Raw genomic sequence first — 72089 nt, 5'->3', positions numbered from 1 at the left:
AATGTAGCTCTGAATAAGCTCTTTCCAGCCATACTGGTCCAATAATTGTAGACCACATGGATCGATAACTGCAAGCATTTAAAGCAAATACAAATCTCCATTGACTTAAAGTGGACCGAAGGAGCCTAGGAACCCTTTCTTTGACCTGCTGTTTCTACACCACCTTACTGTCAAAATGGCCCGAAATATATTGTGAATGTAGCTCTGAACAAGCTCTTTCCAGCCATACTGGTCCAATAATTGTAGACCACATGGATCGATAACTGCAAGCATTTAAAGCAAATAAAAATCTCCATTGACAGAAAGTGGACCGAAGGAGCCGAGGAATACTTTCTTTGACCTGCTGTTTCTACACCACCTTACTGTCAAAATGGCCCGAAATTTGCTGTGAATGTAGCTCTGAACAAGCTCTTTCCAGCCATACTGGACCAATAATTGTAGACCACATGGATCGATAACTGCAAGCATTTAAAGCAAATTGAAATCTCCATTGACTTAAAGTGGACCGAAGGAGCCTAGGAACCCTTTCTTTGACCTGCTGTTTCTACGCCACCTTACTGTCAAAATGGCCCGAAATATTGTGTGAATGTAGCTCTGAACAAGCTCTTTCCAGCCATGCTGGTCCAATAATTGTAGACAACATGGATCGATAACTGCAAGCATTTAAAGCAAATAAAAATCTCCATTGACTTAAAGTGGACCGAAGGAGCCGAGGAATACTTTCTTTAACCTGCTGTTTCTACACCACCTTACTGTCAAAATGTCCCGAAATTTCCTGTGAATGTAGCTCTGAACAAGCTCTTTCCAGCCATACTGGTCCAATAATTGTAGACCACATGGATCGATAACTGCAAGCATTTAAAGCAAATAAAAATCTCCATTGACTTAAAGTGGACCGAAGGAGCCGAGGAATACTTTCTTTGACCTGCTGTTTTTACACCACCTTACTGTCAAAATGGCCCGAAATTTCGTGTGAATGTAGCTCTGAACAAGCTCTTTCCAGCCATACTGGTCCAATAATTGTAGACCACATGGATCGATAACTGCAAGCATTTAAAGCAAATAAAATCTCCATTGACTTAAAGTGGACCGAAGGAGCCTAGGAACCCTTTCTTTGACCTGCTGTTTCTACGCCACCTTACGGTCAAAATGGCCCGAAATATTGTGTGAATGTAGCTCTGAACAAGCTCTTTCCAGCCATGTTGGTCCAATAATTGTAGACAACATGGATCGATAACTGCAAGCATTTAAAGCAAATAAAAATCTCCATTGACTTAAAGTGGACCGAAGGAGCCGAGGAATACTTTCTTTAACCTGCTGTTTCTACACCACCTTACTGTCAATATGGCCCGAAATTTCGTGTGAATGTAGCTCTGAACAAGCTCTTTCCAGCCATACTGGTCCAATAATTGTAGACCACATGGATCGATAACTGCAAGCATTTAAAACAAATAAAAATCTCCATTGACTTAAAGTGGACCGAAGGAGCCTAGGAACCCTATCTTTGACCTGCTGTTTCTACGCCACCTTACTGTCAAAATGGCCCGAAATATTGTGTGAATGTAGCTCTGAACAATCTCTTTCCAGCCATGCTGGTCCAATAATTGTAGACAACATGGATCGATAACTGCAAGCATTTAAAGCAAATAAAAATCTCCATTGACTTAAAGTGGACCGAAGGAGCCGAGGAATACTTTCTTTAACCTGCTGTTTCTACACCACCTTACTGTCAAAATGGCCCGAAATTTCCTGTGAATGTAGCTCTGAACAAGCTCTTTCCAGCCATACTGGTCCAATAATTGTAGACCACATGGATCGATAACTGCAAGCATTTAAAGCAAATAAAAATCTCCATTGACTTAAAGTGGACCGAGGGAGCCGAGGAATACTTTCTTTGACCTGCTGTTTCTACACCACCTTACTGTCAAAATGGCCCGAAATTTCGTTTGAATATAGCTCTGAACAAGCTCTTTCCAGCTATACTGGTCCAATAATTGTAGACCACATGGATCGATAACTACAAGCATTTTAAGCAAATAAAAATCTCCATTGACTTAAAGTGGACCGAAGGAGCCTAGGAACCCTTTCTTTGACCTGCTATTTCTACACCACCTTACTGTCAAAATGGCCCGAAATTTCGTGTGAATGTAGCTCTGAATAAGCTCTTTCCAGCCATACTGGTCCAATAATTGTAGAACACATGGATCGATAACTGCAAGCATTTAAAGCAAATACAAAACTCCATTGACTTAAAGTGGACCGAAGGAGCCTAGGAACCCTTTCTTTGACCTGCTGTTTCTACACCACCTTACTGTCAAAATGGCCCGAAATATTGTGTGAATGTAGCTCTGAACAAGCTCTTTCCAGCCATACTGGTCCAATAATTGTAGACCACATGGATCGATAACTGCAAGCATTTAAAGCAAATAAAAATCTCCATTGACAGAAAGTGGACCGAAGGAGCCGAGGAATACTTTCTTTGACCTGCTGTTTCTACACCACCTTACTGTCAAAATGGCCCGAAATTTGCTGTGAATGTAGCTCTGAACAAGCTCTTTCCAGCCATACTGGACCAATAATTGTAGACCACATGGATCGATAACTGCAAGCATTTAAAGCAAATTGAAATCTAGATTGACTTAAAGTGGACCGAAGGAGCCTAGGAAGCCTTTCTTTGACCTGCTGTTTCTACACCACCTTACTGTCAAAATGGCCCGAAATTTCGTGTGAATGTAGCTCTGAACAAGCTCTTTCCAGCTATACTGGTCCATTAATTGTAGACCACATGGATCGATAACTGCAAGCATTTAAAGCAAATAAAAATCTCCATTGACTTAAAGTGGACCGAAGGAGCCGAGGAATTCTTTCTTTGACCTGCTGTTTCTACACCACCTTACTGTCAAAATGGCCCGAAATTTTGTGTGAATGTAGCTCTGAACAAGCTCTTTCCAGCTATACTGGTCCAATAATTGTAGACCACATGGATCGATAACTGCAAGCATTTAAAGCAAATAAAAATCTCCATTGACTTAAAGTGGACCGAAGGAGCCTCGGAACCCTTTCTTTGACCTGCTGTTTCTACACCACCTTACTGTCAAAATGGCCCGAAATTTCATGAGAATGTACCTCTGAACAAGCTCTTTCCAGCCATAATGGTCCAATAATTGTAGACCACATGGTCGATAACTGCAAGCATTTAAAGCAAATAAAAATCTCCATTGACTTAAAGTGGACCGAAGGAGCCTAGGAACACTTTCATTGACCTGCTGTTTCTACACCACCTTACTGTCAAAATGGCCCGAAATTTCGTGTGAATGTAGCTCTGAACAAGCTCTTTCCAGCCATGCTGGTCCAATAATTGTAGACAACATGGATCGATAACTGCAAGCATTTAAAGCAAATAAAAATCTCCATTGACTTAAAGTGGACCGAAGGAGCCGAGGAATACTTTCTTTGACCTGCTGTTTCTACACCACCTTACTGTCAAAATGGCCCGAAATTTCGTTTGAATATAGCTCTGAACAATCTCTTTCCAGCTATACTGGTCCAATAATTGTAGACCACATGGATCGATAACTACAAGCATTTTAAGCAAATAAAAATCTCCATTGACTTAAAGTGGACCGAAGGAGCCTAGGAACCCTTTCTTTGACCTGCTGTTTCTACACCACCTTACTGTCAAAATGGCCCGAAATTTTGTGTGAATGTAGCTCTGAACAAGCTCTTTCCAGCCATACTGGTCCAATAATTGTAGACCACATGGATCGATAACTGCAAGCATTTAAAGCAAATAAAAATCTCCATTGACAGAAAGTGGACCGAAGGAGCCGAGGAATACTTTCTTTGACCTGCTGTTTTTACACCACCTTACTGTCAAAATGGCCCGAAATTTCGAGTGAATGTAGCTCTGAACAAGCTCTTTCCAGCCATACTGGTCCAATAATTGTAGACCACATGGATCAATAACTGTAAGCATTTAAAGCAAATAAAAATCTCCATTGACTTAAAGTGGACCGAAGGAGCCTAGGAACCCTTTCTTTGACCTGCTGTTTCTACACCACCTTACTGTCAAAATGGCCCGAAATTTCGTGTGATTGTAGCTCTGAACAAGCTCTTTCCAGCCATACTGGTCCAATAATTGTAGACAACATGGATCGATAACTGCAAGCATTTAAAGCAAATAAAAATCTCCATTGACTTAAAGTGGACCGAAGGAGCCGAGGAATACTTTCTTTGACCTGCTGTTTCTACACCACCTTACTGTCAAAATGGCCCGAAATTTTGTGTGAATGTAGCTCTGAACAAGCTCTTTCCAGCTATACTGGTCCAATAATTGTAGACCACATGGATCGATAACTGCAAGCATTTAAAGCAAATAAAAATCTCCATTGACTTAAAGTGGACCGAAGGAGCCTCGGAACCCTTTCTTTGACCTGCTGTTTCTACACCACCTTACTGTCAAAATGGCCCAAAATTTCATGAGAATGTACCTCTGAACAAGCTCTTTCCAGCCATAATGGTCCAATAATTGTAGACCACATGGTCGATAACTGCAAGCATTTAAAGCAAATAAAAATCTCCATTGACTTAAAGTGGACCGAAGGAGCCTAGGAACACTTTCATTGATCTGCTGTTTCTACACCACCTTACTGTCAAAATGGCCCGAAATTTCGTGTGAATGTAGCTCTGAACAAGCTCTTTCCAGCCATGCTGGTCCAATAATTGTAGACAACATGGATCGATAACTGCAAGCATTTAAAGCAAATAAAAATCTCCATTGACTTAAAGTGGACCGAAGGAGCCGAGGAATACTTTCTTTGACCTGCTGTTTCTACACCACCTTACTGTCAAAATGGCCCGAAATTTCGTTTGAATATAGCTCTGAACAATCTCTTTCCAGCTATACTGGTCCAATAATTGTAGACCACATGGATCGATAACTACAAGCATTTTAAGCAAATAAAAATCTCCATTGACTTAAAGTGGACCGAAGGAGCCTAGGAACCCTTTCTTTGACCTGCTGTTTCTACACCACCTTACTGTCAAAATGGCCCGAAATTTTGTGTGAATGTAGCTCTGAACAAGCTCTTTCCAGCCATACTGGTCCAATAATTGTAGACCACATGGATCGATAACTGCAAGCATTTAAAGCAAATAAAAATCTCCATTGACAGAAAGTGGACCGAAGGAGCCGAGGAATACTTTTTTTGACCTGCTGTTTCTACACCACCTTACTGTCAAAATGGCCCGAAATTTCGTGTGAATGTAGCTCTGAACAAGCTCTTTCCAGCCATGCTGGTCCAATAATTGTAGACCACATGGATCGATAACTGCAAGCATTTAAAGCAAATAAAAATCTCCATTGACAGAAAGTGGACCGAAGGAGCCGAGGAATACTTTCTTTGACCTGCTGTTTCTACACCACCTTACTGTCAAAATGGCCCGAAATTTCGTGTGAATGTAGCTCTGAACAAGCTCTTTCCAGCCATGCTGGTCCAATAATTGTAGACAACATGGATCGATAACTGCAAGCATTTAAAGCAAATAAAAATCTCCATTGACTTAAAGTGGACCGAAGGAGCCGAGGAATACTTTCTTTGACCTGCTGTTTTTACACCACCTTACTGTCAAAATGGCCCGAAATTTCGAGTGAATGTAGCTCTGAACAAGCTCTTTCCAGCCATACTGGTCCAATAATTGTAGACCACATGGATCAATAACTGTAAGCATTTAAAGCAAATAAAAATCTCCATTGACTTAAAGTGGACCGAAGGAGCCTAGGAACCCTTTCTTTGACCTGCTGTTTCTACACCACCTTACTGTCAAAATGGCCCGAAATTTCGTGTGATTGTAGCTCTGAACAAGCTCTTTCCAGCCATACTGGTCCAATAATTGTAGACAACATGGATCGATAACTGCAAGCATTTAAAGCAAATAAAAATCTCCATTGACTTAAAGTGGACCGAAGGAGCCGAGGAATACTTTCTTTGACCTGCTGTTTCTACACCACCTTACTGTCAAAATGGCCCGAAATTTTGTGTGAATGTAGCTCTGAACAAGCTCTTTCCAGCTATACTGGTCCAATAATTGTAGACCACATGGATCGATAACTGCAAGCATTTAAAGCAAATAAAAATCTCCATTGACTTAAAGTGGACCGAAGGAGCCTCGGAACCCTTTCTTTGACCTGCTGTTTCTACACCACCTTACTGTCAAAATGGCCCAAAATTTCATGAGAATGTACCTCTGAACAAGCTCTTTCCAGCCATAATGGTCCAATAATTGTAGACCACATGGTCGATAACTGCAAGCATTTAAAGCAAATAAAAATCTCCATTGACTTAAAGTGGACCGAAGGAGCCTAGGAACACTTTCATTGATCTGCTGTTTCTACACCACCTTACTGTCAAAATGGCCCGAAATTTCGTGTGAATGTAGCTCTGAACAAGCTCTTTCCAGCCATGCTGGTCCAATAATTGTAGACAACATGGATCGATAACTGCAAGCATTTAAAGCAAATAAAAATCTCCATTGACTTAAAGTGGACCGAAGGAGCCGAGGAATACTTTCTTTGACCTGCTGTTTCTACACCACCTTACTGTCAAAATGGCCCGAAATTTCGTTTGAATATAGCTCTGAACAATCTCTTTCCAGCTATACTGGTCCAATAATTGTAGACCACATGGATCGATAACTACAAGCATTTTAAGCAAATAAAAATCTCCATTGACTTAAAGTGGACCGAAGGAGCCTAGGAACCCTTTCTTTGACCTGCTGTTTCTACACCACCTTACTGTCAAAATGGCCCGAAATTTTGTGTGAATGTAGCTCTGAACAAGCTCTTTCCAGCCATACTGGTCCAATAATTGTAGACCACATGGATCGATAACTGCAAGCATTTAAAGCAAATAAAAATCTCCATTGACAGAAAGTGGACCGAAGGAGCCGAGGAATACTTTTTTTGACCTGCTGTTTCTACACCACCTTACTGTCAAAATGGCCCGAAATTTCGTGTGAATGTAGCTCTGAACAAGCTCTTTCCAGCCATGCTGGTCCAATAATTGTAGACCACATGGATCGATAACTGCAAGCATTTAAAGCAAATAAAAATCTCCATTGACAGAAAGTGGACCGAAGGAGCCGAGGAATACTTTCTTTGACCTGCTGTTTCTACACCACCTTACTGTCAAAATGGCCCGAAATTTCGTGTGAATGTAGCTCTGAACAAGCTCTTTCCAGCCATGCTGGTCCAATAATTGTAGACAACATGGATCGATAACTGCAAGCATTTAAAGCAAATAAAAATCTCCATTGACTTAAAGTGGACCGAAGGAGCCGAGGAATACTTTCTTTGACCTGCTGTTTTTACACCACCTTACTGTCAAAATGGCCCGAAATTTCGAGTGAATGTAGCTCTGAACAAGCTCTTTCCAGCCATACTGGTCCAATAATTGTAGACCACATGGATCAATAACTGTAAGCATTTAAAGCAAATAAAAATCTCCATTGACTTAAAGTGGACCGAAGGAGCCTAGGAACCCTTTCTTTGACCTGCTGTTTCTACACCACCTTACTGTCAAAATGGCCCGAAATTTCGTGTGATTGTAGCTCTGAACAAGCTCTTTCCAGCCATACTGGTCCAATAATTGTAGACAACATGGATCGATAACTGCAAGCATTTAAAGCAAATAAAAATCTCCATTGACTTAAAGTGGACCGAAGGAGCCGAGGAATACTTTCTTTGACCTGCTGTTTCTACACCACCTTACTGTCAAAATGGCCCAAAATTTCATGAGAATGTACCTCTGAACAAGCTCTTTCCAGCCATAATGGTCCAATAATTGTAGACCACATGGTCGATAACTGCAAGCATTTAAAGCAAATAAAAATCTCCATTGACTTAAAGTGGACCGAAGGAGCCTAGGAACACTTTCATTGACCTGCTGTTTCTACACCACCTTACTGTCAAAATGGCCCGAAATTTCGTGTGAATGTAGCTCTGAACAAGCTCTTTCCAGCCATACTGGTCCAATAATTGTAGACAACATGGATCGATAACTGCAAGCATTTAAAGCAAATAAAAATCTCCATTGACTTAAAGTGGACCGAAGGAGCCGAGGAATACTTTCTTTGACCTGCTGTTTCTACACCACCTTACTGTCAAAATGGCCCGAAATTTCGTTTGAATATAGCTCTGAACAATCTCTTTCCAGCTATACTGGTCCAATAATTGTAGACCACATGGATCGATAACTACAAGCATTTTAAGCAAATAAAAATCTCCATTGACTTAAAGTGGACGGAAGGAGCCTAGGAACCCTTTCTTTGACCTGCTGTTTCTACACCACCTTACTGTCAAAATGGCCCGAAATTTTGTGTGAATGTAGCTCTGAACAAGCTCTTTCCAGCCATACTGGTCCAATAATTGTAGACCACATGGATCGATAACTGCAAGCATTTAAAGCAAATAAAAATCTCCATTGACAGAAAGTGGACCGAAGGAGCCGAGGAATACTTTTTTTGACCTGCTGTTTCTACACCACCTTACTGTCAAAATGGCCCGAAATTTCGTGTGAATGTAGCTCTGAACAAGCTCTTTCCAGCCATGCTGGTCCAATAATTGTAGACAACATGGATCGATAACTGCAAGCATTTAAAGCAAATAAAAATCTCCATTGACTTAAAGTGGACCGAAGGAGCCGAGGAATACTTTCTTTGACCTGCTGTTTTTACACCACCTTACTGTCAAAATGGCCCGAAATTTCGAGTGAATGTAGCTCTGAACAAGCTCTTTCCAGCCATACTGGTCCAATAATTGTAGACCACATGGATCAATAACTGTAAGCATTTAAAGCAAATAAAAATCTCCATTGACTTAAAGTGGACCGAAGGAGCCTAGGAACCCTTTCTTTGACCTGCTGTTTCTACGCCACCTTACTGTCAAAATGGCCCGAAATATTGTGTGAATGTAGCTCTGAACAAGCTCTTTCCAGCCATGCTGGTCCAATAATTGTAGACAACATGGATCGATAACTGCAAGCATTTAAAGCAAATAAAAATCTCCATTGACTTAAAGTGGACCGAAGGAGCCGAGGAATACTTTCTTTGACCTGCTGTTTCTACACCACCTTACTGTCAAAATGGCCCGAAATTTCCTGTGAATGTAGCTCTGAACAAGCTCTTTCCAGCTATACAGGTCCAATAATTGTAGACCACATGGATCGATAACTACAAGCATTTTAAGCAAATAAAAATCTCCATTGACTTAAAGTGGAACGAAGGAGCCTAGGAACCCTTTCTTTGACCTGCTGTTTCTACACCACCTTACTGTCAAAATGGCCCGAAATTTCGTGTGAATGTAGCTCTGAACAAGCTCTTTCCAGCCATACTAGTCCAATAATTGTAGACCACATGGATCGATAACTGCAAGCATTTAAAGCAAATACAAATCTCCATTGACTTAAAGTGGACCGAAGGAGCCTAGGAACCCTTTTTTGACCTGCTGTTTCTACACCACCTTACTGTCAAAATGTCCCGAAATTTTGTGTGAATGTAGCTCTGAACAAGCTCTTTCCAGCCATACTGGTCCAATAATTGTAGACCACATGGATCGATAACTGCAAGCATTTAAAGCAAATAAAAATCTCCATTGACTGAAAGTGGACCGAAGGAGCCGAGGAATACTTTCTTTAACCTGCTGTTTCTACACCACCTTACTGTCAAAATGTCCCGAAATTTCCTGTGAATGTAGCTCTGAACAAGCTCTTTCCAGCCATACTGGTCCAATAATTGTAGACCACATGGATCGATAACTGCAAGCATTTAAAGCAAATAAAAATCTCCATTGACTTAAAGTGGACCGAAGGAGCCGAGGAATACTTTCTTTGACCTGCTGTTTTTACGCCACCTTACTGTCAAAATGGCCCGAAATATTGTGTGAATGTAGCTCTGAACAATCTCTTTCCAGCCATGCTGGTCCAATAATTGTAGACAACATGGATCGATAACTGCAAGCATTTAAAGCAAATAAAAATCTCCATTGACTTAAAGTGGACCGAAGGAGCCGAGGAATACTTTCTTTAACCTGCTGTTTCTACACCACCTTACTGTCAAAATGGCCCGAAATTTCCTGTGAATGTAGCTCTGAACAAGCTCTTTCCAGCCATACTGGTACAATAATTGTAGACCACATGGATCGATAACTGCAAGCATTTAAAGCAAATAAAAATCTCCATTGACTTAAAGTGGACCGAAGGAGCCGAGGAATACTTTCTTTAACCTGCTGTTTCTACACCACCTTACTGTCAAAATGGCCCGAAATTTCCTGTGAATGTAGCTCTGAACAAGCTCTTTCCAGCCATACTGGTCCAATAATTGTAGACCACATGGATCGATAACTGCAAGCATTTAAAGCAAATAAAAATCTCCATTGACTTAAAGTGGAACGAAGGAGCCGAGGAATACTTTCTTTGACCTGCTGTTTTTACACCACCTTACTGTCAAAATGGCACGAAATTTCGAGTGAATGTAGCTCTGAACAAGCTCTTTCCAGCCATACTGGTCCAATAATTGTAGACCACATGGATCAATAACTGTAAGCATTTAAAGCAAATAAAAATCTCCATTGACTTAAAGTGGACCGAAGGGGCCTAGGAACCCTTTCTTTGACCTGCTGTTTCTACGCCACCTTACTGTCAAAATGGCCCGAAATATTGTGTGAATGTAGCTCTGAACAAGCTCTTTCCAGCCATGCTGGTCCAATAATTGTAGACAACATGGATCGATAACTGCAAGCATTTAAAGCAAATAAAAATCTCCATTGACTTAAAGTGGACCGAAGGAGCCGAGGAATACTTTCTTTGACCTGCTGTTTCTACACCACCTTACTGTCAAAATGGCCCGAAATTTCCTGTGAATGTAGCTCTGAACAAACTCTTTCCAGCTATACAGGTCCAATAATTGTAGACCACATGGATCGATAACTACAAGCATTTTAAGCAAATAAAAATCTCCATTGACTTAAAGTGGACCGAAGGAGCCTAGGAACCCTTTCTTTGACCTGCTGTTTCTACACCACCTTACTGTCAAAATGGCCCGAAATTTCGTGTGAATGTAGCTCTGAACAAGCTCTTTCCAGCCATACTGGTCCAATAATTGTAGACCACATGGATCGATAACTGCAAGCATTTAAAGCAAATACAAATCTCCATTGACTTAAAGTGGACCGAAGGAGCCTAGGAACCCTTTCTTTGACCTGCTGTTTCTACACCACCTTACTGTCAAAATGGCCCGAAATTTTGTGTGAATGTAGATCTGAACAAGCTCTTTCCAGCCATACTGGTCCAATAATTGTAGACCACATGGATCGATAACTGCAAGCAATTAAAGCAAATAAAAATCTCCATTGACTGAAAGTGGACTGAAGGAGCCGAGGAATACTTTCTTTGACCTGCTGTTTCTACACCACCTTACTGTCAAAATGGCCCGAAATTTCATGTGAATGTAGCTCTGAACAAGCTCTTTCCAGCCATACTGGTCCAATAATTGTAGACCACATGGATCGATAACTGCAAGCATTTAAAGCAAATTGAAATCTCCATTGACTTAAAGTGGACCGAAGGAGCCTAGGAACCCTTTCTTTGACCTGCTGTTTCTACGCCACCTTACTGTCAAAATGGCCCGAAATATTGTGTGAATGTAGCTCTGAACAAGCTCTTTCCAGCCATGCTGGTCCAATAATTGTAGACAACATGGATCGATAACTGCAAGCATTTAAAGCAAATAAAAATCTCCATTGACTTAAAGTGGACCGAAGGAGCCGAGGAATACTTTCTTTAACCTGCTGTTTCTACACCACCTTACTGTCAAAATGTCCCGAAATTTCCTGTGAATGTAGCTCAGAACAAGCTCTTTCCTGCCATACTGGTCCAATAATTGTAGACCACATGGATCGATAACTGCAAGCATTTAAAGCAAATACAAAACTCCATTGACTTAAAGTGGACCGAAGGAGCCTAGGAACCCTTTCTTTGACCTGCTGTTTCTACACCACCTTACTGTCAAAATGGCCCGAAATATTGTGTGAATGTAGCTCTGAACAAGCTCTTTCCAGCCATACTGGTCCAATAATTGTAGACCACATGGATCGATAACTGCAAGCATTTAAAGCAAATAAAAATCTCCATTGACAGAAAGTGGACCGAAGGAGCCGAGGAATACTTTCTTTGACCTGCTGTTTCTACACCACCTTACTGTCAAAATGGCCCGAAATTTGCTGTGAATGTAGATCTGAACAAGCTCTTTCCAGCCATACTGGACCAATAATTGTAGACCACATGGATCGATAACTGCAAGCATTTAAAGCAAATTGAAATCTAGATTGACTTAAAGTGGACCGAAGGAGCCTAGGAAGCCTTTCTTTGACCTGCTGTTTCTACACCACCTTACTGTCAAAATGGCCCGAAATTTCGTGTGAATGTAGCTCTGAACAAGCTCTTTCCAGCTATACTGGTCCATTAATTGTAGACCACATGGATCGATAACTGCAAGCATTTAAAGCAAATAAAAATCTCCATTGACTTAAAGTGGACCGAAGGAGCCTAGGAACCCTTTCTTTGACCTGCTGTTTCTACACCACCTTACTGTCAAAATGGCCCGAAATTTCGTGTGATTGTAGCTCTGAACAAGCTCTTTCCAGCCATACTGGTCCAATAATTGTAGACAACATGGATCGATAACTGCAAGCATTTAAAGCAAATACAAATCTCCATTGACTTAAAGTGGACCGAAGGAGCCTAGGATCCCTTTCTTTGACCTGCTGTTTCTACACCACCTTACTGTCAAAATGGCCCGAAATTTTGTGTGAATGTAGATCTGAACAAGCTCTTTCCAGCCATACTGGTCCAATAATTGTAGACCACATGGATCGATAACTGCAAGCAATTAAAGCAAATAAAAATCTCCATTGACTGAAAGTGGACTGAAGGAGCCGAGGAATACTTTCTTTGACCTGCTGTTTCTACACCACCTTACTGTCAAAATGGCCCGAAATTTCATGTGAATGTAGCTCTGAACAAGCTCTTTCCAGCCATACTGGTCCAATAATTGTAGACCACATGGATCGATAACTACAAGCATTTTAAGCAAATAAAAAATCTCCATTGACTTAAAGTGGACCGAAGGAGCCTAGGAACCCTTTCTTTGACCTGCTATTTCTACACCACCTTACTGTCAAAATGGCCCGAAATTTCGTGTGAATGTAGCTCTGAATAAGCTCTTTCCAGCCATACTGGTCCAATAATTGTAGAACACATGGATCGATAACTGCAAGCATTTAAAGCAAATACAAAACTCCATTGACTTAAAGTGGACCGAAGGAGCCTAGGAACCCTTTCTTTGACCTGCTGTTTCTACACCACCTTACTGTCAAAATGGCCCGAAATATTGTGTGAATGTAGCTCTGAACAAGCTCTTTCCAGCCATACTGGTCCAATAATTGTAGACCACATGGATCGATAACTGCAAGCATTTAAAGCAAATAAAAATCTCCATTGACAGAAAGTGGACCGAAGGAGCCGAGGAATACTTTCTTTGACCTGCTGTTTCTACACCACCTTACTGTCAAAATGGCACGAAATTTCGAGTGAATGTAGCTCTGAACAAGCTCTTTCCAGCCATACTGGTCCAATAATTGTAGACCACATAGATCAATAACTGTAAGCATTTAAAGCAAATAAAAATCTCCATTGACTTAAAGTGGACCGAAGGGGCCTAGGAACCCTTTCTTTGACCTGCTGTTTCTACGCCACCTTACTGTCAAAATGGCCCGAAATATTGTGTGAATGTAGCTCTGAACAAGCTCTTTCCAGCCATGCTGGTCCAATAATTGTAGACAACATGGATCGATAACTGCAAGCATTTAAAGCAAATAAAAATCTCCATTGACTTAAAGTGGACCGAAGGAGCCGAGGAATACTTTCTTTGACCTGCTGTTTCTACACCACCTTACTGTCAAAATGGCCCGAAATTTCCTGTGAATGTAGCTCTGAACAAACTCTTTCCAGCTATACAGGTCCAATAATTGTAGACCACATGGATCGATAACTACAAGCATTTTAAGCAAATAAAAATCTCCATTGACTTAAAGTGGACCGAAGGAGCCTAGGAACCCTTTCTTTGACCTGCTGTTTCTACACCACCTTACTGTCAAAATGGCCCGAAATTTCGTGTGAATGTAGCTCTGAACAAGCTCTTTCCAGCCATACTGGTCCAATAATTGTAGACCACATGGATCGATAACTGCAAGCATTTAAAGCAAATACAAATCTCCATTGACTTAAAGTGGACCGAAGGAGCCTAGGAACCCTTTCTTTGACCTGCTGTTTCTACACCACCTTACTGTCAAAATGGCCCGAAATTTTGTGTGAATGTAGATCTGAACAAGCTCTTTCCAGCCATACTGGTCCAATAATTGTAGACCACATGGATCGATAACTGCAAGCAATTAAAGCAAATAAAAATCTCCATTGACTGAAAGTGGACTGAAGGAGCCGAGGAATACTTTCTTTGACCTGCTGTTTCTACACCACCTTACTGTCAAAATGGCCCGAAATTTCATGTGAATGTAGCTCTGAACAAGCTCTTTCCAGCCATACTGGTCCAATAATTGTAGACCACATGGATCGATAACTGCAAGCATTTAAAGCAAATTGAAATCTCCATTGACTTAAAGTGGACCGAAGGAGCCTAGGAACCCTTTCTTTGACCTGCTGTTTCTACGCCACCTTACTGTCAAAATGGCCCGAAATATTGTGTGAATGTAGCTCTGAACAAGCTCTTTCCAGCCATGCTGGTCCAATAATTGTAGACAACATGGATCGATAACTGCAAGCATTTAAAGCAAATAAAAATCTCCATTGACTTAAAGTGGACCGAAGGAGCCGAGGAATACTTTCTTTAACCTGCTGTTTCTACACCACCTTACTGTCAAAATGTCCCGAAATTTCCTGTGAATGTAGCTCAGAACAAGCTCTTTCCTGCCATACTGGTCCAATAATTGTAGACCACATGGATCGATAACTGCAAGCATTTAAAGCAAATACAAAACTCCATTGACTTAAAGTGGACCGAAGGAGCCTAGGAACCCTTTCTTTGACCTGCTGTTTCTACACCACCTTACTGTCAAAATGGCCCGAAATATTGTGTGAATGTAGCTCTGAACAAGCTCTTTCCAGCCATACTGGTCCAATAATTGTAGACCACATGGATCGATAACTGCAAGCATTTAAAGCAAATAAAAATCTCCATTGACAGAAAGTGGACCGAAGGAGCCGAGGAATACTTTCTTTGACCTGCTGTTTCTACACCACCTTACTGTCAAAATGGCCCGAAATTTGCTGTGAATGTAGATCTGAACAAGCTCTTTCCAGCCATACTGGACCAATAATTGTAGACCACATGGATCGATAACTGCAAGCATTTAAAGCAAATTGAAATCTAGATTGACTTAAAGTGGACCGAAGGAGCCTAGGAAGCCTTTCTTTGACCTGCTGTTTCTACACCACCTTACTGTCAAAATGGCCCGAAATTTCGTGTGAATGTAGCTCTGAACAAGCTCTTTCCAGCTATACTGGTCCATTAATTGTAGACCACATGGATCGATAACTGCAAGCATTTAAAGCAAATAAAAATCTCCATTGACTTAAAGTGGACCGAAGGAGCCTAGGAACCCTTTCTTTGACCTGCTGTTTCTACACCACCTTACTGTCAAAATGGCCCGAAATTTCGTGTGATTGTAGCTCTGAACAAGCTCTTTCCAGCCATACTGGTCCAATAATTGTAGACAACATGGATCGATAACTGCAAGCATTTAAAGCAAATACAAATCTCCATTGACTTAAAGTGGACCGAAGGAGCCTAGGATCCCTTTCTTTGACCTGCTGTTTCTACACCACCTTACTGTCAAAATGGCCCGAAATTTTGTGTGAATGTAGATCTGAACAAGCTCTTTCCAGCCATACTGGTCCAATAATTGTAGACCACATGGATCGATAACTGCAAGCAATTAAAGCAAATAAAAATCTCCATTGACTGAAAGTGGACTGAAGGAGCCGAGGAATACTTTCTTTGACCTGCTGTTTCTACACCACCTTACTGTCAAAATGGCCCGAAATTTCATGTGAATGTAGCTCTGAACAAGCTCTTTCCAGCCATACTGGTCCAATAATTGTAGACCACATGGATCGATAACTACAAGCATTTTAAGCAAATAAAAATCTCCATTGACTTAAAGTGGACCGAAGGAGCCTAGGAACCCTTTCTTTGACCTGCTATTTCTACACCACCTTACTGTCAAAATGGCCCGAAATTTCGTGTGAATGTAGCTCTGAATAAGCTCTTTCCAGCCATACTGGTCCAATAATTGTAGACAACATGGATCGATAACTGCAAGCATTTAAAGCAAATAAAAATCTCCATTGACTTAAAGTGGACCGAAGGAGCCGAGGAATACTTTCTTTAACCTGCTGTTTCTACACCACCTTACTGTCAAAATGTCCCGAAATTTCCTGTGAATGTAGCTCAGAACAAGCTCTTTCCTGCCATACTGGTCCAATAATTGTAGACCACATGGATCGATAACTGCAAGCATTTAAAGCAAATACAAAACTCCATTGACTTAAAGTGGACCGAAGGAGCCTAGGAACCCTTTCTTTGACCTGCTGTTTCTACACCACCTTACTGTCAAAATGGCCCGAAATATTGTGTGAATGTAGCTCTGAACAAGCTCTTTCCAGCCATACTGGTCCAATAATTGTAGACCACATGGATCGATAACTGCAAGCATTTAAAGCAAATAAAAATCTCCATTGACAGAAAGTGGACCGAAGGAGCCGAGGAATACTTTCTTTGACCTGCTGTTTCTACACCACCTTACTGTCAAAATGGCCCGAAATTTGCTGTGAATGTAGATCTGAACAAGCTCTTTCCAGCCATACTGGACCAATAATTGTAGACCACATGGATCGATAACTGCAAGCATTTAAAGCAAATTGAAATCTAGATTGACTTAAAGTGGAACGAAGGAGCCTAGGAAGCCTTTCTTTGACCTGCTGTTTCTACACCACCTTACTGTCAAAATGGCCCGAAATTTCGTGTGAATGTAGCTCTGAACAAGCTCTTTCCAGCTATACTGGTCCATTAATTGTAGACCACATGGATCGATAACTGCAAGCATTTAAAGCAAATAAAAATCTCCATTGACTTAAAGTGGACCGAAGGAGCCTAGGAACCCTTTCTTTGACCTGCTGTTTCTACACCACCTTACTGTCAAAATGGCCCGAAATTTCGTGTGATTGTAGCTCTGAACAAGCTCTTTCCAGCCATACTGGTCCAATAATTGTAGACAACATGGATCGATAACTGCAAGCATTTAAAGCAAATACAAATCTCCATTGACTTAAAGTGGACCGAAGGAGCCTAGGATCCCTTTCTTTGACCTGCTGTTTCTACACCACCTTACTGTCAAAATGGCCCGAAATTTTGTGTGAATGTAGATCTGAACAAGCTCTTTCCAGCCATACTGGTCCAATAATTGTAGACCACATGGATCGATAACTGCAAGCAATTAAAGCAAATAAAAATCTCCATTGACTGAAAGTGGACTGAAGGAGCCGAGGAATACTTTCTTTGACCTGCTGTTTCTACACCACCTTACTGTCAAAATGGCCCGAAATTTCATGTGAATGTAGCTCTGAACAAGCTCTTTCCAGCCATACTGGTCCAATAATTGTAGACCACATGGATCGATAACTACAAGCATTTTAAGCAAATAAAAATCTCCATTGACTTAAAGTGGACCGAAGGAGCCTAGGAACCCTTTCTTTGACCTGCTATTTCTACACCACCTTACTGTCAAAATGGCCCGAAATTTCGTGTGAATGTAGCTCTGAATAAGCTCTTTCCAGCCATACTGGTCCAATAATTGTAGAACACATGGATCGATAACTGCAAGCATTTAAAGCAAATACAAAACTCCATTGACTTAAAGTGGACCGAAGGAGCCTAGGAACCCTTTCTTTGACCTGCTGTTTCTACACCACCTTACTGTCAAAATGGCCCGAAATATTGTGTGAATGTAGCTCTGAACAAGCTCTTTCCAGCCATACTGGTCCAATAATTGTAGACCACATGGATCGATAACTGCAAGCATTTAAAGCAAATAAAAATCTCCATTGACAGAAAGTGGACCGAAGGAGCCGAGGAATACTTTCTTTGACCTGCTGTTTCTACACCACCTTACTGTCAAAATGGCACGAAATTTCGAGTGAATGTAGCTCTGAACAAGCTCTTTCCAGCCATACTGGTCCAATAATTGTAGACCACATAGATCAATAACTGTAAGCATTTAAAGCAAATAAAAATCTCCATTGACTTAAAGTGGACCGAAGGGGCCTAGGAACCCTTTCTTTGACCTGCTGTTTCTACGCCACCTTACTGTCAAAATGGCCCGAAATATTGTGTGAATGTAGCTCTGAACAAGCTCTTTCCAGCCATGCTGGTCCAATAATTGTAGACAACATGGATCGATAACTGCAAGCATTTAAAGCAAATAAAAATCTCCATTGACTTAAAGTGGACCGAAGGAGCCGAGGAATACTTTCTTTGACCTGCTGTTTCTACACCACCTTACTGTCAAAATGGCCCGAAATTTCCTGTGAATGTAGCTCTGAACAAACTCTTTCCAGCTATACAGGTCCAATAATTGTAGACCACATGGATCGATAACTACAAGCATTTTAAGCAAATAAAAATCTCCATTGACTTAAAGTGGACCGAAGGAGCCTAGGAACCCTTTCTTTGACCTGCTGTTTCTACACCACCTTACTGTCAAAATGGCCCGAAATTTCGTGTGAATGTAGCTCTGAACAAGCTCTTTCCAGCCATACTGGTCCAATAATTGTAGACCACATGGATCGATAACTGCAAGCATTTAAAGCAAATACAAATCTCCATTGACTTAAAGTGGACCGAAGGAGCCTAGGAACCCTTTCTTTGACCTGCTGTTTCTACACCACCTTACTGTCAAAATGGCCCGAAATTTTGTGTGAATGTAGATCTGAACAAGCTCTTTCCAGCCATACTGGTCCAATAATTGTAGACCACATGGATCGATAACTGCAAGCAATTAAAGCAAATAAAAATCTCCATTGACTGAAAGTGGACTGAAGGAGCCGAGGAATACTTTCTTTGACCTGCTGTTTCTACACCACCTTACTGTCAAAATGGCCCGAAATTTCATGTGAATGTAGCTCTGAACAAGCTCTTTCCAGCCATACTGGTCCAATAATTGTAGACCACATGGATCGATAACTGCAAGCATTTAAAGCAAATTGAAATCTCCATTGACTTAAAGTGGACCGAAGGAGCCTAGGAACCCTTTCTTTGACCTGCTGTTTCTACGCCACCTTACTGTCAAAATGGCCCGAAATATTGTGTGAATGTAGCTCTGAACAAGCTCTTTCCAGCCATGCTGGTCCAATAATTGTAGACAACATGGATCGATAACTGCAAGCATTTAAAGCAAATAAAAATCTCCATTGACTTAAAGTGGACCGAAGGAGCCGAGGAATACTTTCTTTAACCTGCTGTTTCTACACCACCTTACTGTCAAAATGTCCCGAAATTTCCTGTGAATGTAGCTCAGAACAAGCTCTTTCCTGCCATACTGGTCCAATAATTGTAGACCACATGGATCGATAACTGCAAGCATTTAAAGCAAATACAAAACTCCATTGACTTAAAGTGGACCGAAGGAGCCTAGGAACCCTTTCTTTGACCTGCTGTTTCTACACCACCTTACTGTCAAAATGGCCCGAAATATTGTGTGAATGTAGCTCTGAACAAGCTCTTTCCAGCCATACTGGTCCAATAATTGTAGACCACATGGATCGATAACTGCAAGCATTTAAAGCAAATAAAAATCTCCATTGACAGAAAGTGGACCGAAGGAGCCGAGGAATACTTTCTTTGACCTGCTGTTTCTACACCACCTTACTGTCAAAATGGCCCGAAATTTGCTGTGAATGTAGATCTGAACAAGCTCTTTCCAGCCATACTGGACCAATAATTGTAGACCACATGGATCGATAACTGCAAGCATTTAAAGCAAATTGAAATCTAGATTGACTTAAAGTGGACCGAAGGAGCCTAGGAAGCCTTTCTTTGACCTGCTGTTTCTACACCACCTTACTGTCAAAATGGCCCGAAATTTCGTGTGAATGTAGCTCTGAACAAGCTCTTTCCAGCTATACTGGTCCATTAATTGTAGACCACATGGATCGATAACTGCAAGCATTTAAAGCAAATAAAAATCTCCATTGACTTAAAGTGGACCGAAGGAGCCTAGGAACCCTTTCTTTGACCTGCTGTTTCTACACCACCTTACTGTCAAAATGGCCCGAAATTTCGTGTGATTGTAGCTCTGAACAAGCTCTTTCCAGCCATACTGGTCCAATAATTGTAGACAACATGGATCGATAACTGCAAGCATTTAAAGCAAATACAAATCTCCATTGACTTAAAGTGGACCGAAGGAGCCTAGGATCCCTTTCTTTGACCTGCTGTTTCTACACCACCTTACTGTCAAAATGGCCCGAAATTTTGTGTGAATGTAGATCTGAACAAGCTCTTTCCAGCCATACTGGTCCAATAATTGTAGACCACATGGATCGATAACTGCAAGCAATTAAAGCAAATAAAAATCTCCGTTGACTGAAAGTGGACTGAAGGAGCCGAGGAATACTTTCTTTGACCTGCTGTTTCTACACCACCTTACTGTCAAAATGGCCCGAAATTTCATGTGAATGTAGCTCTGAACAAGCTCTTTCCAGCCATACTGGTCCAATAATTGTAGACCACATGGATCGATAACTACAAGCATTTTAAGCAAATAAAAATCTCCATTGACTTAAAGTGGACCGAAGGAGCCTAGGAACCCTTTCTTTGACCTGCTATTTCTACACCACCTTACTGTCAAAATGGCCCGAAATTTCGTGTGAATGTAGCTCTGAATAAGCTCTTTCCAGCCATACTGGTCCAATAATTGTAGAACACATGGATCGATAACTGCAAGCATTTAAAGCAAATACAAAACTCCATTGACTTAAAGTGGACCGAAGGAGCCTAGGAACCCTTTCTTTGACCTGCTGTTTCTACACCACCTTACTGTCAAAATGGCCCGAAATATTGTGTGAATGTAGCTCTGAACAAGCTCTTTCCAGCCATACTGGTCCAATAATTGTAGACCACATGGATCGATAACTGCAAGCATTTAAAGCAAATAAAAATCTCCATTGACAGAAAGTGGACCGAAGGAGCCGAGGAATACTTTCTTTGACCTGCTGTTTCTACACCACCTTACTGTCAAAATGGCCCGAAATTTGCTGTGAATGTAGCTCTGAACAAGCTCTTTCCAGCCATACTGGACCAATAATTGTAGACCACATGGATCGATAACTGCAAGCATTTAAAGCAAATTGAAATCTAGATTGACTTAAAGTGGACCGAAGGAGCCTAGGAAGCCTTTCTTTGACCTGCTGTTTCTACACCACCTTACTGTCAAAATGGCCCGAAATTTCGTGTGAATGTAGCTCTGAACAAGCTCTTTCCAGCTATACTGGTCCATTAATTGTAGACCACATGGATCGATAACTGCAAGCATTTAAAGCAAATAAAAATCTCCATTGACTTAAAGTGGACCGAAGGAGCCTAGGAACCCTTTCTTTGACCTGCTGTTTCTACACCACCTTACTGTCAAAATGGCCCGAAATTTCGTGTGATTGTAGCTCTGAACAAGCTCTTTCCAGCCATACTGGTCCAATAATTGTAGACAACATGGATCGATAACTGCAAGCATTTAAAGCAAATACAAATCTCCATTGACTTAAAGTGGACCGAAGGAGCCTAGGAACCCTTTCTTTGACCTGCTGTTTCTACACCACCTTACTGTCAAAATGGCCCGAAATTTTGTGTGAATGTAGATCTGAACAAGCTCTTTCCAGCCATACTGGTCCAATAATTGTAGACCACATGGATCGATAACTGCAAGCAATTAAAGCAAATAAAAATCTCCATTGACTGAAAGTGGACTGAAGGAGCCGAGGAATACTTTCTTTGACCTGCTGTTTCTACACCACCTTACTGTCAAAATGGCCCGAAATTTCATGTGAATGTAGCTCTGAACAAGCTCTTTCCAGCCATACTGGTCCAATAATTGTAGACCACATGGATCGATAACTGCAAGCATTTAAAGCAAATTGAAATCTCCATTGACTTAAAGTGGACCGAAGGAGCCTAGGAACCCTTTCTTTGACCTGCTGTTTCTATGCCACCTTACTGTCAAAATGGCCCGAAATATTGTGTGAATGTAGCTCTGAACAAGCTCTTTCCAGCCATGCTGGTCCAATAATTGTAGACAACATGGATCGATAACTGCAAGCATTTAAAGCAAATAAAAATCTCCATTGACTTAAAGTGGACCGAAGGAGCCGAGGAATACTTTCTTTAACCTGCTGTTTCTACACCACCTTACTGTCAAAATGTCCCGAAATTTCCTGTGAATGTAGCTCAGAACAAGCTCTTTCCTGCCATACTGGTCCAATAATTGTAGACCACATGGATCGATAACTGCAAGCATTTAAAGCAAATAAAAATCTCCATTGACTTAAAGTGGACCGAAGGAGCCGAGGAATACTTTCTTTGACCTGCTGTTTTTACACCACCTTACTGTCAAAATGGCCCGAAATTTCGTGTGAATGTAGCTCTGAACAAGCTCTTTCCAGCCATACTGGTCCAATAATTGTAGACCACATGGATCGATAACTACAAGCATTTTAAGCAAATAAAAATCTCCATTGACTTAAAGTGGACCGAAGGAGCCTAGGAACCCTTTCTTTGACCTGCTATTTCTACACCACCTTACTGTCAAAATGGCCCGAAATTTCGTGTGAATGTAGCTCTGAATAAGCTCTTTCCAGCCATACTGGTCCAATAATTGTAGAACACATGGATCGATAACTGCAAGCATTTAAAGCAAATACAAAACTCCATTGACTTAAAGTGGACCGAAGGAGCCTAGGAACCCTTTCTTTGACCTGCTGTTTCTACACCACCTTACTGTCAAAATGGCCCGAAATATTGTGTGAATGTAGCTCTGAACAAGCTCTTTCCAGCCATACTGGTCCAATAATTGTAGACCACATGGATCGATAACTGCAAGCATTTAAAGCAAATAAAAATCTCCATTGACAGAAAGTGGACCGAAGGAGCCGAGGAATACTTTCTTTGACCTGCTGTTTCTACACCACCTTACTGTCAAAATGGCCCGAAATTTGCTGTGAATGTAGCTCTGAACAAGCTCTTTCCAGCCATACTGGACCAATAATTGTAGACCACATGGATCGATAACTGCAAGCATTTAAAGCAAATTGAAATCTAGATTGACTTAAAGTGGACCGAAGGAGCCTAGGAAGCCTTTCTTTGACCTGCTGTTTCTACACCACCTTACTGTCAAAATGGCCCGAAATTTCGTGTGAATGTAGCTCTGAACAAGCTCTTTCCAGCTATACTGGTCCATTAATTGTAGACCACATGGATCGATAACTGCAAGCATTTAAAGCAAATAAAAATCTCCATTGACTTAAAGTGGACCGAAGGAGCCTAGGAACCCTTTCTTTGACCTGCTGTTTCTACACCACCTTACTGTCAAAATGGCCCGAAATTTCGTGTGATTGTAGCTCTGAACAAGCTCTTTCCAGCCATACTGGTCCAATAATTGTAGACAACATGGATCGATAACTGCAAGCATTTAAAGCAAATAAAAATCTCCATTGACTTAAAGTGGACCGAAGGAGCCGAGGAATTCTTTCTTTGACCTGCTGTTTCTACACCACCTTACTGTCAAAATGGCCCGAAATTTTGTGTGAATGTAGCTCTGAACAAGCTCTTTCCAGCCATACTGGTCCAATAATTGTAGACAACATGGATCGATAACTGCAAGCATTTAAAGCAAATACAAATCTCCATTGACTTAAAGTGGACCGAAGGAGCCTAGGAACCCTTTCTTTGACCTGCTGTTTCTACACCACCTTACTGTCAAAATGGCCCGAAATTTCATGTGAATGTAGCTCTGAACAAGCTCTTTCCAGCCATACTGGTCCAATAATTGTAGACCACATGGATCGATAACTACAAGCATTTTAAGCAAATAAAAATCTCCATTGACTTAAAGTGGACCGAAGGAGCCTAGGAACCCTTTCTTTGACCTGCTATTTCTACACCACCTTACTGTCAAAATGGCCCGAAATTTCATGTGAATGTAGCTCTGAATAAGCTCTTTCCAGCCATACTGGTCCAATAATTGTAGAACACATGGATCGATAACTGCAAGCATTTAAAGCAAATACAAAACTCCATTGACTTAAAGTGGACCGAAGGAGCCTAGGAACCCTTTCTTTGACCTGCTGTTTCTACACCACCTTACTGTCAAAATGGCCCGAAATATTGTGTGAATGTAGCTCTGAACAAGCTCTTTCCAGCCATACTGGTCCAATAATTGTAGACCACATGGATCGATAACTGCAAGCATTTAAAGCAAATAAAAATCTCCATTGACAGAAAGTGGACCGAAGGAGCCGAGGAATACTTTCTTTGACCTGCTGTTTCTACACCACCTTACTGTCAAAATGGCCCGAAATTTGCTGTGAATGTAGCTCTGAACAAGCTCTTTCCAGCCATACTGGACCAATAATTGTAGACCACATGGATCGATAACTGCAAGCATTTAAAGCAAATTGAAATCTAGATTGACTTAAAGTGGACCGAAGGAGCCTAGGAAGCCTTTCTTTGACCTGCTGTTTCTACACCACCTTACTGTCAAAATGGCCCGAAATTTCGTGTGAATGTAGCTCTGAACAAGCTCTTTCCAGCTATACTGGTCCATTAATTGTAGACCACATGGATCGATAACTGCAAGCATTTAAAGCAAATAAAAATCTCCATTGACTTAAAGTGGACCGAAGGAGCCTAGGAACCCTTTCTTTGACCTGCTGTTTCTACACCACCTTACTGTCAAAATGGCCCGAAATTTCGTGTGATTGTAGCTCTGAACAAGCTCTTTCCAGCCATACTGGTCCAATAATTGTAGACAACATGGATCGATAACTGCAAGCATTTAAAGCAAATACAAATCTCCATTGACTTAAAGTGGACCGAAGGAGCCTAGGAACCCTTTCTTTGACCTGCTGTTTCTACACCACCTTACTGTCAAAATGGCCCGAAATTTTGTGTGAATGTAGATCTGAACAAGCTCTTTCCAGCCATACTGGTCCAATAATTGTAGACCACATGGATCGATAACTGCAAGCAATTAAAGCAAATAAAAATCTCCATTGACTGAAAGTGGACTGAAGGAGCCGAGGAATACTTTCTTTGACCTGCTGTTTCTACACCACCTTACTGTCAAAATGGCCCGAAATTTCATGTGAATGTAGCTCAGAACAAGCTCTTTCCTGCCATACTGGTCCAATAATTGTAGACCACATGGATCGATAACTGCAAGCATTTAAAGCAAATAAAAATCTCCATTGACTTAAAGTGGACCGAAGGAGCCGAGGAATACTTTCTTTGACCTGCTGTTTTTACACCACCTTACTGTCAAAATGGCCCGAAATTTCGTGTGAATGTAGCTCTGAACAAGCTCTTTCCAGCCATACTGGTCCAATAATTGTAGACCACATGGATCGATAACTACAAGCATTTTAAGCAAATAAAAATCTCCATTGACTTAAAGTGGACCGAAGGAGCCTAGGAACCCTTTCTTTGACCTGCTATTTCTACACCACCTTACTGTCAAAATGGCCCGAAATTTCGTGTGAATGTAGCTCTGAATAAGCTCTTTCCAGCCATACTGGTCCAATAATTGTAGAACACATGGATCGATAACTGCAAGCATTTAAAGCAAATACAAAACTCCATTGACTTAAAGTGGACCGAAGGAGCCTAGGAACCCTTTCTTTGACCTGCTGTTTCTACACCACCTTACTGTCAAAATGGCCCGAAATATTGTGTGAATGTAGCTCTGAACAAGCTCTTTCCAGCCATACTGGTCCAATAATTGTAGACCACATGGATCGATAACTGCAAGCATTTAAAGCAAATAAAAATCTCCATTGACAGAAAGTGGACCGAAGGAGCCGAGGAATACTTTCTTTGACCTGCTGTTTCTACACCACCTTACTGTCAAAATGGCCCGAAATTTGCTGTGAATGTAGCTCTGAACAAGCTCTTTCCAGCCATACTGGACCAATAATTGTAGACCACATGGATCGATAACTGCAAGCATTTAAAGCAAATTGAAATCTAGATTGACTTAAAGTGGACCGAAGGAGCCTAGGAAGCCTTTCTTTGACCTGCTGTTTCTACACCACCTTACTGTCAAAATGGCCCGAAATTTCGTGTGAATGTAGCTCTGAACAAGCTCTTTCCAGCTATACTGGTCCATTAATTGTAGACCACATGGATCGATAACTGCAAGCACTTAAAGCAAATAAAAATCTCCATTGACTTAAAGTGGACCGAAGGAGCCTAGGAACCCTTTCTTTGACCTGCTGTTTCTACACCACCTTACTGTCAAAATGGCCCGAAATTTCGTGTGATTGTAGCTCTGAACAAGCTCTTTCCAGCCATACTGGTCCAATAATTGTAGACAACATGGATCGATAACTGCAAGCATTTAAAGCAAATAAAAATCTCCATTGACTTAAAGTGGACCGAAGGAGCCGAGGAATTCTTTCTTTGACCTGCTGTTTCTACACCACCTTACTGTCAAAATGGCCCGAAATTTTGTGTGAATGTAGCTCTGAACAAGCTCTTTCCAGCTATACTGGTCCAATAATTGTAGACCACATGGATCGATAACTGCAAGCATTTAAAGCAAATAAAAATCTCCATTGACTTAAAGTGGACCGAAGGAGCCTCGGAACCCTTTCTTTGACCTGCTGTTTCTACACCACCTTACTGTCAAAATGGCCCGAAATTTCATGAGAATGTACCTCTGAACAAGCTCTTTCCAGCCATAATGGTCCAATAATTGTAGACCACATGGTCGATAACTGCAAGCATTTAAAGCAAATAAAAATCTCCATTGACTTAAAGTGGACCAAAGGAGCCTAGGAACACTTTCATTGACCTGCTGTTTCTACACCACCTTACTGTCAAAATGGCCCGAAATTTCGTGTGAATGTAGCTCTGAACAAGCTCTTTCCAGCCATGCTGGTCCAATAATTGTAGACAACATGGATCGATAACTGCAAGCATTTAAAGCAAATAAAAATCTCCATTGACAGAAAGTGGACCGAAGGAGCCGAGGAATACTTTCTTTGACCTGCTGTTTCTACACCACCTTACTGTCAAAATGGCCCGAAATTTCGTGTGAATGTAGCTCTGAACAAGCTCTTTCCAGCCATGCTGGTCCAATAATTGTAGACAACATGGATCGATAACTGCAAGCATTTAAAGCAAAAAAAATCTCCATTGACTTAAAGTGGACCGAAGGAGCCGAGGAATACTTTCTTTGACCTGCTGTTTTTACACCACCTTACTGTCAAAATGGCCCGAAATTTCGAGTGAATGTAGCTCTGAACAAGCTCTTTCCAGCCATACTGGTCCAATAATTGTAGACCACATGGATCAATAACTGTAAGCATTTAAAGCAAATAAAAATCTCCATTGACTTAAAGTGGACCGAAGGAGCCTAGGAACCCTTTCTTTGACCTGCTGTTTCTACACCACCTTACTGTCAAAATGGCCCGAAATTTTGTGTGAATGTAGCTCTGAACAAGCTCTTTCCAGCCATACTGGTCCAATAAGTGTAGACCACATGGATCGATAACTGCAAGCATTTAAAGCAAATAAAAATCTCCATTGACAGAAAGTGGACCGAAGGAGCCGAGGAATACTTTTTTTGACCTGCTGTTTCTACACCACCTTACTGTCAAAATGGCCCGAAATTTCGTGTGAATGTAGCTCTGAACAAGCTCTTTCCAGCCATGCTGGTCCAATAATTGTAGACAACATGGATCGATAACTGCAAGCATTTAAAGCAAATAAAAATCTCCATTGACTTAAAGTGGACCGAAGGAGCCGAGGAATACTTTCTTTGACCTGCTGTTTTTACACCACCTTACTGTCAAAATGGCCCGAAATTTCGAGTGAATGTAGCTCTGAACAAGCTCTTTCCAGCCATACTGGTCCAATAATTGTAGACCACATGGATCAATAACTGTAAGCATTTAAAGCAAATAAAAATCTCCATTGACTTAAAGTGGACCGAAGGAGCCTAGGAACCCTTTCTTTGACCTGCTGTTTCTACGCCACCTTACTGTCAAAATGGCCCGAAATATTGTGTGAATGTAGCTCTGAACAAGCTCTTTCCAGCCATGCTGGTCCAATAATTGTAGACAACATGGATCGATAACTGCAAGCATTTAAAGCAAATAAAAATCTCCATTGACTTAAAGTGGACCGAAGGAGCCGAGGAATACTTTCTTTGACCTGCTGTTTCTACACCACCTTACTGTCAAAATGGCCCGAAATTTCCTGTGAATGTAGCTCTGAACAAGCTCTTTCCAGCTATACAGGTCCAATAATTGTAGACCACATGGATCGATAACTGCAAGCATTTAAAGCAAATAAAAATCTCCATTGACAGAAAGTGGACCGAAGGAGCCGAGGAATACTTTTTTTGACCTGCTGTTTCTACACCACCTTACTGTCAAAATGGCCCGAAATTTCGTGTGAATGTAGCTCTGAACAAGCTCTTTCCAGCCATGCTGGTCCAATAATTGTAGACAACATGGATCGATAACTGCAAGCATTTAAAGCAAATAAAAATCTCCATTGACTTAAAGTGGACCGAAGGAGCCGAGGAATACTTTCTTTGACCTGCTGTTTTTACACCACCTTACTGTCAAAATGGCCCGAAATTTCGAGTGAATGTAGCTCTGAACAAGCTCTTTCCAGCCATACTGGTCCAATAATTGTAGACCACATGGATCAATAACTGTAAGCATTTAAAGCAAATAAAAATCTCCATTGACTTAAAGTGGACCGAAGGAGCCTAGGAACCCTTTCTTTGACCTGCTGTTTCTACGCCACCTTACTGTCAAAATGGCCCGAAATATTGTGTGAATGTAGCTCTGAACAAGCTCTTTCCAGCCATGCTGGTCCAATAATTGTAGACAACATGGATCGATAACTGCAAGCATTTAAAGCAAATAAAAATCTCCATTGACTTAAAGTGGACCGAAGGAGCCGAGGAATACTTTCTTTGACCTGCTGTTTCTACACCACCTTACTGTCAAAATGGCCCGAAATTTCCTGTGAATGTAGCTCTGAACAAGCTCTTTCCAGCTATACAGGTCCAATAATTGTAGACCACATGGATCGATAACTACAAGCATTTTAAGCAAATAAAAATCTCCATTGACTTAAAGTGGAACGAAGGAGCCTAGGAACCCTTTCTTTGACCTGCTGTTTCTACACCACCTTACTGTCAAAATGGCCCGAAATTTCGTGTGAATGTAGCTCTGAACAAGCTCTTTCCAGCCATACTAGTCCAATAATTGTAGACCACATGGATCGATAACTGCAAGCATTTAAAGCAAATAAAAATCTCCATTGACTGAAAGTGGACCGAAGGAGCCGAGGAATACTTTCTTTAACCTGCTGTTTCTACACCACCTTACTGTCAAAATGTCCCGAAATTTCCGGTGAATGTAGCTCGGAACAAGCTCTTTCCAGCCATACTGGTCCAATAATTGTAGACCACATGGATCGATAACTGCAAGCATTTAAAGCAAATAAAAATCTCCATTGACTTAAAGTGGACCGAAGGAGCCGAGGAATACTTTCTTTGACCTGCTGTTTTTACGCCACCTTACTGTCAAAATGGCCCGAAATATTGTGTGAATGTAGCTCTGAACAATCTCTTTCCAGCCATGCTGGTCCAATAATTGTAGACAACATGGATCGATAACTGCAAGCATTTAAAGCAAATAAAAATCTCCATTGACTTAAAGTGGACCGAAGGAGCCGAGGAATACTTTCTTTAACCTGCTGTTTCTACACCACCTTACTGTCAAAATGGCCCGAAATTTCCTGTGAATGTAGCTCTGAACAAGCTCTTTCCAGCCATACTGGTACAATAATTGTAGACCACATGGATCGATAACTGCAAGCATTTAAAGCAAATAAAAATCTCCATTGACTTAAAGTGGACCGAAGGAGCCGAGGAATACTTTCTTTAACCTGCTGTTTCTACACCACCTTACTGTCAAAATGGCCCGAAATTTCCTGTGAATGTAGCTCTGAACAAGCTCTTTCCAGCCATACTGGTCCAATAATTGTAGACCACATGGATCGATAACTGCAAGCATTTAAAGCAAATAAAAATCTCCATTGACTTAAAGTGGACCGAAGGAGCCGAGGAATACTTTCTTTGACCTGCTGTTTTTACACCACCTTACTGTCAAAATGGCACGAAATTTCGAGTGAATGTAGCTCTGAACAAGCTCTTTCCAGCCATACTGGTCCAATAATTGTAGACCACATGGATCAATAACTGTAAGCATTTAAAGCAAATAAAAATCTCCATTGACTTAAAGTGGACCGAAGGGGCCTAGGAACCCTTTCTTTGACCTGCTGTTTCTACGCCACCTTACTGTCAAAATGGCCCGAAATATTGTGTGAATGTAGCTCTGAACAAGCTCTTTCCAGCCATGCTGGTCCAATAATTGTAGACAACATGGATCGATAACTGCAAGCATTTAAAGCAAATAAAAATCTCCATTGACTTAAAGTGGACCGAAGGAGCCGAGGAATACTTTCTTTGACCTGCTGTTTCTACACCACCTTACTGTCAAAATGGCCCGAAATTTCCTGTGAATGTAGCTCTGAACAAACTCTTTCCAGCTATACAGGTCCAATAATTGTAGACCACATGGATCGATAACTGCAAGCAATTAAAGCAAATAAAAATCTCCATTGACTGAAAGTGGACTGAAGGAGCCGAGGAATACTTTCTTTGACCTGCTGTTTCTACACCACCTTACTGTCAAAATGGCCCGAAATTTCATGTGAATGTAGCTCTGAACAAGCTCTTTCCAGCCATACTGGTCCAATAATTGTACACCACATGGATCGATAACTGCAAGCATTTAAAGCAAATTGAAATCTCCATTGACTTAAAGTGGACCGAAGGAGCCTAGGAACCCTTTCTTTGACCTGCTGTTTCTACGCCACCTTACTGTCAAAATGGCCCGAAATATTGTGTGAATGTAGCTCTGAACAAGCTCTTTCCAGCCATGCTGGTCCAATAATTGTAGACAACATGGATCGATAACTGCAAGCATTTAAAGCAAATAAAAATCTCCATTGACTTAAAGTGGACCGAAGGAGCCGAGGAATACTTTCTTTAACCTGCTGTTTCTACACCACCTTACTGTCAAAATGTCCCGAAATTTCCTGTGAATGTAGCTCAGAACAAGCTCTTTCCTGCCATACTGGTCCAATAATTGTAGACCACATGGATCGATAACTGCAAGCATTTAAAGCAAATAAAAATCTCCATTGACTTAAAGTGGACCGAAGGAGCCGAGGAATACTTTCTTTGACCTGCTGTTTTTACACCACCTTACTGTCAAAATGGCCCGAAATTTCGTGTGAATGTAGCTCTGAACAAGCTCTTTCCAGCCATACTGGTCCAATAATTGTAGACCACATGGATCGATAACTGCAAGCATTTAAAGCAAATAAAATCTCCATTGATTTAAAGTGGACCGAAGGAGCCTAGGAACCCTTTCTTTGACCTGCTGTTTCTACGCCACCTTACTGTCAAAATGGCCCGAAATATTGTGTGAATGTAGCTCTGAACAAGCTCTTTCCAGCCATGCTGGTCCAATAATTGTAGACAACATGGATCGATAACTGCAAGCATTTAAAGCAAATAAAAATCTCCATTGACTTAAAGTGGACCGAAGGAGCCGAGGAATACTTTCTTTAACCTGCTGTTTCTACACCACCTTACTGTCAAAATGGCCCGAAATTTCGTGTGAATGTAGCTCTGAACAAGCTCTTTCCAGCCATACTGGTCCAATAATTGTAGACCACATGGATCGATAACTGCAAGCATTTAAAACAAATAAAAATCTCCATTGACTTAAAGTGGACCGAAGGAGCCTAGGAACCCTTTCTTTGACCTGCTGTTTCTACGCCACCTTACTGTCAAAATGGCCCAAAATATTGTGTGAATGTAGCTCTGAACAATCTCTTTCCAGCCATGCTGGTCCAATAATTGTAGACAACATGGATCGATAACTGCAAGCATTTAAAGCAAATAAAAATCTCCATTGACTTAAAGTGGACCGAAGGAGCCGAGGAATACTTTCTTTAACCTGCTGTTTCTACACCACCTTACTGTCAAAATGGCCCGAAATTTCCTGTGAATGTAGCTCTGAACAAGCTCTTTCCAGACATACTGGTCCAATAATTGTAGACCACATGGATCGATAACTGCAAGCATTTAAAGCAAATAGAAATCTCCATTGACTTAAAGTGGACCGAAGGAGCCTAGGAAGCCTTTCTTTGACCTGCTGTTTCTACACCACCTTACTGTCAAAATGGCCCGAAATTTCGTGTGATTGTAGCTCTGAACAAGCTCTTTCCAGACATACTGGTCCAATAATTGTAGACCACATGGATCGATAACAAAAAGCATTTAAAACAAATAAAAATCTCCATTGACTTAAAGTGGACCGAAGGAGCCTAGGAACCCTTTCTTTGACCTGCTGTTTCTACGCCACCTTACTGTCAAAATGGCCCGAAATATTGTGTGAATGTAGCTCTGAACAATCTCTTTCCAGCCATGCTGGTCCAATAATTGTAGACAACATGGATCGATAACTGCAAGCATTTAAAGCAAATAAAAATCTCCATTGACTTAAAGTGGACCGAAGGAGCCGAGGAATACTTTCTTTAACCTGCTGTTTCTGCACCACCTTACTGTCAAAATGGCCCGAAATTTCCTGTGAATGTAGCTCTGAACAAGCTCTTTCCAGCCATACTGGTCCAATAATTGTAGACCACATGGATCGATAACTGCAAGCATTTAAAGCAAATAAAAATCTCCATTGACTTAAAGTGGACCGAAGGAGCCGAGGAATACTTTCTTTGACCTGCTGTTTTTACACCACCTTACTGTCAAAATGGCCCGAAATTTCGTGTGAATGTAGCTCTGAACAAGCTCTTTCCAGCCATACTGGTCCAATAATTGTAGACCACATGGATCGATAACTGCAAGCATTTAAAGCAAATAAAAATCTCCATTGACTTAAAGTGGACCGAAGGAGCCTAGGAACCCTTTCTTTGACCTGCTGTTTCTACGCCACCTTACTGTCAAAATGGCCCGAAATATTGTGTGAATGTAGCTCTGAACAAGCTCTTTCCAGCCATGCTGGTCCAATAATTGTAGACAACATGGATCGATAACTGCAAGCATTTAAAGCAAATAAAAATCTCCATTGACTTAAAGTGGACCGAAGGAGCCGAGGAATACTTTCTTTAACCTGCTGTTTCTACACCACCTTACTGTCAAAATGGCCCGAAATTTCCTGTGAATGTAGCTCTGAACAAGCTCTTTCCAGACATACTGGTCCAATAATTGTAGACCACATGGATCGATAACTGCAAGCATTTAAAGCAAATAGAAATCTCCATTGACTTAAAGTGGACCGAAGGAGCCTAGGAAGCCTTTCTTTGACCTGCTGTTTCTACACCACCTTACTGTCAAAATGGCCCGAAATTTCGTGTGATTGTAGCTCTGAACAAGCTCTTTCCAGACATACTGGTCCAATAATTGTAGACCACATGGATCGATAACAAAAAGCATTTAAAACAAATAAAAATCTCCATTGACTTAAAGTGGACCGAAGGAGCCTAGGAACCCTTTCTTTGACCTGCTGTTTCTACGCCACCTTACTGTCAAAATGGCCCGAAATATTGTGTGAATGTAGCTCTGAACAATCTCTTTCCAGCCATGCTGGTCCAATAATTGTAGACAACATGGATCGATAACTGCAAGCATTTAAAGCAAATAAAAATCTCCATTGACTTAAAGTGGACCGAAGGAGCCGAGGAATGCTTTCTTTAACCTGCTGTTTCTGCACCACCTTACTGTCAAAATGGCCCGAAATTTCCTGTGAATGTAGCTCTGAACAAGCTCTTTCCAGCCATACTGGTCCAATAATTGTAGACCACATGGATCGATAACTGCAAGCATTTAAAGCAAATAAAAATCTCCATTGACTTAAAGTGGACCGAAGGAGCCGAGGAATACTTTCTTTGACCTGCTGTTTTTACACCACCTTACTGTCAAAATGGCCCGAAATTTCGTGTGAATGTAGCTCTGAACAAGCTCTTTCCAGCCATACTGGTCCAATAATTGTAGACCACATGGATCGATAACTGCAAGCATTTAAAGCAAATAAAAATCTCCATTGACTTAAAGTGGACCGAAGGAGCCTAGGAACCCTTTCTTTGACCTGCTGTTTCTACGCCACCTTACTGTCAAAATGGCCCGAAATATTGTGTGAATGTAGCTCTGAACAAGCTCTTTCCAGCCATGCTGGTCCAATAATTGTAGACAACATGGATCGATAACTGCAAGCATTTAAAGCAAATAAAAATCTCCATTGACTTAAAGTGGACCGAAGGAGCCGAGGAATACTTTCTTTAACCTGCTGTTTCTACACCACCTTACTGTCAAAATGGCCCGAAATTTCCTGTGAATGTAGCTCTGAACAAGCTCTTTCCAGACATACTGGTCCAATAATTGTAGACCACATGGATCGATAACTGCAAGCATTTAAAGCAAATAGAAATCTCCATTGACTTAAAGTGGACCGAAGGAGCCTAGGAAGCCTTTCTTTGACCTGCTGTTTCTGCACCACCTTACTGTCAAAATGGCCCGAAATTTCCTGTGAATGTAGCTCTGAACAAGCTCTTTCCAGCCATACTGGTCCAATAATTGTAGACCACATGGATCGATAACTGCAAGCATTTAAAGCAAATAAAAATCTCCATTGACTTAAAGTGGACCGAAGGAGCCGAGGAACACTTTCTTTGACCTGCTGTTTTTACACCACCTTACTGTCAAAATGGCCCGAAATTTCGTGTGAATGTAGCTCTGAACAAGCTCTTTCCAGCCATACTGGTCCAATAATTGTAGACCACATGGATCGATAACTGCAAGCATTTAAAGCAAATAAAAATCTCCATTGACTTAAAGTGGACCGAAGGAGCCTAGGAACCCTTTCTTTGACCTGCTGTTTCTACGCCACCTTACTGTCAAAATGGCCCGAAATATTGTGTGAATGTAGCTCTGAACAAGCTCTTTCCAGCCATGCTGGTCCAATAATTGTAGACAACATGGATCGATAACTGCAAGCATTTAAAGCAAATAAAAATCTCCATTGACTTAAAGTGGACCGAAGGAGCCGAGGAATACTTTCTTTAACCTGCTGTTTCTACACCACCTTACTGTCAAAATGGCCCGAAATTTCCTGTGAATGTAGCTCTGAACAAGCTCTTTCCAGACATACTGGTCCAATAATTGTAGACCACATGGATCGATAACTGCAAGCATTTAAAGCAAATAGAAATCTCCATTGACTTAAAGTGGACCGAAGGAGCCTAGGAAGCCTTTCTTTGACCTGCTGTTTCTACACCACCTTACTGTCAAAATGGCCCGAAATTTCGTGTGATTGTAGCTCTGAACAAGCTCTTTCCAGACATACTGGTCCAATAATTGTAGACCACATGGATCGATAACAAAAAGCATTTAAAACAAATAAAAATCTCCATTGACTTAAAGTGGACCGAAGGAGCCTAGGAACCCTTTCTTTGACCTGCTGTTTCTACGCCACCTTACTGTCAAAATGGCCCGAAATATTGTGTGAATGTAGCTCTGAACAATCTCTTTCCAGCCATGCTGGTCCAATAATTGTAGACAACATGGATCGATAACTGCAAGCATTTAAAGCAAATAAAAATCTCCATTGACTTAAAGTGGACCGAAGGAGCCGAGGAATGCTTTCTTTAACCTGCTGTTTCTGCACCACCTTACTGTCAAAATGGCCCGAAATTTCCTGTGAATGTAGCTCTGAACAAGCTCTTTCCAGCCATACTGGTCCAATAATTGTAGACCACATGGATCGATAACTGCAAGCATTTAAAGCAAATAAAAATCTCCATTGACTTAAAGTGGACCGAAGGAGCCGAGGAATACTTTCTTTGACCTGCTGTTTTTACACCACCTTACTGTCAAAATGGCCCGAAATTTCGTGTGAATGTAGCTCTGAACAAGCTCTTTCCAGCCATACTGGTCCAATAATTGTAGACCACATGGATCGATAACTGCAAGCATTTAAAGCAAATAAAAATCTCCATTGACTTAAAGTGGACCGAAGGAGCCTAGGAACCCTTTCTTTGACCTGCTGTTTCTACGCCACCTTACTGTCAAAATGGCCCGAAATATTGTGTGAATGTAGCTCTGAACAAGCTCTTTCCAGCCATGCTGGTCCAATAATTGTAGACAACATGGATCGATAACTGCAAGCATTTAAAGCAAATAAAAATCTCCATTGACTTAAAGTGGACCGAAGGAGCCGAGGAATACTTTCTTTAACCTGCTGTTTCTACACCACCTTACTGTCAAAATGGCCCGAAATTTCCTGTGAATGTAGCTCTGAACAAGCTCTTTCCAGACATACTGGTCCAATAATTGTAGACCACATGGATCGATAACTGCAAGCATTTAAAGCAAATAGAAATCTCCATTGACTTAAAGTGGACCGAAGGAGCCTAGGAAGCCTTTCTTTGACCTGCTGTTTCTACACCACCTTACTGTCAAAATGGCCCGAAATTTCGTGTGATTGTAGCTCTGAACAAGCTCTTTCCAGTCATACTTTTCCAATAATTGTAGACCACATGGATCGATAACTGCAAGCATTAAAAGCAAATAAAAATCTCCATTGACTTAAAGTGGACCGAAGGAGCCTAGGAACCCTTTCTTTGACCTGCTGTTTCTACACCACCTTACTGTCAAAATGGCCCGAAATTTCGTCTGAATGTAGCTCTGAACAAGCTCTTTCCAGCCATGCTGGTCCAATAATTGTAGACCACATGGATTGATAACTGCAAGCATTTAAAGCAAATAAAAATCTCCATTGACTTAAAGTGGACCGAAGGAGCCGAGGAACCCTTTCTTTGACCTGCTGTTTCTATGCCACCTTACTGTCAAAATGGCCCGAAATATTGTGTGAATGTAGCTCTGAACAAGCTCTTTCCAGCCATGCTGGTCCAATAATTGTAGACCACATGGATCGATAACTGCAAGCAAATTGAAATCTCCATTGACTTAAAGTGGACCGAAGGAGCCTAGGAAGCCTTTCTTTGACCTGCTGTTTCTACACCACCTTACTGTCAAAATGGCCTGAAATTTCGTGTGAATGTAGCTATGAACAAGCGCTTTCCAGCCATACTGGTCCAATAATTGTAGACCACATGTATCGATAACTGCAAGCATTTTAAGCAAATAAAAATCTCCATTGACTTAAAGTGGACCGAAGGAGCCGAAGAATACTTTCTTTAACCTGCTGTTTCTACACCACCTTACTGTCAAAATGGCCCGAAATTTCGTGTGAATGTAGCTCTGAACAAGCTCTTTCCAGCCATACTGGTCCAATAATTGTAGACCACATGGATCGATAACTGCAAGCATTTAAAGCAAATAAAAATCTCCATTGACTTAAAGTGGACCGAAGGAGCCGAGGAATACTTTCTTTGACCTGCTGTTTTTACACCACCTTACTGTCAAAATGGCCCGAAATTTCGTGTGAATGTAGCTCTGAACAAGCTCTTTCCAGCCATACTGGTCCAATAATTGTAGACCACATGGATCGATAACTGCAAGCATTTAAAGCAAATAAAAATCTCCATTGACTTAAAGTGGACCGAAGGAGCCTAGGAACCCTTTCTTTGACCTGCTGTTTCTACGCCACCTTACTGTCAAAATGGCCCGAAATATTGTGTGAATGTAGCTCTGAACAAGCTCTTTCCAGCCATGCTGGTCCAATAATTGTAGACAACATGGATCGATAACTGCAAGCATTTAAAGCAAATAAAAATCTCCATTGACTTAAAGTGGACCGAAGGAGCCGAGGAATACTTTCTTTAACCTGCTGTTTCTACACCACCTTACTGTCAAAATGGCCCGAAATTTCCTGTGAATGTAGCTCTGAACAAGCTCTTTCCAGACATACTGGTCCAATAATTGTAGACCACATGGATCGATAACTGCAAGCATTTAAAGCAAATAGAAATCTCCATTGACTTAAAGTGGACCGAAGGAGCCTAGGAAGCCTTTCTTTGACCTGCTGTTTCTACACCACCTTACTGTCAAAATGGCCCGAAATTTCGTGTGATTGTAGCTCTGAACAAGCTCTTTCCAGTCATACTTTTCCAATAATTGTAGACCACATGGATCGATAACTGCAAGCATTAAAAGCAAATAAAAATCTCCATTGACTTAAAGTGGACCGAAGGAGCCTAGGAACCCTTTCTTTGACCTGCTGTTTCTACACCACCTTACTGTCAAAATGGCCCGAAATTTCGTCTGAATGTAGCTCTGAACAAGCTCTTTCCAGCCATGCTGGTCCAATAATTGTAGACCACATGGATTGATAACTGCAAGCATTTAAAGCAAATAAAAATCTCCATTGACTTAAAGTGGACCGAAGGAGCCGAGGAACCCTTTCTTTGACCTGCTGTTTCTATGCCACCTTACTGTCAAAATGGCCCGAAATATTGTGTGAATGTAGCTCTGAACAAGCTCTTTCCAGCCATGCTGGTCCAATAATTGTAGACCACATGGATCGATAACTGCAAGCAAATTGAAATCTCCATTGACTTAAAGTGGACCGAAGGAGCCTAGGAAGCCTTTCTTTGACCTGCTGTTTCTACACCACCTTACTGTCAAAATGGCCTGAAATTTCGTGTGAATGTAGCTATGAACAAGCGCTTTCCAGCCATACTGGTCCAATAATTGTAGACCACATGTATCGATAACTGCAAGCATTTTAAGCAAATAAAAATCTCCATTGACTTAAAGTGGACCGAAGGAGCCGAGGAATACTTTCTTTAACCTGCTGTTTCTACACCACCTTACTGTCAAAATGGCCCGAAATTTCGTGTGAATGTAGCTCTGAACAAGCTCTTTCCAGCCATACTGGTCCAATAATTGTAGACCACATGGATCAATAACTGCAAGCATTTAAAGCAAATAAAAATCTCCATTGACTTAAAGTGGACCGAAGGAGCCGAGGAATACTTTCTTTGACCTGCTGTTTTTACACCACCTTACTGTCAAAATTGCCCGAAATTTCGTGTGAATGTAGCTCTGAACAATCTCTTTCCAGCCATACTGGTCCAATAATTGTAGACCACATGGATCGATAACTGCAAGCATTTAAAGCAAATAAAAATCTCCATTGACTTAAAGTGGACCGAAGGAGCCTAGGAACCCTTTCTTTGACCTGCTGTTTCTACGCCACCTTACTGTCAAAATGGCCCGAAATATTGTGTGAATGTAGCTCTGAACAAGCTCTTTCCAGCCATGCTGGTCCAATAATTGTAGACAACATGGATCGATAACTGCAAGCATTTAAAGCAAATAAAAATCTCCATTGACTTAAAGTGGACCGAAGGAGCCGAGGAATACTTTCTTTAACCTGCTGTTTCTACACCACCTTACTGTCAAAATGGCCCGAAATTTCCTGTGAATGTAGCTCTGAACAAGCTCTTTCCAGACATACTGGTCCAATAATTGTAGACCACATGGATCGATAACTGCAAGCATTTAAAGCAAATAGAAATCTCCATTGACTTAAAGTGGACCGAAGGAGCCTAGGAAGCCTTTCTTTGACCTGCTGTTTCAACACCACCTTACTGTCAAAATGGCCCGAAATTTCGTGTGAATGTAGCTCTGAACAAGCTCTTTCCAGCCATGCTGGTCCAATACTTGTAGACAACATGGATCAATAACTGCAAGCATTTAAAGCAAATAAAAATCTCCATTGACTTAAAGTGGACCGAAGGAGCCTAGGAACCCTTTCTTTGACCTGCTGTTTCTACACCACCTTACTGTCAAAATGGCCCGAAATTTCGTGTGATTGTAGCTCTGAACAAGCTCTTTCCAGTCATACTTTTCCAATAATTATTGACCACATGGATCGATAACTGCAAGCATTAAAAGCAAATAAAAATCTCCATTGACTTAAAGTGGACCGAAGGAGCCTAGGAACCCTTTCTTTGACCTGCTGTTTCTACACCACCTTACTGTCAAAATGGCCCGAAATTTCGTGTGAATGTAGCTCTGAACAAGCTCTTTCCAGACATGCTGGTCCAATAATTGTAGACAACATGGATCGATAACTGCAAGCATTTAAAGCAAATAAAAATCTCCATTGACTTAAAGTGGACCGAAGGAGCCTAGGAACCCTTTCTTTGACCTGCTGTTTCTACGCCACCTTACTGTCAAAATGGCCCGAAATATTGTGTGAATGTAGCTCTGAACAAGCTCTTTCCAGCCATGCTGGTCCAATAATTGTAGACAACATGGATCGATAACTGCAAGCATTTAAAGCAAATAAAAATCTCCATTGACTTAAAGTGGACCGAAGGAGCCGAGGAATACTTTCTTTAACCTGCTGTTTCTACACCACCTTACTGTCAAAAATGGCCCGAAATTTCCTGTGAATGTAGCTCTGAACAAGCTCTTTCCAGCCATACTGGTCCAATAATTGTAGACCACATGGATCGATAACTGCAAGCATTTAAAACAAATAAAAATCTCCATTGACTTAAAGTGGACCGAAGGAGCCTAGGAACCCTTTCTTTGACCTGCTGTTTCTACGCCACCTTACTGTCAAAATGGCCCAAAATATTGTGTGAATGTAGCTCTGAACAATCTCTTTCCAGCCATGCTGGTCCAATAATTGTAGACAACATGGATCGATAACTGCAAGCATTTAAAGCAAATAAAAATCTCCATTGGACTTAAAGTGGACCGAAGGAGCCGAGGAATACTTTCTTTAACCTGCTGTTTCTACACCACCTTACTGTCAAAATGGCCCGAAATTTCCTGTGAATGTAGCTCTGAACAAGCTCTTTCCAGCCATACTGGTCCAATAATTGTAGACCACATGGATCGATAACTGCAAGCATTTAAAGCAAATAAAAATCTCCATTGACTTAAAGTGGACCGAAAGAGCCGAGGAATACTTTCTTTGACCTGCTGTTTTTACACCACCTTACTGTCAAAATGGCCCGAAAATTTCGTGTGAATGTAGCTCTGAACAAGCTCTTTCCAGCCATACTGGTCCAATAATTGTAGACCACATGGATCGATAACTGCAAGCATTTAAAGCAAATAAAAATCTCCATTGACTTAAAGTGGACCGAAGGAGCCTAGCAACCCTTTCTTTGACCTGCTGTTTCTACGCCACCTTACTGTCAAAATGGCCCGAAATATTGTGTGAATGTAGCTCTGAACAAGCTCTTTCCAGCCATGCTGGTCCAATAATTGTAGACAAACATGGATCGATAACTGCAAGCATTAAAGCAAATTAAAATCTCCATTGACTTAAAGTGGACCGAAGGAGCCGAGGAATACTTTCTTTAACCTGCTGTTTCTACACCACCTTACTGTCAAAATGGCCCGAAATTTCCTGTGAATGTAGCTCTGAACAAGCTCTTTCCAGACATACTGGTCCAATAATTGTAGACAACATGGATCGATAACTGCAAGCATTTAAAGCAAATAGAAATCTCCATTGACTTAAAGTGGACCGAAGGAGCCTAGGAAGCCTTTCTTTGACCTGCTGTTTCTACACCACCTTACTGTCAAAATGGCCCGAAATTTCGTGTGATTGTAGCTCTGAACAAGCTCTTTCCAGACATACTGGTCCAATAATTGTAGACCACATGGATCGATAACAAAAAGCATTTAAAACAAATAAAAATCTCCATTGACTTAAAGTGGACCGAAGGAGCCTAGGAACCCTTTCTTTGACCTGCTGTTTTCTACGCCACCTTACTGTCAAAATGGCCCGAAATATTGTGTGAATGTAGCTCTGAACAATCTCTTTCCAGCCATGCTGGTCCAATAATTGTAGACAACATGGATCGATAACTGCAAGCATTTAAAGCAAATAAAAATCTCCATTGACTTAAAGTGGACCGAAGGAGCCGAGGAATACTTTCTTTAACCTGCTGTTTCTACACCACCTTACTGTCAAAATGGCCCGAAATTTCCTGTGAATGTAGCTCTGAACAAGCTCTTTCCAGCCATACTGGTCCAATAATTGTAGACCACATGGATCGATAACTGCAAGCATTTAAAGCAAATAAAAATCTCCATTGACTTAAAGTGGACCGAAGGAGCCTAGGAACCCTTTCTTTGACCTGCTGTTTCTACGCCACCTTACTGTCAAAATGGCCCGAAATATTGTGTGAATGTAGCTCTGAACAAGCTCTTTCCAGCCATGCTGGTCCAATAATTGTAGACAACATGGATCGATAACTGCAAGCATTTAAAGCAAATAAAAATCTCCATTGACTTAAAGTGGACCGAAGGAGCCGAGGAATACTTTCTTTAACCTGCTGTTTCTACACCACCTTACTGTCAAAATGGCCCGAAATTTCCTGTGAATGTAGCTCTGAACAAGCTCTTTCCAGACATACTGGTCCAATAATTGTAGACCACATGGATCGATAACTGCAAGCATTTAAAGCAAATAGAAATCTCCATTGACTTAAAGTGGACCGAAGGAGCCTAGGAAGCCTTTCTTTGACCTGCTGTTTCTACACCACCTTACTGTCAAAATGGCCCGAAATTTCGTGTGATTGTAGCTCTGAACAAGCTCTTTCCAGTCATACTTTTCCAATAATTGTAGACCACATGGATCGATAACTGCAAGCATTAAAAGCAAATAAAAATCTCCATTGACTTAAAGTGGACCGAAGGAGCCTAGGAACCCTTTCTTTGACCTGCTGTTTCTACACCACCTTACTGTCAAAATGGCCCGAAATTTCGTCTGAATGTAGCTCTGAACAAGCTCTTTCCAGCCTTGCTGGTCCAATAATTGTAGACCACATGGATTGATAACTGCAAGCATTTAAAGCAAATAAAAATCTCCATTGACTTAAAGTGGACCGAAGGAGCCGAGGAACCCTTTCTTTGACCTGCTGTTTCTATGCCACCTTACTGTCAAAATGGCCCGAAATATTGTGTGAATGTAGCTCTGAACAAGCTCTTTCCAGCCATGCTGGTCCAATAATTGTAGACCACATGGATCGATAACTGCAAGCATTTAAAGCAAATAAAATCTCCATTGACTTAAAGTGGACCGAAGGAGCCTAGCAACCCTTTCTTTGACCTGCTGTTTCTACGCCACCTTACTGTCAAAATGGCCCGAAATATTGTGTGAATGTAGCTCTGAACAAGCTCTTTCCAGCCATGCTGGTCCAATAATTGTAGACAACATGGATCGATAACTGCAAGCATTTAAAGCAAATTAAAATCTCCATTGACTTAAAGTGGACCGAAGGAGCCGAGGAATACTTTCTTTAACCTGCTGTTTCTACACCACCTTACTGTCAAAATGGCCCGAAATTTCCTGTGAATGTAGCTCTGAACAAGCTCTTTCCAGACATACTGGTCCAATAATTGTAGACAACATGGATCGATAACTGCAAGCATTTAAAGCAAATAGAAATCTCCATTGACTTAAAGTGGACCGAAGGAGCCTAGGAAGCCTTTCTTTGACCTGCTGTTTCTACACCACCTTACTGTCAAAATGGCCCGAAATTTCGTGTGATTGTAGCTCTGAACAAGCTCTTTCCAGACATACTGGTCCAATAATTGTAGACCACATGGATCGATAACAAAAAGCATTTAAAACAAATAAAAATCTCCATTGACTTAAAGTGGACCGAAGGAGCCTAGGAACCCTTTCTTTGACCTGCTGTTTCTACGCCACCTTACTGTCAAAATGGCCCGAAATATTGTGTGAATGTAGCTCTGAACAATCTCTTTCCAGCCATGCTGGTCCAATAATTGTAGACAACATGGATCGATAACTGCAAGCATTTAAAGCAAATAAAAATCTCCATTGACTTAAAGTGGACCGAAGGAGCCGAGGAATACTTTCTTTAACCTGCTGTTTCTACACCACCTTACTGTCAAAATGGCCCGAAATTTCCTGTGAATGTAGCTCTGAACAAGCTCTTTCCAGCCATACTGGTCCAATAATTGTAGACCACATGGATCGATAACTGCAAGCATTTAAAGCAAATAAAAATCTCCATTGACTTAAAGTGGACCGAAGGAGCCTAGGAACCCTTTCTTTGACCTGCTGTTTCTACGCCACCTTACTGTCAAAATGGCCCGAAATATTGTGTGAATGTAGCTCTGAACAAGCTCTTTCCAGCCATGCTGGTCCAATAATTGTAGACCACATGGATCGATAACTGCAAGCATTTAAAACAAATAAAAATCTCCATTGACTTAAAGTGGACCGAAGGAGCCTAGGAACCCTTTCTTTGACCTGCTGTTTCTACGCCACCTTACTGTCAAAATGGCCCAAAATATTGTGTGAATGTAGCTCTGAACAATCTCTTTCCAGCCATGCTGGTCCAATAATTGTAGACAACATGGATCGATAACTGCAAGCATTTAAAGCAAATAAAAATCTCCATTGACTTAAAGTGGACCGAAGGAGCCGAGGAATACTTTCTTTAACCTGCTGTTTCTACACCACCTTACTGTCAAAATGGCCCGAAATTTCCTGTGAATGTAGCTCTGAACAAGCTCTTTCCAGCCATACTGGTCCAATAATTGTAGACCACATGGATCGATAACTGCAAGCATTTAAAGCAAATAAAAATCTCCATTGACTTAAAGTGGACCGAAAGAGCCGAGGAATACTTTCTTTGACCTGCTGTTTTTACACCACCTTACTGTCAAAATGGCCCGAAATTTCGTGTGAATGTAGCTCTGAACAAGCTCTTTCCAGCCATACTGGTCCAATAATTGTAGACCACATGGATCGATAACTGCAAGCATTTAAAGCAAAAAAAAATCTCCATTGACTTAAAGTGGACCGAAGGAGCCTAGGAATACTTTCTTTGACCTGCTGTTTCTACGCCACCTTACTGTCAAAATGGCCCGAAATATTGTGTGAATGTAGCTCTGAACAAGCTCTTTCCAGCCATGCTGGTCCAATAATTGTAGACAACATGGATCGATAACTGCAAGCATTTAAAGCAAATAAAAATCTCCATTGACTTAAAGTGGACCGAAGGAGCCGAGGAATACTTTCTTTAACCTGCTGTTTCTACACCACCTTACTGTCAAAATGGCCCGAAATTTCCTGTGAATGTAGCTCTGAACAAGCTCTTTCCAGACATACTGGTCCAATAATTGTAGACCACATGGATCGATAACTGCAAGCATTTAAAGCAAATAGAAATCTCCATTGACTTAAAGTGGACCGAAGGAGCCTAGGAAGCCTTTCTTTGACCTGCTGTTTCTACACCACCTTACTGTCAAAATGGCCCGAAATTTCGTGTGATTGTAGCTCTGAACAAGCTCTTTCCAGACATACTGGTCCAATAATTGTAGACCACATGGATCGATAACAAAAAGCATTTAAAACAAATAAAAATCTCCATTGACTTAAAGTGGACCGAAGGAGCCTAGGAACCCTTTCTTTGACCTGCTGTTTCTACGCCACCTTACTGTCAAAATGGCCCGAAATATTGTGTGAATGTAGCTCTGAACAATCTCTTTCCAGCCATGCTGGTCCAATAATTGTAGACAACATGGATCGATAACTGCAAGCATTTAAAGCAAATAAAAATCTCCATTGACTTAAAGTGGACCGAAGGAGCCGAGGAATACTTTCTTTAACCTGCTGTTTCTACACCACCTTACTGTCAAAATGGCCTGAAATTTCCTGTGAATGTAGCTCTGAACAAGCTCTTTCCAGCCATACTGGTCCAATAATTGTAGACCACATGGATCGATAACTGCAAGCATTTAAAGCAAATAAAAATCTCCATTGACTTAAAGTGGACCGAAGGAGCCGAGGAATACTTTCTTTGACCTGCTGTTTTTACACCACCTTACTGTCAAAATGGCCCGAAATTTCGTGTGAATGTAGCTCTGAACAAGCTCTTTCCAGCCATACTGGTCCAATAATTGTAGACCACATGGATCGATAACTGCAAGCATTTAAAGCAAATAAAAATCTCCATTGACTTAAAGTGGACCGAAGGAGCCTAGGAACCCTTTCTTTGACCTGCTGTTTCTACGCCACCTTACTGTCAAAATGGCCCGAAATATTGTGTGAATGTAGCTCTGAACAAGCTCTTTCCAGCCATGCTGGTCCAATAATTGTAGACAACATGGATCGATAACTGCAAGCATTTAAAGCAAATAGAAATCTCCATTGACTTAAAGTGGACCGAAGGAGCCTAGGAAGCCTTTCTTTGACCTGCTGTTTCTACACCACCTTACTGTCAAAATGGCCCGAAATTTCGTGTGATTGTAGCTCTGAACAAGCTCTTTCCAGTCATACTTTTCCAATAATTGTAGACCACATGGATCGATAACTGCAAGCATTGAAAGCAAATAAAAATCTCCATTGACTTAAAGTGGACCGAAGGAGCCTAGGAACCCTTTCTTTGACCTGCTGTTTCTACACCACCTTACTGTCAAAATGGCCCGAAATTTCGTCTGAATGTAGCTCTGAACAAGCTCTTTCCAGCCATGCTGGTCCAATAATTGTAGACCACATGGATTGATAACTGCAAGCATTTAAAGCAAATAAAAATCTCCATTGACTTAAAGTGGACCGAAGGAGCCGAGGAACCCTTTCTTTGACCTGCTGTTTCTACGCCACCTTACTGTCAAAATGGCCCGAAATATTGTGTGAATGTAGCTCTGAACAAGCTCTTTCCAGCCATGCTGGTCCAATAATTGTAGACAACATGGATCGATAACTGCAAGCATTTAAAGCAAATAGAAATCTCCATTGACTTAAAGTGGACCGAAGGAGCCTAGGAAGCCTTTCTTTGACCTGCTGTTTCTACACCACCTTACTGTCAAAATGGCCCGAAATTTCGTGTGATTGTAGCTCTGAACAAGCTCTTTCCAGTCATACTTTTCCAATAATTGTAGACCACATGGATCGATAACTGCAAGCATTAAAAGCAAATAAAAATCTCCATTGACTTAAAGTGGACCGAAGGAGCCTAGGAACCCTTTCTTTGACCTGCTGTTTCTACACCACCTTACTGTCAAAATGGCCCGAAATTTCGTCTGAATGTAGCTCTGAACAAGCTCTTTCCAGCCATGCTGGTCCAATAATTGTAGACCACATGGATTGATAACTGCAAGCATTTAAAGCAAATAAAAATCTCCATTGACTTAAAGTGGACCGAAGGAGCCGAGGAACCCTTTCTTTGACCTGCTGTTTCTATGCCACCTTACTGTCAAAATGGCCCGAAATATTGTGTGAATGTAGCTCTGAACAAGCTCTTTCCAGCCATGCTGGTCCAATAATTGTAGACCACATGGATCGATAACTGCAAGCATTTAAAGCAAATTGAAATCTCCATTGACTTAAAGTGGACCGAAGGAGCCTAGGAAGCCTTTCTTTGACCTGCTGTTTCTACACCACCTTACTGTCAAAATGGCCCGAAATTTCGTGTGAATGTAGCTCTGAACAAGCTCTTTCCAGCCATGCTGGTCCAATAATTGTAGACAACATGGATTGATAACTGCAAGCATTTAAAGCAAATAAAAATCTCCATTGACTTAAAGTGGACCGAAGGAGCCTAGGAACCCTTTCTTTGACCTGCTGTTTCTACGCCACCTTACTGTCAAAATGGCCCGAAATATTGTGTGAATGTAGCTCTGAACAAGCTCTTTCCAGCCATGCTGGTCCAAAAATTGTAGACCACATGTATCGATAACTGCAAGCATTTAAAGCAAATAAAAATCTCCATTGACTTAAAGTGGACCGAAGGAGCCGAGGAATACTTTCTTTAACCTGCTGTTTCTACACCACCTTACTGTCAAAATGGCCCGAAATTTCCTGTGAATGTAGCTCTGAACAAGCTCTTTCCAGCCATACTGGTCCAATAATTGTAGACCACATGGATCAATAACTGCAAGCATTTAAAGCAAATAAAAATCTCCATTGACTTAAAGTGGACCGAAGGAGCCGAGGAATACTTTCTTTGACCTGCTGTTTTTACACCACCTTACTGTCAAAATTGCCCGAAATTTCGTGTGAATGTAGCTCTGAACAATCTCTTTCCAGCCATACTGGTCCAATAATTGTAGACCACATGGATCGATAACTGCAAGCATTTAAAGCAAATAAAAATCTCCATTGACTTAAAGTGGACCGAAGGAGCCTAGGAACCCTTTCTTTGACCTGCTGTTTCTACGCCACCTTACTGTCAAAATGGCCCGAAATATTGTGTGAATGTAGCTCTGAACAAGCTCTTTCCAGCCATGCTGGTCCAATAATTGTAGACAACATGGATCGATAACTGCAAGCATTTAAAGCAAATAAAAATCTCCATTGACTTAAAGTGGACCGAAGGAGCCGAGGAATACTTTCTTTAACCTGCTGTTTCTACACCACCTTACTGTCAAAATGGCCCAAAATTTCCTGTGAATGTAGCTCTGAACAAGCTCTTTCCAGACATACTGGTCCAATAATTGTAGACCACATGGATCGATAACTGCAAGCATTTAAAGCAAATAGAAATCTCCATTGACTTAAAGTGGACCGAAGGAGCCTAGGAAGCCTTTCTTTGACCTGCTGTTTCTACACCACCTTACTGTCAAAATGGCCCGAAATTTCGTGTGATTGTAGCTCTGAACAAGCTCTTTCCAGTCATACTTTTCCAATAATTGTAGACCACATGGATCGATAACTGCAAGCATTAAAAGCAAATAAAAATCTCCATTGACTTAAAGTGGACCGAAGGAGCCTAGGAACCCTTTCTTTGACCTGCTGTTTCTACACCACCTTACTGTCAAAATGGCCCGAAATTTCGTGTGATTGTAGCTCTGAACAAGCTCTTTCCAGTCATACTTTTCCAATAATTATTGACCACATGGATCGATAACTGCAAGCATTAAAAGCAAATAAAAATCTCCATTGACTTAAAGTGGACCGAAGGAGCCTAGGAACCCTTTCTTTGACCTGCTGTTTCTACACCACCTTACTGTCAAAATGGCCCGAAATTTCGTGTGAATGTAGCTCTGAACAAGCTCTTTCCAGACATGCTGGTCCAATAATTGTAGACAACATGGATCGATAACTGCAAGCATTTAAAGCAAATAAAAATCTCCATTGACTTAAAGTGGACCGAAGGAGCCTAGGAACCCTTTCTTTGACCTGCTGTTTCTACGCCACCTTACTGTCAAAATGGCCCGAAATATTGTGTGAATGTAGCTCTGAACAAGCTCTTTCCAGCCATGCTGGTCCAATAATTGTAGACCACATGGATCGATAACTGCAAGCATTTAAAGCAAATTGAAATCTCCATTGACTTAAAGTGGACCGAAGGAGCCTAGGAAGCCTTTCTTTGACCTGCTGTTTCTACACCACCTTACTGTCAAAATGGCCCGAAATTTCGTGTGAATGTAGCTCTGAACAAGCTCTTTCCAGCCATGCTGGTCCAATAATTGTAGACAACATGGATTGATAACTGCAAGCATTTAAAGCAAATAAAAATCTCCATTGACTTAAAGTGGACCGAAGGAGCCTAGGAACCCTTTCTTTGACCTGCTGTTTCTACGCCACCTTACTGTCAAAATGGCCCGAAATATTGTGTGAATGTAGCTCTGAACAAGCTCTTTCCAGCCATGCTGGTCCAAAAATTGTAGACCACATGTATCGATAACTGCAAGCATTTAAAGCAAATAAAAATCTCCATTGACTTAAAGTGGACCGAAGGAGCCGAGGAATACTTTCTTTAACCTGCTGTTTCTACACCACCTTACTGTCAAAATGGCCCGAAATTTCCTGTGAATGTAGCTCTGAACAAGCTCTTTCCAGCCATACTGGTCCAATAATTGTAGACCACATGGATCAATAACTGCAAGCATTTAAAGCAAATAAAAATCTCCATTGACTTAAAGTGGACCGAAGGAGCCGAGGAATACTTTCTTTGACCTGCTGTTTTTACACCACCTTACTGTCAAAATTGCCCGAAATTTCGTGTGAATGTAGCTCTGAACAATCTCTTTCCAGCCATACTGGTCCAATAATTGTAGACCACATGGATCGATAACTGCAAGCATTTAAAGCAAATAAAAATCTCCATTGACTTAAAGTGGACCGAAGGAGCCTAGGAACCCTTTCTTTGACCTGCTGTTTCTACGCCACCTTACTGTCAAAATGGCCCGAAATATTGTGTGAATGTAGCTCTGAACAAGCTCTTTCCAGCCATGCTGGTCCAATAATTGTAGACAACATGGATCGATAACTGCAAGCATTTAAAGCAAATAAAAATCTCCATTGACTTAAAGTGGACCGAAGGAGCCGAGGAATACTTTCTTTAACTCTACACCACCTTACTGTCAAAATGGCCCAAAATTTCCTGTGAATGTAGCTCTGAACAAGCTCTTTCCAGACATACTGGTCCAATAATTGTAGACCACATGGATCGATAACTGCAAGCATTTAAAGCAAATAGAAATCTCCATTGACTTAAAGTGGACCGAAGGAGCCTAGGAAGCCTTTCTTTGACCTGCTGTTTCTACACCACCTTACTGTCAAAATGGCCCGAAATTTCGTGTGATTGTAGCTCTGAACAAGCTCTTTCCAGTCATACTTTTCCAATAATTGTAGACCACATGGATCGATAACTGCAAGCATTAAAAGCAAATAAAAATCTCCATTGACTTAAAGTGGACCGAAGGAGCCTAGGAACCCTTTCTTTGACCTGCTGTTTCTACACCACCTTACTGTCAAAATGGCCCGAAATTTCGTGTGATTGTAGCTCTGAACAAGCTCTTTCCAGTCATACTTTTCCAATAATTATTGACCACATGGATCGATAACTGCAAGCATTAAAAGCAAATAAAAATCTCCATTGACTTAAAGTGGACCGAAGGAGCCTAGGAACCCTTTCTTTGACCTGCTGTTTCTACACCACCTTACTGTCAAAATGGCCCGAAATTTCGTGTGAATGTAGCTCTGAACAAGCTCTTTCCAGACATGCTGGTCCAATAATTGTAGACAACATGGATCGATAACTGCAAGCATTTAAAGCAAATAAAAATCTCCATTGACTTAAAGTGGACCGAAGGAGCCTAGGAACCCTTTCTTTGACCTGCTGTTTCTACGCCACCTTACTGTCAAAATGGCCCGAAATATTGTGTGAATGTAGCTCTGAACAAGCTCTTTCCAGCCATGCTGGTCCAATAATTGTAGACAACATGGATCGATAACTGCAAGCATTTAAAGCAAATAAAAATCTCCATTGACTTAAAGTGGACCGAAGGAGCCGAGGAATACTTTCTTTAACCTGCTGTTTCTACACCACCTTACTGTCAAAATGGCCCGAAATTTCCTGTGAATGTAGCTCTGAACAAGCTCTTTCCAGCCATACTGGTCCAATAATTGTAGACCACATGGATCGATAACTGCAAGCATTTAAAACAAATAAAAATCTCCATTGACTTAAAGTGGACCGAAGGAGCCTAGGAACCCTTTCTTTGACCTGCTGTTTCTACACCACCTTACTGTCAAAATGGCCCGAAATTTCGTGTGATTGTAGCTCTGAACAAGCTCTTTCCAGTCATACTTTTCCAATAATTATTGACCACATGGATCGATAACTGCAAGCATTAAAAGCAAATAAAAATCTCCATTGACTTAAAGTGGACCGAAGGAGCCTAGGAACCCTTTCTTTGACCTGCTGTTTCTACACCACCTTACTGTCAAAATGGCCCGAAATTTCGTGTGAATGTAGCTCTGAACAAGCTCTTTCCAGACATGCTGGTCCAATAATTGTAGACAACATGGATCGATAACTGCAAGCATTTAAAGCAAATAAAAATCTCCATTGACTTAAAGTGGACCGAAGGAGCCTAGGAACCCTTTCTTTGACCTGCTGTTTCTACGCCACCTTACTGTCAAAATGGCCCGAAATATTGTGTGAATGTAGCTCTGAACAAGCTCTTTCCAGCCATGCTGGTCCAATAATTGTAGACAACATGGATCGATAACTGCAAGCATTTAAAGCAAATAAAAATCTCCATTGACTTAAAGTGGACCGAAGGAGACGAGGAATACTTTCTTTAACCTGCTGTTTCTACACCACCTTACTGTCAAAATGGCCCGAAATTTCCTGTGAATGTAGCTCTGAACAAGCTCTTTCCAGCCATACTGGTCCAATAATTGTAGACCACATGGATCGATAACTGCAAGCATTTAAAACAAATAAAAATCTCCATTGACTTAAAGTGGACCGAAGGAGCCTAGGAACCCTTTCTTTGACCTGCTGTTTCTACGCCACCTTACTGTCAAAATGGCCCAAAATATTGTGTGAATGTAGCTCTGAACAATCTCTTTCCAGCCATGCTGGTCCAATAATTGTAGACAACATGGATCGATAACTGCAAGCATTTAAAGCAAATAAAAATCTCCATTGACTTAAAGTGGACCGAAGGAGCCGAGGAATACTTTCTTTAACCTGCTGTTTCTACACCACCTTACTGTCAAAATGGCCCGAAATTTCCTGTGAATGTAGCTCTGAACAAGCTCTTTCCAGCCATACTGGTCCAATAATTGTAGACCACATGGATCGATAACTGCAAGCATTTAAAGCAAATAAAAATCTCCATTGACTTAAAGTGGACCGAAAGAGCCGAGGAATACTTTCTTTGACCTGCTGTTTTTACACCACCTTACTGTCAAAATGGCCCGAAATTTCGTGTGAATGTAGCTCTGAACAAGCTCTTTCCAGCCATACTGGTCCAATAATTGTAGCCCACATGGATCGATAACTGCAAGCATTTAAAGCAAATAAAAATCTCCATTGACTTAAAGTGGACCGAAGGAGCCTAGGAACCCTTTCTTTGACCTGCTGTTTCTACGCCACCTTACTGTCAAAATGGCCCGAAATATTGTGTGAATGTAGCTCTGAACAAGCTCTTTCCAGCCATGCTGGTCCAATAATTGTAGACAACATGGATCGATAACTGCAAGCATTTAAAGCAAATAAAAATCTCCATTGACTTAAAGTGGACCGAAGGAGCCGAGGAATACTTTCTTTAACCTGCTGTTTCTACACCACCTTACTGTCAAAATGGCCCGAAATTTCCTGTGAATGTAGCTCTGAACAAGCTCTTTCCAGCCATACTGGTCCAATAATTGTAGACCACATGGATCGATAACTGCAAGCATTTAAAGCAAATAGAAATCTCCATTGACTTAAAGTGGACCGAAGGAGCCTAGGAAGCCTTTCTTTAACCTGCTGTTTCTACACCACCTTACTGTCAAAATGGCCCGAAATTTCCTGTGAATGTAGCTCTGAACAAGCTCTTTCCAGCCATACTGGTCCAATAATTGTAGACCACATGGATCGATAACTGCAAGCATTTAAAGCAAATAAAAATCTCCATTGACTTAAAGTGGACCGAAGGAGCCGAGGAATACTTTCTTTGACCTGCTGTTTTTACACCACCTTACTGTCAAAATGGCCCGAAATTTCGTGTGAATGTAGCTCTGAACAAGCACTTTCTAGCCATACTGGTCCAATAATTGTAGACCACATGGATGGATAACTGCAAGCATTTAAAGCAAATAAAAATCTCCATTGACTTAAAGTGGACCGAAGGAGCCTAGGAACCCTTTCTTTGACCTGCTGTTTCTACGCCACCTTACTGTCAAAATGGCCCGAAATATTGTGTGAATGTGGCTCTGAACAAGCTCTTTCCAGCCATGCTGGTCCAATAATTGTAGACAACATGGATCGATAACTGCAAGCATTTAAAGCAAATAAAAATCTCCATTGACTTAAAGTGGACCGAAGGAGCCAAGGAATACTTTCTTTAACCTGCTGTTTCTACACCACCTTACTGTCAAAATGGCCCGAAATTTCCTGTGAATGTAGCTCTGAACAAGCTCTTTCCAGACATACTGGTCCAATAATTGTAGACCACATGGATCGATAACTGCAAGCATTTAAAGCAAATAGAAATCTCCATTGACTTAAAGTGGACCGAAGGAGCCTAGGAACCCTTTCTTTGACCTGCTGTTTCTACGCCACCTTACTGTCAAAATGGCCCAAAATATTGTGTGAATGTAGCTCTGAACAATCTCTTTCCAGCCATGCTGGTCCAATAATTGTAGACAACATGGATCGATAACTGCAAGCATTTAAAGCAAATAAAAATCTCCATTGACTTAAAGTGGACCGAAGGAGCCGAGGAATACTTTCTTTAACCTGCTGTTTCTACACCACCTTACTGTCAAAATGGCCCGAAATTTCCTGTGAATGTAGCTCTGAACAAGCTCTTTCCAGCCATACTGGTCCAATAATTGTAGACCACATGGATCGATAACTGCAAGCATTTAAAGCAAATCAAAATCTCCATTGACTTAAAGTGGACCGAAAGAGCCGAGGAATACTTTCTTTGACCTGCTGTTTTTACACCACCTTACTGTCAAAATGGCCCGAAATTTCGTGTGAATGTAGCTCTGAACAAGCTCTTTCCAGCCATACTGGTCCAATAATTGTAGCCCACATGGATCGATAACTGCAAGCATTTAAAGCAAATAAAAATCTCCATTGACTTAAAGTGGACCGAAGGAGCCTAGGAACCCTTTCTTTGACCTGCTGTTTCTACGCCACCTTACTGTCAAAATGGCCCGAAATATTGTGTGAATGTAGCTCTGAACAAGCTCTTTCCAGCCATGCTGGTCCAATAATTGTAGACAACATGGATCGATAACTGCAAGCATTTAAAGCAAATAAAAATCTCCATTGACTTAAAGTGGACCGAAGGAGCCGAGGAATACTTTCTTTAACCTGCTGTTTCTACACCACCTTACTGTCAAAATGGCCCGAAATTTCCTGTGAATGTAGCTCTGAACAAGCTCTTTCCAGCCATACTGGTCCAATAATTGTAGACCACATGGATCGATAACTGCAAGCATTTAAAGCAAATAGAAATCTCCATTGACTTAAAGTGGACCGAAGGAGCCTAGGAAGCCTTTCTTTAACCTGCTGTTTCTACACCACCTTACTGTCAAAATGGCCCGAAATTTCCTGTGAATGTAGCTCTGAACAAGCTCTTTCCAGCCATACTGGTCCAATAATTGTAGACCACATGGATCGATAACTGCAAGCATTTAAAGCAAATAAAAATCTCCATTGACTTAAAGTGGACCGAAGGAGCCGAGGAATACTTTCTTTGACCTGCTGTTTTTACACCACCTTACTGTCAAAATGGCCCGAAATTTCGTGTGAATGTAGCTCTGAACAAGCACTTTCCAGCCATACTGGTCCAATAATTGTAGACCACATGGATGGATAACTGCAAGCATTTAAAGCAAATAAAAATCTCCATTGACTTAAAGTGGACCGAAGGAGCCTAGGAACCCTTTCTTTGACCTGCTGTTTCTACGCCACCTTACTGTCAAAATGGCCCGAAATATTGTGTGAATGTAGCTCTGAACAAGCTCTTTCCAGCCATGCTGGTCCAATAATTGTAGACAACATGGATCGATAACTGCAAGCATTTAAAGCAAATAAAAATCTCCATTGACTTAAAGTGGACCGAAGGAGCCAAGGAATACTTTCTTTAACCTGCTGTTTCTACACCACCTTACTGTCAAAATGGCCCGAAATTTCCTGTGAATGTAGCTCTGAACAAGCTCTTTCCAGACATACTGGTCCAATAATTGTAGACCACATGGATCGATAACTGCAAGCATTTAAAGCAAATAGAAATCTCCATTGACTTAAAGTGGACCGAAGGAGCCTAGGAAGCCTTTCTTTGACCTGCTGTTTCTACACCACCTTACTGTCAAAATGGCCCGAAATTTCGTGTGATTGTAGCTCTGAACAAGCTCTTTCCAGTCATACTTTTCCAATAATTGTAGACCACATGGATCGATAACTGCAAGCATTAAAAGCAAATAAAAATCTCCATTGACTTAAAGTGGACCGAAGGAGCCTAGGAACCCTTTCTTTGACCTGCTGTTTCTACACCACCTTACTGTCAAAATGGCCCGAAATTTCGTCTGAATGTAGCTCTGAACAAGCTCTTTCCAGCCATGCTGGTCCAATAATTGTAGACCACATGGATTGATAACTGCAAGCATTTAAAGCAAATAAAAATCTCCATTGACTTAAAGTGGACCGAAGGAGCCGAGGAACCCTTTCTTTGACCTGCTGTTTCTATGCCACCTTACTGTCAAAATGGCCCGAAATATTGTGTGAATGTAGCTCTGAACAAGCTCTTTCCAGCCATGCTGGTCCAATAATTGTAGACCACATGGATCGATAACTGCAAGCATTTAAAGCAAATTGAAATCTCCATTGACTTAAAGTGGACCGAAGGAGCCTAGGAAGCCTTTCTTTGACCTGCTGTTTCTACACCACCTTACTGTCAAAATGGCCCGAAATTTCGTGTGAATGTAGCTCTGAACAAGCTCTTTCCAGCCATGCTGGTCCAATAATTGTAGACAACATGGATCGATAACTGCAAGCATTTAAAGCAAATAAAAATCTCCATTGACTTAAAGTGGACCGAAGGAGCCTAGGAACCCTTTCTTTGACCTGCTGTTTCTACGCCACCTTACTGTCAAAATGGCCCGAAATATTGTGTGAATGTAGCTCTGAACAAGCTCTTTCCAGCCATGCTGGTCCAAAAATTGTAGACCACATGTATTGATAACTGCAAGCATTTAAAGCAAATAAAAATCTCCATTGACTTAAAGTGGACCGAAGGAGCCGAGGAATACTTTCTTTAACCTGCTGTTTCTACACCACCTTACTGTCAAAATGGCCCGAAATTTCCTGTGAATGTAGCTCTGAACAAGCTCTTTCCAGCCATACTGGTCCAATAATTGTAGACCACATGGATCAATAACTGCAAGCATTTAAAGCAAATAAAAATCTCCATTGACTTAAAGTGGACCGAAGGAGCCGAGGAATACTTTCTTTGACCTGCTGTTTTTACACCACCTTACTGTCAAAATTGCCCGAAATTTCGTGTGAATGTAGCTCTGAACAATCTCTTTCCAGCCATACTGGTCCAATAATTGTAGACCACATGGATCGATAACTGCAAGCATTTAAAGCAAATAAAAATCTCCATTGACTTAAAGTGGACCGAAGGAGCCTAGGAACCCTTTCTTTGACCTGCTGTTTCTACGCCACCTTACTGTCAAAATGGCCCGAAATATTGTGTGAATGTAGCTCTGAACAAGCTCTTTCCAGCCATGCTGGTCCAATAATTGTAGACAACATGGATCGATAACTGCAAGCATTTAAAGCAAATAAAAATCTCCATTGACTTAAAGTGGACCGAAGGAGCCGAGGAATACTTTCTTTAACCTGCTGTTTCTACACCACCTTACTGTCAAAATGGCCCGAAATTTCCTGTGAATGTAGCTCTGAACAAGCTCTTTCCAGCCATACTGGTCCAATAATTGTAGACCACATGGATCGATAACTGCAAGCATTTAAAGCAAATAGAAATCTCCATTGACTTAAAGTGGACCGAAGGAGCCTAGGAAGCCTTTCTTTGACCTGCTGTTTCAACACCACCTTACTGTCAAAATGGCCCGAAATTTCGTGTGAATGTAGCTCTGAACAAGCTCTTTCCAGCCATGCTGGTCCAATACTTGTAGACAACATGGATCAATAACTGCAAGCATTTAAAGCAAATAAAAATCTCCATTGACTTAAAGTGGACCGAAGGAGCCTAGGAACCCTTTCTTTGACCTGCTGTTTCTACACCACCTTACTGTCAAAATGGCCCGAAATTTCGTGTGAATGTAGCTCTGAACAAGCTCTTTCCAGACATGCTGGTCCAATAATTGTAGACAACATGGATCGATAACTGCAAGCATTTAAAGCAAATAAAAATCTCCATTGACTTAAAGTGGACCGAAGGAGCCTAGGAACCCTTTCTTTGACCTGCTGTTTCTACGCCACCTTACTGTCAAAATGGCCCGAAATATTGTGTGAATGTAGCTCTGAACAAGCTCTTTCCAGCCATGCTGGTCCAATAATTGTAGACAACATGGATCGATAACTGCAAGCATTTAAAGCAAATAAAAATCTCCATTGACTTAAAGTGGACCGAAGGAGCCGAGGAATACTTTCTTTAACCTGCTGTTTCTACACCACCTTACTGTCAAAATGGCCCGAAATTTCCTGTGAATGTAGCTCTGAACAAGCTCTTTCCAGCCATACTGGTCCAATAATTGTAGACCACATGGATCGATAACTGCAAGCATTTAAAGCAAATAAAAATCTCCATTGACTTAAAGTGGACCGAAGGAGCCGAGGAATACTTTCTTTGACCTGCTGTTTTTACACCACCTTACTGTCAAAATGGCCCGAAATTTCGTGTGAATGTAGCTCTGAACAATCTCTTTCCAGCCATACTGGTCCAATAATTGTAGACCACATGGATCGATAACTGCAAGCATTTAAAGCAAATAAAAATCTCTATTGACTTAAAGTGGACCGAAGGAGCCTAGGAACCCTTTCTTTAACCTGCTGTTTCTACACCACCTTACTGTCAAAATGGCCCGAAATTTCCTGTGAATGTAGCTCTGAACAAGCTCTTTCCAGCCATACTGGTCCAATAATTGTAGACCACATGGATCGATAACTGCAAGCATTTAAAGCAAATAGAAATCTCCATTGACTTAAAGTGGACCGAAGGAGCCTAGGAAGCCTTTCTTTGACCTGCTGTTTCAACACCACCTTACTGTCAAAATGGCCCGAAATTTCGTGTGAATGTAGCTCTGAACAAGCTCTTTCCAGCCATGCTGGTCCAATACTTGTAGACAACATGGATCAATAACTGCAAGCATTTAAAGCAAATAAAAATCTCCATTGACTTAAAGTGGACCGAAGGAGCCTAGGAACCCTTTCTTTGACCTGCTGTTTCTACACCACCTTACTGTCAAAATGGCCCGAAATTTCGTGTGATTGTAGCTCTGAACAAGCTATTTCCAGTCATACTTTTCCAATAATTATTGACCACATGGATCGATAACTGCAAGCATTAAAAGCAAATAAAAATCTCCATTGACTTAAAGTGGACCGAAGGAGCCTAGGAACCCTTTCTTTGACCTGCTGTTTCTACACCACCTTACTGTCAAAATGGCCCGAAATTTCGTGTGAATGTAGCTCTGAACAAGCTCTTTCCAGCCATGCTGGTCCAATAATTGTAGACAACATGGATCGATAACTGCAAGCATTTAAAGCAAATAAAAATCTCCATTGACTTAAAGTGGACCGAAGGAGCCTAGGAACCCTTTCTTTGACCTGCTGTTTCTACGCCACCTTACTGTCAAAATGGCCCGAAATATTGTGTGAATGTAGCTCTGAACAAGCTCTTTCCAGCCATGCTGGTCCAATAATTGTAGACAACATGGATCGATAACTGCAAGCATTTAAAGCAAATAAAAATCTCCATTGACTTAAAGTGGACCGAAGGAGCCGAGGAATACTTTCTTTAACCTGCTGTTTCTACACCACCTTACTGTCAAAATGGCCCGAAATTTCCTGTGAATGTAGCTCTGAACAAGCTCTTTCCAGCCATACTGGTCCAATAATTGTAGACCACATGGATCGATAACTGCAAGCATTTAAAGCAAATAAAAATCTCCATTGACTTAAAGTGGACCGAAGGAGCCGAGGAATACTTTCTTTGACCTGCTGTTTTTACACCACCTTACTGTCAAAATGGCCCGAAATTTCGTGTGAAAGTAGCTCTGAACAATCTCTTTCCAGCCATACTGGTCCAATAATTGTAGACCACATGGATCGATAACTGCAAGCATTTAAAGCAAATAAAAATCTCCATTGACTTAAAGTGGACCGAAGGAGCCTAGGAACCCTTTCTTTGACCTGCTGTTTCTACGCCACCTTACTGTCAAAATGGCCCGAAATATTGTGTGAATGTAGCTCTGAACAAGCTCTTTCCAGCCATGCTGGTCCAATAATTGTAGACAACATGGATCGATAACTGCAAGCATTTAAAGCAAATAAAAATCTCCATTGACTTAAAGTGGACCGAAGGAGCCGAGGAATACTTTCTTTAACCTGCTGTTTCTACACCACCTTACTGTCAAAATGGCCCGAAATTTCCTGTGAATGTAGCTCTGAACAAGCTCTTTCCAGCCATACTGGTCCAATAATTGTAGACCACATGGATCGATAACTGCAAGCATTTAAAGCAAATAGAAATCTCCATTGACTTAAAGTGGACCGAAGGAGCCTAGGAAGCCTTTCTTTGACCCGCTGTTTCAACACCACCTTACTGTCAAAATGGCCCGAAATTTCGTGTGAATGTAGCTCTGAACAAGCTCTTTCCAGCCATTCTGGTCCAATACTTGTAGACAACATGGATCAATAACTGCAAGCATTTAAAGCAAATAAAAATCTCCATTGACTTAAAGTGGACCGAAGGAGCCTAGGAACCCTTTCTTTGACCTGCTGTTTCTACACCACCTTACTGTCAAAATGGCCCGAAATTTCGTGTGATTGTAGCTCTGAACAAGCTATTTCCAGTCATACTTTTCCAATAATTATTGACCACATGGATCGATAACTGCAAGCATTAAAAGCAAATAAAAATCTCCATTGACTTAAAGTGGACCGAAGGAGCCTAGGAACCCTTTCTTTGACCTGCTGTTTCTACACCACCTTACTGTCAAAATGGCCCGAAATTTCGTGTGAATGTAGCTCTGAACAAGCTCTTTCCAGCCATGCTGGTCCAATAATTGTAGACAACATGGATCGATAACTGCAAGCATTTAAAGCAAATAAAAATCTCCATTGACTTAAAGTGGACCGAAGGAGCCTAGGAACCCTTTCTTTGACCTGCTGTTTCTACGCCACCTTACTGTCAAAATGGCCCGAAATATTGTGTGAATGTAGCTCTGAACAAGCTCTTTCCAGCCATGCTGGTCCAATAATTGTAGACAACATGGATCGATAACTGCAAGCATTTAAAGCAAATAAAAATCTCCATTGACTTAAAGTGGACCGAAGGAGCCGAGGAATACTTTCTTTAACCTGCTGTTTCTACACCACCTTACTGTCAAAATGGCCCGAAATTTCCTGTGAATGTAGCTCTGAACAAGCTCTTTCCAGCCATACTGGTCCAATAATTGTAGACCACATGGATCGATAACTGCAAGCATTTAAAGCAAATAAAAATCTCCATTGACTTAAAGTGGACCGAAGGAGCCGAGGAATACTTTCTTTGACCTGCTGTTTTTACACCACCTTACTGTCAAAATGGCCCGAAATTTCGTGTGAAAGTAGCTCTGAACAATCTCTTTCCAGCCATACTGGTCCAATAATTGTAGACCACATGGATCGATAACTGCAAGCATTTAAAGCAAATAAAAATCTCCATTGACTTAAAGTGGACCGAAGGAGCCTAGGAACCCTTTCTTTGACCTGCTGTTTCTACGCCACCTTACTGTCAAAATGGCCCGAAATATTGTGTGAATGTAGCTCTGAACAAGCTCTTTCCAGCCATGCTGGTCCAATAATTGTAGACAACATGGATCGATAACTGCAAGCATTTAAAGCAAATAAAAATCTCCATTGACTTAAAGTGGACCGAAGGAGCCGAGGAATACTTTCTTTAACCTGCTGTTTCTACACCACCTTACTGTCAAAATGGCCCGAAATTTCCTGTGAATGTAGCTCTGAACAAGCTCTTTCCAGCCATACTGGTCCAATAATTGTAGACCACATGGATCGATAACTGCAAGCATTTAAAGCAAATAGAAATCTCCATTGACTTAAAGTGGACCGAAGGAGCCTAGGAAGCCTTTCTTTGACCCGCTGTTTCAACACCACCTTACTGTCAAAATGGCCCGAAATTTCGTGTGAATGTAGCTCTGAACAAGCTCTTTCCAGCCATTCTGGTCCAATACTTGTAGACAACATGGATCAATAACTGCAAGCATTTAAAGCAAATAAAAATCTCCATTGACTTAAAGTGGACCGAAGGAGCCTAGGAACCCTTTCTTTGACCTGCTGTTTCTACACCACCTTACTGTCAAAATGGCCCGAAATTTCGTGTGATTGTAGCTCTGAACAAGCTCTTTCCAGTCATACTTTTCCAATAATTATTGACCACATGGATCGATAACTGCAAGCATTAAAAGCAAATAAAAATCTCCATTGACTTAAAGTGGACCGAAGGAGCCTAGGAACCCTTTCTTTGACCTGCTGTTTCTACACCACCTTACTGTCAAAATGGCCCGAAATTTCGTGTGAATGTAGCTCTGAACAAGCTCTTTCCAGCCATGCTGGTCCAATAATTGTAGACAACATGGATCGATAACTGCAAGCATTTAAAGCAAATAAAAATCTCCATTGACTTAAAGTGGACCGAAGGAGCCGAGGAATACTTTCTTTGACCTGCTGTTTTTACACCACCTTACTGTCAAAATGGCCCGAAATTTCGTGTGAATGTAGCTCTGAACAAGCTCTTTCCAGTCATACTTTTCCAATAATTATTGACCACATGGATCGATAACTGCAAGCATTAAAAGCAAATAAAAATCTCCATTGACTTAAAGTGGACCGAAGGAGCCTAGGAACCCTTTCTTTGACCTGCTGTTTCTACACCACCTTACTGTCAAAATGGCCCGAAATTTCGTGTGAATGTAGCTCTGAACAAGCTCTTTCCAGCCATGCTGGTCCAATAATTGTAGACAACATGGATCGATAACTGCAAGCATTTAAAGCAAATAAAAATCTCCATTGACTTAAAGTGGACCGAAGGAGCCGAGGAATACTTTCTTTGACCTGCTGTTTTTACACCACCTTACTGTCAAAATGGCCCGAAATTTCGTGTGAATGTAGCTCTGAACAAGCTCTTTCCAGCCATACTGGTCCAATAATAGTAGACCACATGGATCGATAACTGCAAGCATTTAAAGCAAATAAAAATCTCCATTGACTTAAAGTGGACCGAAGGAGCCTAGGAACCCTTTCTTTGACCTGCTGTTTCTACGCCACCTTACTGTCAAAATGGCCCGAAATATTGTGTGAATGTAGCTCTGAACAAGCTCTTTCCAGCCATGCTGGTCCAATAATTGTAGACAACATGGATCGATAACTGCAAGCATTTAAAGCAAATAAAAATCTCCATTGACTTAAAGTGGACCGAAGGAGCCGAGGAATACTTTCTTTAACCTGCTGTTTCTACACCACCTTACTGTCAAAATGGCCCGAAATTTCCTGTGAATGTAGCTCTGAACAAGCTCTTTCCAGCCATACTGGTCCAATAATTGTAGACCACATGGATCGATAACTGCAAGCATTTAAAGCAAATAAAAATCTCCATTGACTTAAAGTGGACCGAAGGAGCCGAGGAATACTTTCTTTGACCTGCTGTTTTTACACCACCTTACTGTCAAAATGGCCCGAAATTTCGTGTGAAAGTAGCTCTGAACAATCTCTTTCCAGCCATACTGGTCCAATAATTGTAGACCACATGGATCGATAACTGCAAGCATTTAAAGCAAATAAAAATCTCCATTGACTTAAAGTGGACCGAAGGAGCCTAGGAACCCTTTCTTTGACCTGCTGTTTCTACGCCACCTTACTGTCAAAATGGCCCGAAATATTGTGTGAATGTAGCTCTGAACAAGCTCTTTCCAGCCATGCTGGTCCAATAATTGTAGACAACATGGATCGATAACTGCAAGCATTTAAAGCAAATAAAAATCTCCATTGACTTAAAGTGGACCGAAGGAGCCGAGGAATACTTTCTTTAACCTGCTGTTTCTACACCACCTTACTGTCAAAATGGCCCGAAATTTCCTGTGAATGTAGCTCTGAACAAGCTCTTTCCAGCCATACTGGTCCAATAATTGTAGACCACATGGATCGATAACTGCAAGCATTTAAAGCAAATAGAAATCTCCATTGACTTAAAGTGGACCGAAGGAGCCTAGGAAGCCTTTCTTTGACCCGCTGTTTCAACACCACCTTACTGTCAAAATGGCCCGAAATTTCGTGTGAATGTAGCTCTGAACAAGCTCTTTCCAGCCATGCTGGTCCAATACTTGTAGACAACATGGATCAATAACTGCAAGCATTTAAAGCAAATAAAAATCTCCATTGACTTAAAGTGGACCGAAGGAGCCTAGGAACCCTTTCTTTGACCTGCTGTTTCTACACCACCTTACTGTCAAAATGGCCCGAAATTTCGTGTCATTGTAGCTCTGAACAAGCTCTTTCCAGTCATACTTTTCCAATAATTATTGACCACATGGATCGATAACTGCAAGCATTAAAAGCAAATAAAAATCTCCATTGACTTAAACTGGACCGAAGGAGCCTAGGAACCCTTTCTTTGACCTGCTGTTTCTACACCACCTTACTGTCAAAATGGCCCGAAATTTCGTGTGAATGTAGCTCTGAACAAGCTCTTTCCAGCCATGCTGGTCCAATAATTGTAGACAACATGGATCGATAACTGCAAGCATTTAAAGCAAATAAAAATCTCCATTGACTTAAAGTGGACCGAAGGAGCCGAGGAATACTTTCTTTGACCTGCTGTTTTTACACCACCTTACTGTCAAAATGGCCCGAAATTTCGTGTGAATGTAGCTCTGAACAAGCTCTTTCCAGCCATACTGGTCCAATAATAGTAGACCACATGGATCGATAACTGCAAGCATTTAAAGCAAATAAAAATCTCCATTGACTTAAAGTGGACCGAAGGAGCCGAGGAATACTTTCTTTAACCTGCTGTTTCTACACCACCTTACTGTCAAAATGGCCCGAAATTTCCTGTGAATGTAGCTCTGAACAAACTCTTTCCAGACATACTGGTCCAATAATTGTAGACCACATGGATCGATAACTGCAAGCATTTAAAGCAAATAGAAATCTCCATTGACTTAAAGTGGACCGAAGGAGCCTAGGAAGCCTTTCTTTGACCTGCTGTTTCTACACCACCTTACTGTCAAAATGGCCCGAAATTTCGTGTGATTGTAGCTCTGAACAAGCTCTTTCCAGGCATACTTTTCCAATAATTGTAGACCACATGGATCGATAACTGCAAGCATTAAAAGCAAATAAAAATCTCCATTGACTTAAAGTGGACCGAAGGAGCCTAGGAACCCTTTCTTTGACCTGCTGTTTCTACACCACCTTACTGTCAAAATGGCCCGAAATATTGTGTGAATGTAGCTCTGAACAAGCTCTTTCCAGCCATGCTGGTCCAATAATTGTAGACCACATGGATCGATAACTGCAAGCATTTAAAGCAAATTGAAATCTCCATTGACTTAAAGTGGACCGAAGGAGCCTAGGAAGCCTTTCTTTGACCTGCTGTTTCTACACCACCTTACTGTCAAAATGGCCCGAAATTTCGTGTGAATGTAGCTCTGAACAAGCTCTTTCCAGCCATGCTGGTCCAATAATTGTAGACAACATGGATCGATAACTGCAAGCATTTAAAGCAAATAAAAATCTCCATTGACTTAAAGTGGACCGAAGGAGCCTAGGAACCCTTTCTTTGACCTGCTGTTTCTACGCCACCTTACTGTCAAAATGGCCCGAAATATTGTGTGAATGTAGCTCTGAACAAGCTCTTTCCAGCCATGCTGGTCCAATAATTGTAGACCACATGGATCGATAACTGCAAGCATTTAAAGCAAATAAAAATCTCCATTGACTTAAAGTGGACCGAAGGAGCCGAGGAATACTTTCTTTAACCTGCTGTTTCTACACCACCTTACTGTCAAAATGGCCCGAAATTTCCTGTGAATGTAGCTCTGAACAAGCTCTTTCCAGCCATACTGGTCCAATAATTGTAGACCACATGGATCGATAACTGCAAGCATTTAAAGCAAATAAAAATCTCCATTGACTTAAAGTGGACTGAAGGAGCCGAGGAATACTTTCTTTGACCTGCTGTTTTTACACCACCTTACTGTCAAAATGGCCCGAAATTTCGTGTGAATGTAGCTCTGAACAATCTCTTTCCAGCCATACTGGTCCAATAATTGTAGACCACATGGATCGATAACTGCAAGCATTTAAAGCAAATAAAAATCTCCATTGACTTAAAGTGGACCGAAGGAGCCTAGGAACCCTTTCTTTGACCTGCTGTTTCTACGCCACCTTACTGTCAAAATGGCCCGAAATATTGTGTGAATGTAGCTCTGAACAAGCTCTTTCCAGCCATGCTGGTCCAATAATTGTAGACAACATGGATCGATAACTGCAAGCATTTAAAGCAAATAAAAATCTCCATTGACTTAAAGTGGACCGAAGGAGCCTAGTAACCCTTTCTTTGACCTGCTGTTTCTACACCACCTTACTGTCAAAATGGCCCGAAATTTCGTGTGATTGTAGCTCTGAACAAGCTCTTTCCAGTCATACTTTTCCAATAATTATTGACCACATGGATCGATAACTGCAAGCATTAAAAGCAAATAAAAATCTCCATTGACTTAAAGTGGACCGAAGGAGCCTAGGAACCCTTTCTTTGACCTGCTGTTTCTACGCCACCTTACTGTCAAAATGGCCCGAAATATTGTGTGAATGTAGCTCTGAACAAGCTCTTTCCAGCCGTGCTGGTCCAATAATTGTAGACAACATGGATCGATAACTGCAAGCATTTAAAGCAAATAAAAATCTCCATTGACTTAAAGTGGACCAAAGGAGCCGAGGAATACTTTCTTTAACCTGCTGTTTCTACACCACCTTACTGTCAAAATGGCCCGAAATTTCCTGTGAATGTAGCTCTGAACAATCTCTTTCCAGCCATACTGGTCCAATAATTGTAGACCACATGGATCGATAACTGCAAGCATTTAAAGCAAATAAAAATCTCCATTGACTTAAAGTGGACCGAAGGAGCCGAGGAATACTTTCTTTGACCTGCTGTTTTTACACCACCTTACTGTCAAAATGGCCCGAAATTTCGTGTGAATGTAGCTCTGAACAAGCTCTTTCCAGCCATGCTGGTCCAATAATTGTAGACAACATGGATCGATAACTGCAAGCATTTAAAGCAAATAAAAATCTCCATTGACTTAAAGTGGACCGAAGGAGCTGAGGAATACTTTCTTTAACCTGCTGTTTCTACACCACCTTACTGTCAAAATGGCCCGAAATTTCCTGTGAATGTAGCTCTGAACAAGCTCTTTCCAGCCATACTGGTCGAATAATTGTAGACCACATGGATCGATAACTGCAAGCATTTAAAGCAAATAGAAATCTCCATTGACTTAAAGTGGACCGAAGGAGCCTAGGAAGCCTTTCTTTGACCTGCTGTTTCAACACCACCTTACTGTCAAAATGGCCCGCAATTTCGTGTGAATGTAGCTCTGAACAAGCTCTTTCCAGCCATGCTGGTCCAATACTTGTAGACAACATGGATCAATAACTGCAAGCATTTAAAGCAAATAAAAATCTCCATTGACTTAAAGTGGACCGAAGGAGCCGAGGAATACTTTCTTTGACCTGCTGTTTTTACACCACCTTACTGTCAAAATGGCCCGAAATTTCGTGTGAATGTAGCTCTGAACAAGCTCTTTCCAGCCATGCTGGTCCAATAATTGTAGACCACATGGATCGATAACTGCAAGCATTTAAAGCAAATAAAAATCTCCATTGACTTAAAGTGGACCGAAGGAGCCGAGGAATACTTTCTTTAACCTGCTGTTTCTACACCACCTTACTGTCAAAATGGCCCGAAATTTCGTGTGAATGTAGCTCTGAACAATCTCTTTCCAGCCATACTGGTCCAATAATTGTAGACCACATGGATCGATAACTGCAAGCATTTAAAGCAAATAAAAATCTCCATTGACTTAAAGTGGACCGAAGGAGCCTAGGAACCCTTTCTTTGACCTGCTGTTTCTACGCCACCTTACTGTCAAAATGGCCCGAAATATTGTGTGAATGTAGCTCTGAACAAGCTCTTTCCAGCCATGCTGGTCCAATAATTGTAGACAACATGGATCGATAACTGCAAGCATTTAAAGCAAATAAAAATCTCCATTGACTTAAAGTGGACCGAAGGAGCCTAGTAACCCTTTCTTTGACCTGCTGTTTCTACACCACCTTACTGTCAAAATGGCCCGAAATTTCGTGTGATTGTAGCTCTGAACAAGCTCTTTCCAGTCATACTTTTCCAATAATTATTGACCACATGGATCGATAACTGCAAGCATTAAAAGCAAATAAAAATCTCCATTGACTTAAAGTGGACCGAAGGAGCCTAGAAACCCTTTCTTTGACCTGCTGTTTCTACACCACCTTACTGTCAAAATGGCCCGAAATTTCGTGTGAATGTAGCTCTGAACAAGCTCTTTCCAGCCATGCTGGTCCAATAATTGTAGACAACATGGATCGATAACTGCAAGCATTTAAAGCAAATACAAATCTCCATTGACTTAAAGTGGACCGAAGGAGCCTAGGAACCCTTTCTTTGACCTGCTGTTTCTACGCCACCTTACTTTCAAAATGGCCCGAAATATTGTGTGAATGTAGCTCTGAACAAGCTCTTTCCAGCCATGCTGGTCCAATAATTGTAGACAACATGGATCGATAACTGCAAGCATTTAAAGCAAATAAAAATCTCCATTGACTTAAAGTGGACCAAAGGAGCCGAGGAATACTTTCTTTAACCTGCTGTTTCTACACCACCTTACTGTCAAAATGGCCCGAAATTTCCTGTGAATGTAGCTCTGAACAAGCTCTTTCCAGCCATACTGGTCCAATAATTGTAGACCACATGGATCGATAACTGCAAGCATTTAAAGCAAATAAAAATCTCCATTGACTTAAAGTGGACCGAAGGAGCCGAGGAATACTTTCTTTGACCTGCTGTTTTTACACCACCTTACTGTCAAAATGGCCCGAAATTTCGTGTGAATGTAGCTCTGAACAATCTCTTTCCAGCCATGCTGGTCCAATAATTGTAGACAACATGGATCGATAACTGCAAGCATTTAAAGCAAATAGAAATCTCCATTGACTTAAAGTGGACCGAAGGAGCCTAGGAAGCGTTTCTTTGACCTGCTGTTTCTACACCACCTTACTGTCAAAATGGCCCGAAATTTCGTGTGAATGTAGCTCTGAACAAGCTCTTTCCAGCCATGCTGGTCCAATAATTGTAGACCACATGGATCGATAACTGCAAGCATTTAAAGCAAATAAAAATCTCCATTGACTTAAAGTGGACCGAAGGAGCCGAGGAATACTTTCTTTAACCTGCTGTTTCTACACCACCTTACTGTCAAAATGGCCCGAAATTTCCTGTGAATGTAGCTCTGAACAATCTCTTTCCAGCCATACTGGTCCAATAATTGTAGACCACATGGATCGATAACTGCAAGCATTTAAAGCAAATAAAAATCTCCATTGACTTAAAGTGGACCGAAGGAGCCTAGGAACCCTTTCTTTGACCTGCTGTTTCTACGCCACCTTACTGTCAAAATGGCCCGAAATATTGTGTGAATGTAGCTCTGAACAAGCTCTTTCCAGCCATGCTGGTCCAATAATTGTAGACAACATGGATCGATAACTGCAAGCATTTAAAGCAAATAAAAATCTCCATTGACTTAAAGTGGACCGAAGGAGCCTAGTAACCCTTTCTTTGACCTGCTGTTTCTACACCACCTTACTGTCAAAATGGCCCGAAATTTCGTGTGATTGTAGCTCTGAACAAGCTCTTTCCAGTCATACTTTTCCAATAATTATTGACCACATGGATCGATAACTGCAAGCATTAAAAGCAAATAAAAATCTCCATTGACTTAAAGTGGACCGAAGGAGCCTAGGAACCCTTTCTTTGACCTGCTGTTTCTACACCACCTTACTGTCAAAATGGCCCGAAATTTCGTGTGAATGTAGCTCTGAACAAGCTCTTTCCAGCCATGCTGGTCCAATAATTGTAGACAACATGGATCGATAACTGCAAGCATTTAAAGCAAATAAAAATCTCCATTGACTTAAAGTGGACCGAAGGAGCCTAGGAACCCTTTCTTTGACCTGCTGCTTCTACGCCACCTTACTTTCAAAATGGCCCGAAATATTGTGTGAATGTAGCTCTGAACAAGCTCTTTCCAGCCATGCTGGTCCAATAATTGTAGACAACATGGATCGATAACTGCAAGCATTTAAAGCAAATAAAAATCTCCATTGACTTAAAGTGGACCAAAGGAGCCGAGGAATACTTTCTTTAACCTGCTGTTTCTACACCACCTTACTGTCAAAATGGCCCGAAATTTCCTGTGAATGTAGCTCTGAACAAGCTCTTTCCAGCCATACTGGTCCAATAATTGTAGACCACATGGATCGATAACTGCAAGCATTTAAAGCAAATAAAAATCTCCATTGACTTAAAGTGGACCGAAGGAGCCGAGGAATACTTTCTTTGACCTGCTGTTTTTACACCACCTTACTGTCAAAATGGCCCGAAATTTCGTGTGAATGTAGCTCTGAACAATCTCTTTCCAGCCATACTGGTCCAATAATTGTAGACCACATGGATCGATAACTGCAAGCATTTAAAGCAAATAAAAATCTCCATTGACTTAAAGTGGACCGAAGGAGCCTAGGAACCCTTTCTTTGACCTGCTGTTTCTACGCCACCTTACTGTCAAAATGGCCCGAAATATTTTGTGAATGTAGCTCTGAACAATCTCTTTCCAGCCATGCTGGTCCAATAATTGTAGACAACATGGATCGATAACTGCAAGCATTTAAAGCAAATAGAAATCTCCATTGACTTAAAGTGGACCGAAGGAGCCTAGGAAGCCTTTCTTTGACCTGCTGTTTCTACACCACCTTACTGTCAAAATGGCCCGAAATTTCGTGTGAATGTAGCTCTGAACAAGCTCTTTCCAGCCATTCTGGTCCAATAATTGTAGACAACATGGATCAATAACTGCAAGCATTAAAACCAAATAAAAATCTCCATTGACTTAAAGTGGACCGAAGGAGCCGAGGAATACTTTCTTTGACCTGCTGTTTTTACACCACCTTACTGTCAAAATGGCCCGAAATTTCGTGTGAATGTAGCTCTGAACAAGCTCTTTCCAGCCATGCTGGTCCAATAATTGTAGACAACATGGATCGATAACTGCAAGCATTTAAAGCAAATAAAAATCTCCATTGACTTAAAGTGGACCGAAGGAGCCTAGGAACCCTTTCTTTGACCTGCTGCTTCTACGCCACCTTACTTTCAAAATGGCCCGAAATATTGTGTGAATGTAGCTCTGAACAAGCTCTTTCCAGCCATGCTGGTCCAATAATTGTAGACAACATGGATCGATAACTGCAAGCATTTAAAGCAAATAAAAATCTCCATTGACTTAAAGTGGACCAAAGGAGCCGAGGAATACTTTCTTTAACCTGCTGTTTCTACACCACCTTACTGTCAAAATGGCCCGAAATTTCCTGTGAATGTAGCTCTGAACAAGCTCTTTCCAGCCATACTGGTCCAATAATTGTAGACCACATGGATCGATAACTGCAAGCATTTAAAGCAAATAAAAATCTCCATTGACTTAAAGTGGACCGAAGGAGCCGAGGAATACTTTCTTTGACCTGCTGTTTTTACACCACCT

This window comes from Taudactylus pleione, unplaced genomic scaffold, assembly GCF_031769625.1.
Source record: "Taudactylus pleione unplaced genomic scaffold, aTauple2 ptg000674l, whole genome shotgun sequence".
Taxonomy (NCBI): domain Eukaryota; kingdom Metazoa; phylum Chordata; class Amphibia; order Anura; family Myobatrachidae; genus Taudactylus; species Taudactylus pleione.
The sequence above is the reverse complement of the archived record's forward strand: the minus strand, read 5'-3'. Positions refer to the sequence as shown.